This window comes from Brassica rapa, chromosome A05 (genome assembly GCF_000309985.2).
Source record: "Brassica rapa cultivar Chiifu-401-42 chromosome A05, CAAS_Brap_v3.01, whole genome shotgun sequence".
Taxonomy (NCBI): Eukaryota; Viridiplantae; Streptophyta; class Magnoliopsida; order Brassicales; family Brassicaceae; genus Brassica; species Brassica rapa.
In genome coordinates this window covers 12,722,489-12,792,746 of record NC_024799.2, presented here as the reverse complement: position 1 = coordinate 12,792,746, position 70,258 = coordinate 12,722,489, and the positions used below count along the sequence as shown (strand labels likewise).

The 70,258-nt window shown below is 35.9% G+C and overlaps 6 protein-coding genes across 20 annotated transcripts; 5 read left to right on the top strand and 1 right to left on the bottom strand.

Annotated features, from left to right (window-relative positions):
- Positions 1-11,505: 11,505 nt before the first annotated feature.
- Positions 11,506-17,726, top strand: LOC103868656. Of its 10 annotated transcripts, none has more exons than XM_033292192.1 (7): positions 11,506-11,744; positions 11,867-11,930; positions 12,054-12,548; positions 12,806-12,854; positions 12,941-12,995; positions 13,070-13,155; positions 13,275-17,726. In XM_033292192.1, the coding sequence occupies exon 7, from the start codon at positions 15,831-15,833 to the stop codon at positions 16,878-16,880; it is 1,050 nt and encodes a 349-aa protein (XP_033148083.1). In that variant the 5' UTR covers positions 11,506-11,744; positions 11,867-11,930; positions 12,054-12,548; positions 12,806-12,854; positions 12,941-12,995; positions 13,070-13,155; positions 13,275-15,830; the 3' UTR covers positions 16,881-17,726. The 10 variants fall into 10 exon arrangements, with proteins under 10 accessions (XP_033148083.1, XP_033148079.1, XP_033148082.1 ...); XM_033292188.1 differs by having other exon boundaries at positions 11,867-11,963; XM_033292191.1 differs by having other exon boundaries at positions 11,867-11,963; positions 13,242-17,726.
- A 2,938-nt stretch (positions 17,727-20,664) lies between these two features.
- Positions 20,665-32,661, top strand: LOC103868655 (phosphatidylinositol 4-kinase alpha 1). Of its 4 annotated transcripts, XR_004458614.1 has the most exons (28): positions 20,898-21,827; positions 22,005-22,346; positions 22,521-22,682; positions 22,811-22,978; positions 23,082-23,240; positions 23,309-23,436; positions 23,765-24,068; positions 24,245-24,413; positions 24,514-24,731; positions 24,941-25,099; positions 25,502-25,684; positions 26,138-26,665; positions 26,771-27,130; positions 27,405-27,619; positions 27,978-28,158; positions 28,246-28,382; positions 28,478-28,631; positions 28,897-29,163; positions 29,602-29,679; positions 29,771-29,815; positions 30,348-30,520; positions 30,608-30,803; positions 30,962-31,102; positions 31,211-31,419; positions 31,501-31,662; positions 31,745-32,024; positions 32,166-32,350; positions 32,598-32,661. XR_004458614.1 is itself a non-coding variant. In XM_018659144.2 (27 exons), exons 1-26 carry the CDS (start codon positions 20,898-20,900, stop codon positions 32,001-32,003), a joined length of 6,027 nt encoding a protein of 2,008 aa, XP_018514660.2. In that variant the 3' UTR covers positions 32,004-32,024; positions 32,195-32,424. The 4 variants fall into 4 exon arrangements, 3 of the variants coding, with proteins under 3 accessions (XP_009144984.2, XP_018514660.2, XP_009144985.2); XM_018659144.2 differs by lacking the exon at positions 32,598-32,661 and having other exon boundaries at positions 32,195-32,424; XM_009146737.3 differs by lacking the exon at positions 32,598-32,661 and having other exon boundaries at positions 32,166-32,424.
- Positions 32,662-32,908: 247 nt separating this feature from the next.
- LOC103868654 (probable calcium-binding protein CML34) lies at positions 32,909-33,987 on the top strand. The gene has a single exon (XM_009146735.3). The coding sequence runs from the start codon at positions 33,427-33,429 to the stop codon at positions 33,820-33,822; it is 396 nt and encodes a 131-aa protein (XP_009144983.1). The 5' UTR covers positions 32,909-33,426; the 3' UTR covers positions 33,823-33,987.
- A 238-nt stretch (positions 33,988-34,225) lies between these two features.
- Positions 34,226-36,457, top strand: LOC103868653. Of its 3 annotated transcripts, none has more exons than XM_009146733.3 (8): positions 34,226-34,626; positions 34,820-34,922; positions 34,996-35,030; positions 35,095-35,192; positions 35,260-35,374; positions 35,440-35,522; positions 35,598-36,138; positions 36,210-36,457. In XM_009146733.3, the coding sequence occupies exons 2-8, from the start codon at positions 34,861-34,863 to the stop codon at positions 36,269-36,271; spliced, it is 996 nt and encodes a 331-aa protein (XP_009144981.1). In that variant the 5' UTR covers positions 34,226-34,626; positions 34,820-34,860; the 3' UTR covers positions 36,272-36,457. The 3 variants fall into 3 exon arrangements, with proteins under 3 accessions (XP_009144981.1, XP_009144979.1, XP_009144980.1); XM_009146731.3 differs by having other exon boundaries at positions 34,992-35,030; XM_009146732.3 differs by lacking the exon at positions 34,996-35,030.
- Positions 36,458-37,546: 1,089 nt separating this feature from the next.
- LOC103868651 (long chain acyl-CoA synthetase 2) lies at positions 37,547-42,479 on the top strand. The gene is made up of 19 exons (XM_009146730.3): positions 37,547-37,906; positions 38,325-38,388; positions 38,512-38,601; positions 38,722-38,778; positions 38,877-38,925; positions 39,030-39,106; positions 39,222-39,261; positions 39,360-39,454; positions 39,533-39,700; positions 39,871-39,981; positions 40,064-40,151; positions 40,235-40,301; positions 40,394-40,469; positions 40,621-40,738; positions 40,829-41,077; positions 41,404-41,543; positions 41,644-41,832; positions 41,915-42,034; positions 42,286-42,479. The coding sequence occupies exons 1-19, from the start codon at positions 37,752-37,754 to the stop codon at positions 42,331-42,333; spliced, it is 2,001 nt and encodes a 666-aa protein (XP_009144978.1). The 5' UTR covers positions 37,547-37,751; the 3' UTR covers positions 42,334-42,479.
- A 17,847-nt stretch (positions 42,480-60,326) lies between these two features.
- Positions 60,327-62,305, bottom strand: LOC103868650 (B3 domain-containing protein REM19). Its single transcript, XM_009146729.3, has 4 exons — positions 62,047-62,305; positions 61,233-61,531; positions 60,982-61,166; positions 60,327-60,898 (listed from the first exon to the last, which is right to left on the bottom strand). The coding sequence occupies exons 2-4, from the start codon at positions 61,465-61,467 to the stop codon at positions 60,650-60,652; spliced, it is 669 nt and encodes a 222-aa protein (XP_009144977.1). The 5' UTR covers positions 61,468-61,531; positions 62,047-62,305; the 3' UTR covers positions 60,327-60,649.
- Positions 62,306-70,258: the final 7,953 nt, after the last annotated feature.

Here is a 70,258-nt window from a genome sequence, read left to right as displayed (position 1 = left end):
GTTTCTAAGAATTGATGTAGGTTTTTCAGACTAGAATCGTCTCTCGAATATCTCTTCTTTTTATGTGTTCTTGTTCATTTTTTCCTATATGTTATATTTTGAATTTTTAAAAACGAATATAAATGAATAAAGTTGTTAAAAATCTCACATTGTAATTTTTGTGATCCATGGGTTAAAATTTATGTTATAACAATATACAAATGATTACAAAATAAAATAAGTAGAAAATGTCATTTAATAAATATTATATATATGTATATTAATATTTTTTAAAAATAAATTATATACCATATAAAATACATAAGTATTTTAATTTCGAATTTGCATTGATTTTTTTTATAAACATTTTGAACAATTATTAAGAACTTAATATTTAGATTTTAAACTTTGCATTGAATGTTTTTAAAATTATAAATTACTAAAACTATTAAACATCCCACTAATTTTTTATTGTTATCATTGATTTAAAAAATTTGTTATAAATAAATACAAATGATCAAAAATAATATGAGTATAAAATATTTTTTAACAGATGTCAATATTAAAAATGTACTATATATCTATGTTAATATCATTTAAACTTAATTTTATACCATAAAAAAATAGAAAAAGTGTTTGTCTGGATAATAAAATTTATTTAAGTATTTATACCAATTTAATTATATACATAATAGTTACTAAATTTTTAATTATTCAATATATATTTATTATTTCATAATATGTAAAATATATAATATTTAAAAATAATTTATATATAATATTAATTCCGCGCGAGTCGCGGATCTTAACCTAGTTTTTAGTAAAAGAGATTGTCTCAGAGATTGTCCATTAATACTTTTTGAAACTTTTCTTGCATATATTTAAAAGTGGCAAAACTAAGACCATCTCAAATGTATTTCCCTATTTTTTCCTCTTAAAACGGAATATTCTTCATATATTCTTTTCTAATTTTAAAAATAGTACTTTTTATTTGTGAAAGTTGAAAACCAACCCAATTTAGTTTAACATTCATAAAATCCTTTTTTTATTATTTGAGGAGCATTAGTAAAAACTAACCTTGGGTTCATGTGTTTATTACATGTGTGTCATTTCCTACGTGTCATCACCACAAGCTCTCGCACCTCATTCTTTTAAAAGCCCATTTTTAACTAGACTAATTACAAAAAAATGCCACTGGTCTTTAGATTATAGTATAAGCTTCTCGGCTATTGATAACAACATAATGAACTTTGCAACGCTTACAATGCGTTTAATTTTAAAAACTTCCATCTTTAAACACGGAAATATTTTATTACCATACAAAGAGATTCTTGATTGTTATAGTTCATCATGTAGCATGACTACATATATATATTAATCATTTATAAATTTGTATTGTAGACGTGTGGTGATAATTCACATTATAGGTTCATACGGTTAATGAGATTTCAATATTTTTCATATGGGGCTTTATAATCTATTAAAGTTCTTTATACTATGTTCTTTGCACTTGGAATTAGTTCTTTTCATGGCAACTTCAACGATCCAATTTATCAAAAAAAAAAAAATTTAACGATCCAATCCCCTTAGTATTAAATTAGAAGCATTTTTATAGACTAACCTTATGTCAATGTGTTATTAACAAAAATGCAATTTCTTACATGGCAACACCATATTCCTTCTCAGCCTCTTTAAATAAAAATCGTCTCTTTACTAGACTTATTACATTCTTTGCCATTATTCATTAATTGTATCTTAATATAATGTTTTAGTCATGTTAATTGGTTACATGTATTTATATGAGAGATAATTAAGGGGATATGGTAATTTGTCGACCTATGCACTACACACGTATAAACTGGTTTATAAAATAGTATAATCGAAATATATCAAAACGATCATAAATAATAGTGTTTTATTTTCAAAACGATGTCTTTCTATAATAAATTGATCTTTATAAACCGGTTTTTAAAAGATAAATAAAATGGTATAATTGATGTCACAATATATCAAAACGGTTTATTCAAAACCAGTCTATATCAATATAAAATATATGAAAACGGTTTATTCAAAACCAGTCTATATCATTAAATTATAAGATGTTATCTTGATATCATCAAACGATCCATTTATTTGCAACGTCCACTATGTATTAATTGTAGACGTGCATGGCACGAAAATGATATATTGACTACCTTATTTATATTTCGTAATTGTTAAAATCTGCAGTAAAATCGATATATTGACTACCTTATTTATATTCCTACGTTAATTAATTGCATTGATTCGCGTAAATTAAGTTTCTAAAGATCAAATATGAATTGTCAATCACATATTTACTATTCCAAATTAGCAATGTATAATATTTGAAGATGACACTAATTTGGTTAACACTAATTTAGTTATATGTGCACTCATTAATAACGGACGATTTTGGTAATGGCATTGATTATTCAAATCGAATCACAAATCAGAGTTTAAGTAAATGAGTGCTCTGATTTTAACCGAATCACATTTCATATAGAAACTAAATTTCTGCTCAAAACTAAATTTACTTCATGTCAAATTTCAAATGCATAAGTGATCGTCACTGATTGATTTTCAAATTTAATTTGATTGACCATATCCTCAGTTTGTTTCCTATAATATGGCAAACAAATCGCACGGCTTAGTAACAAAGTAACTAATAAATCAGTATTAATTTAGCATTACGAAATATCATAATGGCGATTTATGATATCAAATATACCCTAAACCTAGGCGCCTTGCATACATTGATGGTTTTTCCAAAATTTTCCTTGAGACCAATAGTATTCCAGAAATAGTGTGTTTAATTTTGCATGGTGATCTATCTTTTTATTTCTCATAACAAGATTACAAACAAAGAGTTCTGAAAACAATATTCATGGCAGTTGTCTTTTCTCAAGTTTAATTTTGTTTTATTATATTTTGTTTCTTATATATTTTATTACTCTATTGCTTATGTTGTGTTTTATCTTATATTTATAATTTATTCTATGAAAACAAATATTCTATTGCTTATGTTTCGTTTTATCTTTACTTTATAATTTATTTTATATTAGTATTTGCTTACTCTTATTGATTCACTTCCATGAACTATATTTCAATTAAACAAAACTAATACACATGTTTATAATAAAAATTGAAGCTTAATTTATATTCACATACTCAATTTTGTTTAAACACTTATTTTATAACATGTAGTATTTCTTTCTATCACTTTTACCTTTATAATGTCTATAAATTTAAAGTGATAATCTATTTAAATCTACTCATTCTGCGCAGGGCACAGGTTATCACCTAGTTATGATATTATTTACACCGAATATTTTTATAGAAAATTTTATGTAAATAAAAAGTATGATTATATATTTATATAAACAGTACATTTTCTCTAAAAATATTTATTTTGGTTATATTGTTAAAGTAAAAAATTAAAGAATCATTTTGTGAATGAAAAAAGTATGCCTCTATTATAGAGGAATGCTATTTCTTCCTCTAAATATAGAGGTGAAAATAGCAATCTCTATTTTGGAGAAAGAAATAGAAAGTTAAAGTAATTTTACTTCTAAATACTATTATAAATGCAAATATAGGGTAGGTTGGAGATGCTCTGACATACATTAAACCCAACTTAGAAAATCCTTTAAAACAAAACCCATATCAATGACTCAGTCCCAAAAAGATAAAACGAATCCATCTTAAACGCCCATTTGAGAAGAGAGTTCGACAGAAGCCCAGCAAAGATTAAAAAATGGACAGAATCCCGTTAGTAGTGATTGGTAAACGGACAGAACCCCATTAGTGAAATCAAGAGTCCAAATAATGGAGAAGAAATCTAAGAAATTAGAAATATCTAATTTAAGTATTTTTCAACTACAATTTGCATGTATCGTTTCATGTTAAAAATAGATATTAGGGAATTTCTCTGCCATTAACATTGATAAATAAGATATTGTGGAAGAAAATTTTCATTTCAAACTGTCTTGTGTGCGATTTTTTAGGTCTTGTGTGTGATTATTATGGTTTACGTTTACTTCGAAACCTCAAAATTCTATGGGTAATACTATCTTTTCCAGGTTTTCATTATGAGAAATTTTTGATATTTTTTTAACTTATCAGTTATCACAAAACATATAGTCGAAAAAAATACTTGAAAAGGAGTTGAGAAAAATTGTTATTAATTTATTTATATAATAAAATATTTTTGAAAAGCTTGGTCTGGACATTCGGGGTCCCAGTCGTGTTTCAGTTTAGTCCAATCGGGTTTCGGTTTTTTTGGGTTTATCAAAACTAATCCATTCGGGTTATATGAAAATTCGTTTTAGGATCAGTTGGGGTTCTATCGGGTTCTATCGGATTCGGGTCGTACTTAGTAAATCTTCAAAAAATCGGTACAACTCAATGTACTTTCGGATTTGGGTCCCAATTGGTTCTTATGTTTAAATGCACCTGATTTATATCTACTTTGTAACCAAAAAGTAAGTAAAATCGGTTCTTCGGTTTTAAAATACTTGATTTGTACATATTTTGTAACCGAAACATAAATAAAATCGATTAAAAAAAAGAAAAGAACATCAAATGTGATCATTCAAAATGTGAACATCAAACATAGTTATTGATCAAAAGAAAACCAACTGGAGAAACACTTGCAAAGCTGCCCTAAGATCCGACCACCACTTCTACCCTGTTTCACATGCCTCACCGCAACACCAAAAACGAGCCGGCTACACAAAGAGCCATCTCCAGGGCCCCGGATCTGAAAACCCTTAGATTCACCAACAATTTCAGAGCATAGGCATATGGACAAGGAAACATGGGAAGGAAAACAGAGGCAAAAGGAAAATGAGGAAGGGAGAAGATGACGACCGCGACGGCACGAAGCCCACCGCGCCAAAGGAGAACGAAGGATTGCTTTTAGGAGACTTGGTTAGAAAAAGAGGAAAATGATTTTTTGTACCTTTGTGATAATTTCTAAAAATATCATACAATATCTCATAATGAAACCCTGGAAAAGCATAGAATACCCATAGAATTTTGAAGATTCGAAGTAAACATAAACTTACTATTTCTTACAGGTTCAGGAGCTTGTGATCAAGTGGTATGGGGAAGGGTTTGGGACGCCAACACGTTTCAAGTTCTGATCCACCTGTTATGCGAAACTAAGTCACATTCTTATTTTGCACCATGGGTCACATTCTGAGTTTTTCTTACATTTAGATACACACTCAACATTTGAAGCACTTTTCCTTAGCACTTGCTATTTGGTCGGACAATAATGCTCCTGATGAGAACTTTGTTATTAATTTCAATCCCATTTACTTGTTTGTTTTTATCTCAAATATTAATAAATATAAATAAATAAATTTAATGTAATAAATTTTAACTTTTTATCCTCTACATTTTGACATCCATTTATATATACTTTAGAAATTTAAAAATAAAAACATAGAAAATATTTTTATAATTAAAATATTGTAGATAGTATTGGATGGATAAGCCTTGCACAAAAAAAATATAAATGAATGAATTGTGGACAAAGAAAATGTGGACATAATTTAAAAAAGTGAGGATTATATTTCATCAAATACATGAATTTCTAGTTTGTGTTCGAGGTAGGAAAGGCAATAAATATAATCTTCTTTGTGGATAGAATCTCTCAGGTTAAAGCCACCTACTAGTTCCCAAAGATCTGTTCAACCATTCACACATAACCCATCCACGCTAAGCTATCCATACACCACTTATCCACGCAACTCCCATCCACATGCTATCTGTCTCAGATCTGGATTCTAAAATTGTAACTTTGCAGATCTGGATTTTGAAATCCACAACAACACTAAGAAACCAACAAAACGAGATTTGATTAAAAAGATTTAAAAGATCGGACAATTTCGGAGAATCTAGGATTTAGAAGATCAGAAGCTCAAACTACCTTCTTCTTTTTCTACATCTTTTCATTTTTTTAACAAGCTGTAGTCTTTCGGTTTATCTTTTTTTTTGTGTTAGGAGAAAAAAAAGAAGTGATATAATCATTGTATGATGAAATTTGAATAAAGTCACGTTGAAAGAATGAAAGAGACAAGAGAAAAAAATAAAAAACATGTTAATGTACAAAAAATTTTCAGTTAGGGAGTTTTTAGTCTTTTTAACACTAGAAAGTATAGAAGTATTGAGTGAATGTATCTTTCATTAACAGAGAGCACAAGCATATATACAGAGCTCACGTAGGGTTTTCCCTAATCACACTTATTACAGAGAATCATTAACGAGATTGATTATGTACAGAATAGGAAACATGGTTATTCCTTGACATCCCCCCTCAAGATGGAGGGTTCTTGAAGACTCCAATCTTGGAAGAAAGAGTTGTGAATGGAGCTCGAGATAGAGGTTTGGTCAAAGCATCAGCTAGCTGGTCTTTCCTTGAGACATGGGCTACTCGCAGTTGTCCGGAGGTGATTTGGTTTCTGATGAAATGGTAGTCGAGGGCGAGATGTTTCATCCGGGAGTGGAAGATGGGGTTGGCACATAGATACGTTGCGCCCACGTTGTCACAATATATGACTGGAGGTGACTGAACAGTAATACCAAGTTCTTCAAGGAGTGAACATAACCATCAAACCTCAGCAGATGTGTTAGCAACTGATCGGTACTCTGCTTCAGTGGAGGAGCGAGCCATACCTTTTTGTTTCTTCGAGGACCAAGAGATGGGGTTTTTACCGAGATATACGATGTATGCTTGTGTGGAGACATAGTCATCTGGATCACCGGCCCAATCGGCGTCCGAGAAGGTGTGAAGATTGTTATTGTTGCGCCGGTGAAAAAAGATCCCATGAGAGGACGTTCCAGCAAGGTACCGAAGGAGTCGTTTTGCAGCCTGCCAGTGCTCAGATGTTGGTATGTGCATGTATTGGGAGAGGCGATTAACGGCGTAGGAGATGTCTGGCCGTGTAAGCGCGAGATACTGAAGACTGCCAACGGTCGCTCTGTAAGTTGTCGGGTCTGATAGAGGTGTCCCGGAGTTGAGCGAGAGCTTGGGAGATGTTGCCATAAGGGTGGTAACTGGTTTTGCATCCAGCATGTTGCAGCGGGTGAGAAGATCCAATATGTATCGACGCTGAGTGAGGTGTAGACCCTGTGGTGTTCGGTGAGCCTCAAGACCGAGAAAGTAGTGAAGGTCCTCCGGGTCTTTGATGGAGAACCGCGAGGCGAGGGCATCTAGAGTATTTTGAATGTAGCAGCTGTTACTCCCAGTGACGATGATATCGTCGACGTAGACAAGAATATACGTCATATGAGACCCGTGCTTGAGGATGAAGAGAGATGCGTCTGCGAGGGAGTTGACGAAGCCTAGCGAGAGTAGATAGTTACGGAGTTCCTGGTACCATGCTCGCGGAGCCTGCTTCAGTCCATAGAGGGCTTTGTGGAGGCGGCATACATGGTTGGGGTAATTGGCGTCGATAAAACCTTCTGGTTGGGAGATGTAGACTTCTTCAGTAAGAGTCCCTTGAAGAAAAGCGTTGTTCACATCGAGCTGCTTGATCGGCCAGTCTCTTGTGATAGCAATGTCAAGGATGAGACGGATGGTGGATGACTTGATCACTGGACTGAACGTTTCAGTGTAGTCGATGCCTTTGCGCTGGTTGTATCCCTTCGCGACAAGCCTGGATTTGGGACGGAGAACAGTACCATCAGCAGCATATTTATATTTATAAATCCATTTTGTATCAATGATGTTCTGATGTGGAGCTCGGGGTACAAGAGACCATGTGCGATTCTGGACTTGCGCATTGAACTCGTGGGACATAGAATCACGCCATATGTCATCAGAGAGAGCTTGTTTGACAGTTCGTGGTTCAGTCATGGAGTATTTTGATGCCGTCAGTCCATAGCGAGTGTTTGGCTTGATGATGCCTAGCTTTGCATGAGTCCGCATTGGGTGGTTGTTGGCGATGACCGGTGGGTCTGGTGCAGGAGATGGTGGTGCTGGTGATGGTGCTCTGCTGTCAGAGGTTGGACTGGTTGGTGAAGAGGAATGAGTAGCCGGAGCGGGAGAGAGATTGACGTCATGTTGTTGCTCAGTAGATGTACGCGTTTGTTGAGCTGGAGAGGGACTAGACCGTTGTTGTGTCTCTGACTGTGGTGTTGTGTTTGCTGTCTGCTGCTCAGGTTGCGGTGGTTGCGGTGAGAGATCTGAGCCTAGGGGCGCCGCGGAGGAGTCTACGAGTGGAGGTGAAGCGATCGGTATGATTGTTGCTAGTGGTTGCCAAGGCTCAGTGTTGACAGTGGGATCAGGTTTGGGTTTGGTTAAGGCTTGGAAAGGGAATTGGGTCTCATCAAAACGAACATGTCGTGAGACATATATACGTCCTGAGAGTGGTTCAAGACAGAGGAAAGCGCTCTAAGTTAAGGAATAGCCGAGAAAAATGCATGGGCTTGAGCGGGTTTCAAGTTTGTTGGACCGATATGGGCAAAGCCATGGGAAACATAGGCAGCCAAAGATCTTCAGTTTTGTGTAGTTTGGGGCAGTTCCAAAGAGTGAGGCATAGGGCGAGGAGAGGTTTAGAACGGGAGTTGGTAAACGGTTTATAAGGTATACAGCTGTGGAGAAGGCATAGGACCAATATGTGTTTGGGAGGTTTGCGTGATGAAGTAGGGCGAGACCGGTTTCGACAATGTGTCGATGTCGACGCTCGGCCAGTCCATTGTGTTCCGAAGTGTGGGGAGGGGAGGTAAGTTGGGTTATGCCGGAGAGGGATAGAAAATCTCGTAGTGCTATGAATTCTCCACCATTATCGGAAAAGAGAGTTCCGATTTTGGTGTTGAATCTGTTTTCGGTGAGGGCTTTGAATCGGATAAAGGTTTCTTTGACATCAGATTTGAGTTTGAGAGGGTAGAACCAAGTGTAGCGGGTGTAGTGGTCAACAATCACAAGATAATATTTGAAGTGGTCAATGGATGGTATGGGTGATATCCACAAATCGGTAAAGAGGTATTGAAGTGGTTTTGAGGAGGAGATTGAAGTTTGAGAAAAGGCTAGTTTTTGACTTTTATTTGAAAAACAATCAATGCAAGACAACGGTTTTGATAAGGAATCAGAAAGCAGTAAAGAAAAATTGGAGACAATGGTTTTTAGGATAGGTAAAGAGGGATGTCCGAGCCTTGAGTGCCAATCATGGACCGACGTTTTCACTGTTAGAGTTGCAAAGTAACTCGCTGCTGTTTTCTGTATTGGCCACTCGTAAAGCTCCTCCCTAGTACGGCCTTGGAGTAACGGGCCTCCGAGCTGAGATCCTTCACCTGAAAGGAAGCCGGGAAAAATTCAACTGAGACTTGATTAGTGTTGCAGAGTTTGTATACAGAAACAAGATTCTTATGAATGTCAGAAACGCAAAGAACATTCTTAAGAGACAACGGTTTAGTAACAGAGGGAAGAAAAGTTGAACCGGTGTTGGTGATGGGGAGGGCAGAGCCGTCGCCAATGATTACTTCCTCACCACCATTGTAGGGCTGGTGGAGAGATAAGTTTGCAAGGTCTGACGTGATGTGGTGCGTGGCACCGGAGTCAAGAATCTAAGGAGAGGCAGTCGCCACATTAGCGCGAGGGTTCCAGTTAGCTGTTGGCGTCTGTGGTGTTGGCAGCAGTCCATGGTAGGAGGAAGAACCCGTTTGGAGTTGAGGACAACGTCTGGCAGAGTGACCTTGTGTCCCACAGAGTTGACATCTGCCAAGGTAAGGACGCGAGCTCCGGTTCTGATCATGACTGCGGTTCTGATCATAGTTGCGGTTGTTTGACCATGGCTGATTCTGTTTCTGATTTCCTCTTGCGTTGTAAGGTTTGTTGCGATTGTTGGTGTAGTTTGCAGTGATGGGGAGAGGTGTGAGCGAGGAGGTGTTGGAAGCGGTCTGAAGCTTTGCTTCATGATTAATGAGTTTTTCATGAAGTTCGGTTATGGAAGGCGGCGTATCACGGCTCTCTGTCTGATCAACAAGTGACTTGTACTCCTCCGGGAGACCTTGGAGAACATAGTCGATTTGATCCTCATGATCAATGATTTTGCCAAGAAGAGCGAGCTGGTCAAAGCGGGTGGTGAGTCCTTGAACGTATTCATCAATGGAGTGCGTACCTTTCGACCAAGTCTTGAGTTGATTGAGGATATGCTTGACATGACCCCTGCTTGGCTTGGCGTAAGTAGAGGCCAGGGTTTCCCAGATCTCAGCCGCCGTTGTTGCGCGAGAGAGAAGAGGTTGGATTGTGACAACAATGGCACCGAGAAGGGCGCTGTACAGGAGTTTGTCCTGACGTTTCCAGATCGCATATGCAGGATTTGCAGAGACTGTGTCCGCTACGGTGATTGTAGGAGGCGGCGTGACGGCAGATCCATCGAGAAAGGATCCGAGATCGTAGCCGTCAACGAGGGCGTGAACCTGCCTACTCCACATGAGATAGTTGGAGGAAGAAAGTTTGGTTACGTTTGTCATGTTTATGTTGACAAGCTTGTTGGAATCGAGAGACATCGTGTCTGAGTTTTGGGAGACAGTTGCAACTGTTGGGTTTTGAGAGTTTTCTGAGGTTGCCATGAGAGAGATGAGAAGAGTTGCAGGGAAAGAGATTGGAGAAGAAGGGGAAGGAGGCGGGGAAAAGAAAATCAGAAGCCTTGCTCTGATACCATATAGAAGTATTGAGTGAATGTATTTTTCATTAACAGAGAGCACAATCATATATAAGGAGCTCACGTAGGGTTTTCCCTAATCACACTTATTACAGAGAATCATTAACGAGATTGATTATGTACAGAATAGGAAACATGGTTATTCCTTGACAGAAAGTGTCTTACAAGCACAATGTGTCTTCAAGTGTAACTGATAAAACAAAATGTGCATCTAAATGTAAAAAAATCTTCTTAGACACCTAACATAGATATGGATTATTGCTTTCGGTCTATTTTAATATCCGAAAAGAGGTTTTATCCATGGACTAGTCTGGTCTCTTCCATAGGCCCGGGATATCCCATGTTAATAAAAAAAATATAACTATTTCTTACCGTAATATCCAACTAATGTAATTATAACAATTGGGCCATAATTGACTGTTTAAATGAACTAAGAAATAATCGCACACAAGACCTAAAAAATAGCAGTCTCATATATGTCGACATAACAGTTTTTTTTAAAAGAAAATATGTCGACATAACAGTTTTTCAGAATTTGAAACGAAATTACTGTTTCTTCCAAAATATCTTTTTTTGGGATTCCTCCACAATTTCTTATTTATCAATGTTAATGGTAGGGAAAATCCCTAATTTCTATTTTTCACATGAAACGATTGCAAATCTATACTATATTAAAAGGGATATATAATCATCAGAGAGGCCTTCCACGTCAGATTGAAAATTAAGGCCAATCAGGAAACTCTAAATCGACAAGTCACTAAAACAATATACACATCACCAAATCACTTTTTTCTCACGCCTTTTCAACCCTATGCCGTTTCCAATCTCTCCTTCGTCTTCTTCCCCTTAGTCTTCCTCTGCAGACCAACACTTTCACGGTTACAAATCTTTTATTCCTTATTAATCTTTTCAGCTTCCTTCTCTCTCCTTACTCACTATATAAGATTGCTAGATTCACAAAAAAAAAAATCCTTTCACTAGAACCAACAGAGCTCTTCATCACCTCCGGGGAAAACGAGTTGTTACCAACGTATACAGTTTTCTGGAAAAATAATTACTCCTTAATATTTGGTAAGTCACTCAACGCCTTGCTCCTGGTACGTACAAAGCATCATCTGTAAAGTGTGTTCTTAGGAGTTGTCTGTCTGTGATCTTTTTCTGTTTGATCTTTAATAATATTGTGAGTTTGTTAGGAACGAGTAAGAACAAGCAGTTGAAAGAATTGAGGGAGATGGAGGAGTTCGAGCTCCATCATTGGTGGAGCTTACGATTGAGGATTCGGAGTTTACGGTTAAAGTTTCCTACTTTTAATTCACGATTTCACTTCCTCTGTTTCAGATAGGTGGTTTCGTTTTTGAAAGCTCTTGATCTGGTGTTTAGGTTGTTGGACGTGTAAAAGAAAGAGATGAAGCTTTACAGGATAAGATTCATCATCTGGTTTGTCGGGTTTTCTAACTTTCAATCTCTGTTTTGATGATAAAACAATCCAAACCGAATGTGACCAATGAAGTTTCATTTTGTTTGCTTTGTTTTTTTTTAATGAAAGCTGTGGTCTTTTGTAGAGTTTGTTATTAGCTTTAAAGTTTTGGGTCTCTCTTTTTTTTGGACAACAAGTTTTGGGTCTCTAATTTCAAAATTTGCATTTACACAATTAATTGACCTCTAAACGCAAGAGAACCACACCGTTTGTTTTTTTGCCTTTCCTCTTACGCTTTCTACTTTATGTTTTTCATGGAACAACTGAAAATGGGCAAAGTGAGTTCAAGGAGATGTAATCTTGACACAATTTCAAGGTTCGCATAGCGCAAGAACGACGTTCTAGCAATCCCTGCTTCATCTGGTCATCACTTAGTCTTCTAATGCTATGACTCTAAGGTATTTCTTTTGCTTCAATCTTTGCGTGAAAATCGCATGTAGTGTAACTTGAGTCATCCTTGGTATCGTCCCGTTATCTAGAAAAGTTACTTTGTTTTTTTAAATTGATTTGTGTGATTGTGTAGTTTAAAATATTTTTAATCCTTAGCTCACATCTTCACCTTGGTATGTTGACGAGTTCGTAATATTGCTTTTTGTTTTGTTTTGTTTCTGTCAATGGTGTTTATATGTTACTGTCTACATTTGTTTCCCTGCAGCTAATGATGCCTTTGATGGTTCAATGACTGAACTGAAGAAAAAGAAGAAGTCAGTGAGTGTTTTAACATTGTACCTATTCGACTCTGGTGTTTTCATGAATATGTGCCTCGGTTTGGTTTGGTTTTTATGGGTAGGTTGAATCAAGCTCATTGAATGAAGAAAGTGTCACTGACGCAGAAGATTTGGATGGTATTCTTAAATTTCTTTCTTTGGTAATTATCTATTTCTAGCGGTAAACATTTTACAGAGGGAATACATTGCAGAGCATGCTAATGAAGAGGAAGAGGTGGAGTAAAATGTTTGGCAGCAGCAATGTCACCCCTGTGAGGGAAGTTAAATATATGATGAGGTAAGTATACATTTAGACGATTTTTTTTTTTGTATTAAAGCATCAGTTATTTGATCACGCACTCATTATCAAAAACGTTTTAGCAGCTTGATTTTTGATACCGGGACGTATATTTGCAGCTTTTTAGTAGAGTCTTTAACATTCTCCATGCAAACAATCCAAAGCTCGCTGGAGATGGGTGTTGTACAGTTATGAGGCCTCCTTAAGTTTTTTTGCGGGGGACAAAAAAAAACAATGTTTACCAATCACAAAATTATAATTTCTTCTCTCTTCTTTCAGTTCTAATGATTGGTTGTTATTTGAGTTGTTGTGATTTGTAGTAACGATGTTTAAAGGATGATAGAATCTAAGAAGTCAGTTTCGGAGATTAATTATGAAGTTGAGGGTGAGGATGGTAGTGAATATGTTTGTAGTTGATCTTTTAAAATTACGTTTCATTGTGTATTATTAAAATTCATGATGAAACCGGTGACTAAGAAGTTGAAATTTGTAGCAATAGTACAGATGGCTGATCTCTTGGTGTTCTTTATCTTTTAGTAAAACTGCTATGGAAATGATTAAAAGAGAGTGATTTTCTTCATCATTCTCTTTTTTTTTATACTTCCACAAAATATTTTATTCTCCACATGATTTAGATTCTTATTTTATAAATTTTCTATTTTGACATGTGACAATTCAAATAAAATTCATTTATTTAGCCATGATAATTGTGTTCAAACTCATTCCCAATTCTAAATTTACACATTTCTAACTTATTGAATATAATATGTTTACGCAGATAAATTATTAATAAAAATTAAAAGCAACAAATTAGTGTTAAATAAGCATAAGGAATTGCATTAATCTTTAATGATGCAACTAAATAAAATATAAAATATTCAGATATTTACTACATATAACTATGAAATAAATTTTTAAATATAATGAATAAAAATGGATATTAAATATCAATATAAAAAGAAGAGTAAGAAGAAAATAAAACATTAAAGAAAATAAATGCCAAACTAAAGAGGAAACAAACACATAAATTTATACGCAAATTTTATGCTACTTCAATATAGACGTGAATAAGTTTGAACCAAGTAATAAATGATGAATCCATTAATTCTTAAAAATAAATTATCAATCATAATGTTCAAACATCTTTAAAATACACATCAATATATGTATTTCTTTTTGAACAACACATCAATATATGTATATAATAATTAAAATGATATATGATTCTTGATATATTATGCATATAATAGTAATTTTTTTTACAAATGATAAAGAATGCATGCTAACATCGTATTTACATATCATTCAAATCACGCAAGCAACAATAATAATTCTAAATATACCCATCAAAATCTAAATACAAAACACAATTATTTATAGGCTTCGTCTTCAAGAATTACACACAAAAATATAAATAGAAAGATAAAAAATTACAAAGCAATGTTTTAATCATGAAATATATCCCATGTAACGTTTTTACATTTCTTCATATGAAATGCCAAAAGACAAATTTTATATAATTTCAAAGCATTTAAGAGTAAAAGTAATTTTATTTTGATTTTTGCTAATTAAATTTTCAAACAATACAGAAATTATTATTCACCTCAACATTCAGAACATCATATTATTCGTACTTTACCTTAGAAGGATCACATTAATCCAGTGAGAAGTTAATGGAAACACATATTGTATTAGAAGACTCAGGTCAAATTCAAAAAACAACAATATATACGATCAAAAAACTCAATCTATCTACATATGTTTTATTGGTTTAGAAATTTTCTTATTTATTAATTTATATTCATGAAAAATATTTTATATACACAAAATTATAAAGCAACTATTTTTTGTTATATTAAAAAGCTGACTTAAAAATAATATTTTTAATGTATTTTCCGCGCGTAGCGCGGAAAGAGACTCTAGTTATTACTAAAACCCGCCGGAAACCCTTGGTTAATCAAAAAAAAAATTTACTAATCAAATGCTGTATGTTTGCATGTTAGCAAAAAAAAAAAAATGCTGTATGTTTGCAATTATTTTTCATAGTTGTATATATCAAATTTTGTGTAAGTCATAAAAATCATAAAATTATCATTATGGACAATCATAGTACATAGATAGATTTGGAAGACTCGAAGTCAATGTAAACCAAATATATCTGTAAGAAACGCACAATAAGTTTTTATTACAACAACTATTAACATATGCGTAAATGAAGTGAGAAATAATCGTAGAAAAATCTAAATAATAGCAGTCTCAAAACAGTACTATTTTCAAAACTCAAAAACTAGAATATTTCCACCGCAATGTATCTTTAGTAATCAAGATTTTGTTTTAAAAGTCCCTAATATTTATTTCTATTTTTTCACCGAAAAACAACATATGCAAATGATTAGTAATACAGTTTTAATTATCATAATTTGATGACTTGATTATCCAAAAAAACAAAAAAAAAAGATATTTCTGTTAGTACTCGAAAAAGCGGAGAGATTGCATAACAGAAAAGATTCTCCTCTCTTGGCTGTCTTTATTCTTTTTCTCTCAGAGTCCTTTCTCGTCATTTTCTTTACTCCCCATAGACCAACAACCAGCACACGCACTCTGACGCTTTGTCTCATTCGTTTTCGTACAGAAACCCTAATTTCTCTCACCATTTCCGTCGTTTCCCTTTCCACATGGACAACAACAACGGCATCCAGAGGAGAAGAGCTATTGGGGAAGACGATCAGACAAGCAATCAACGCCGTCGAACTAACCCAGCGGTCATGGTGACGAACGAGCCTCAAAACGACGGCGTCCAGTCCGAAGATGACAACAACAATCGGAGCGGAAGAAGAGTTTGGGAAGACGATCGGGCAGCGAATCAAGTGGTGGTGATGAACGAGCCTCGAAACGACGGCGTACAGACTGGTGACGATGACGACGCACGCCTCCTTCCTCTTTCACTGAGTCTGCGACCACCAACATCCTACTCCTCTCAGATCTCGCCGCCGCCGCTTCGTCTAGCACCACCGTCGCCTGTCATGCAAACGCCACGTTACTTGATGACGCGGCCTTATTTCGCGACACCGCCGTCGTATCTGCTGTCATCGTCGCTCAGCTACTCGACACCACCGTACGCTCCGTCGTTTGATTTCCTCACTCCGGCAAGACCAGTAGCCACCGCGGTTGAGAGTACACGTCGGAGTTACAGATCGCAGTCAAGCCGTAACCGAAAAGAGGAAACAATCCCGCCGCCGTATCCATGGGCGACGAACAAACGTGGAACGATACAAAGCCTAGAGAATCTCGAATCGAAGCAGATCACCACCATCACGGGCGACGTACAATGCAAGCACTGTGATAAAGTGTATCAGATAAGTTACAATCTGAGGGAGAAGTTCTCCCAAGTAGAGAACGTCTTCGTGACGCGCAAGAGGCTCATGAGAGAACGAGCTCCCACGTTTTGGACTAACCCTGACCCGATGAGATGCGACCTTTGTGGCCGTGACAAGGCCGTCAAGCCGCTCATTGCTGAGCGGAAGAGTCAGATCAATTGGTTGTTTTTGCTTCTCGGACAGATGTTGGGTTACTGTACGTTGGAGCAGCTCAAGAATTTCTGCAAACACTCCAGGAGTCACCGCACCGGAGCTAAGGATCGTGTGCTTTACTTGACGTATCTCGGTCTTTGCAAGATGCTTGACCCTAACCGTGACCTCTTTAACCGTGAAACCTCTAGGTGGTAACTGGTAAGCTTGTTTCTATCTTTTTCTTCTACTTGGATTGTTGCTTTTTTAATTTCGTACATTTTATGTTAATAATTGGGTGAAAAATGCATGGATTTGATCCCTTTGTGGTTTCTTCGTTGTGTGTTATTTGGATTTTGACTTAATATATCTCATTTATATATATGATTTTAAGGGATTATAGTTGTACGATGTCTACAACTGCATGGATTATGATTTCTTTCTTCTAATTAAGTATCTCAACTTAAAAGCGTTTCTGATAAATTTTCATTTCCATTCTTGTGATTTGAACTCAGAATCTTATCGGTCTAACGATTTTATTTTAAGTAAATGTTTTTTTTTAACATTTAAGGAATAGTCTCTAAAAAGTTAATCTCTCAGTTCCTAAAAGATGTATATTCTGAAAAAAAAACAATTGTTTCAAAAAGATTCATTTTTTACTTTTTCAGTGTGATTTTATGAAAAATTGTAAGTTTCAAAAAAAATTAATGGTGTTATTGAATTTTTATTGGTTAAAAGTTATGAAAAATTGTTATTCACAAAAAACAATGCATATTTAATGACTTTTTTAATATATGTAAAAAATCTAAAATATGCATCTTTTAAAAACAGATGGAGTAATATCTTAGATAGTCTATACATTTTTCTCATCTCACTCGAAATTATATTGGGAAAATTATTTTTTTAGAGCAAAAAAATGGTAACTATGTCCCTTTATACTAATCTATACTATTTTATGTCCCATTAGACTAATTTTTTTCAAAATGACAGTAATGCCCTTAAAATTGTAATTTTTATTTTTTTTTCGTTTTTTTTTTCTTGTTCCTTTTCGTTTTTTTTAATTTTTTTTTTAAATATCGATTTTTTTTTTCAAAATATAAAAGTGAATATTCTCAAATATTTTGTTTCCATATTTTTAGGAACTGATTTCTTATCCGTAGAATACAACTAATATGTAGAAATCGGTTTCTACAGTTTTTTAGAATTATAGTAATGTTTAGATTTTGATTTCTACATGTTTTAGATTTATAGTAAATTTGTAGAAGTCGGTTTCTACGTGTTTTAGATTTATATTAATGTGTAGATTTTGATTTCTAAAGATTTTAGAACGATAGGTTAAGCGCGGAATGTGTATTCTAAATATTTTTAGAATACTCCTATTTACGTAGATCACGTATTCAAAACATTGTAGATTCAATGAAAAAAGTGGATTTTGTTTTCTACTTCGTAGAATGTCATTTCTACTTTATTTAGAACATAATATGAAATTTATAATTTTAACTTTTTTATAACTGGAAAAAAGATCACTAAGTTCGTATAGGTATTTTATCGAAAGTTACTATTTTTCCAAAAATTTTTTGTTTGTAAAACTATTTATTAAATTTATTTTCAAAAATATTAAAGGGTGTTATAAGAAAATATGATACAAAATATAGATTAGTCTAAAGGGACATAGTTACCATTTTTTTTGCTCTAAAAAAACAGTTTTCCCTATTATATTTTACTACATAATTTGTGGACAATCGGCCAATCTCTAAAAAGTTGTTATTTTCTCCAAAAAAATACTATGTCATAATAATATGATTAAATTTCCAGCAAAAGAAAAGAAGAAGAATAGACTGTAGATATGTGTATCATGGACATATTTAAATTTTCAGTCCACAGAAAAAGTAGTCAGCACAGCGAGTATTCACATTGCAAGGTTTGAAGTTAATTTTTCAAAAAGCTAATGTAATAGAATATTTAATAAATTTGAAAATTCCGACATAATAATTTTCGTTTGAAGAACTATTAATTAGACTTTAATTTCCAAATTTTAAATATCAAATCAATTTTTTTGTTATATAGTTTTTGAATTATTAAAATGCATGTTTGTAATGAAAGTGTTTTCATTCTCTTCAGCCCAACTTATGAAAATGGCTGCGTTATGATTTAAACAACAAAGGGCAATTGTCAATAAATAATATCACCTTTTGAAGTTTATGTCTCAAAACTAGCACTAGAAGGAGAAAGTCACAAAAATGACATTCAGTAAAGGGTAAAATATTCCTAATACCCTTAGTTTAAAATTAAATAAACAAACAAAAATAAAAAAAAATAAAATTAAAAAAAATTAAATTTTTTTTTTTTTATAGTTTCATATTATATGTTTTCAGATTCGAAATTTTTATAATTCTTTTTTTGAATTTTTTTTTCGAAATTTTTTTTTATTTTTTTCAAATTTTCTTTTTATAATTTAAAAATACTTTTTAAAACTGTTTTTAAAATTTTTATTTTTTATAAAATTTTAAACCCTAATTCCAAAACCCCACCCCCTTAACTCTAAACCCTAAGTTTGGATTAATTAACCCAAGGGGTATAAGTGTATATTTATCTCTTTAATGAAACCTATTTTTGTGACTTTGAGCTTTGAGTGCTACTTTGGGAACAAAAACTTGGTTTGGTGCTATCTTAGTCTTTTTGTCAACAACAAATGTGAGATCTTTTACATATTGGAAAATGAGAAAAAGACTAGGATAGCACCAAACCAAGTTTATGTTCCCAAAGTAGCACTCAAGGTTCAAAGTCACAAAAATAGGTTTCATTAAAGAGGTAAATATACACTTATACCCTTTGGGTTAATTAATCCAAACCTTAGGGTTTAGAATTAAGGGGTGGGGTTTTGGAATTGGGCAATTGTCAATAATAGCACCTTTTGAAGTTTATGTCTCAAAAATAGCACTAGAAGGAGAAAGTCACAAAAATGACATTCATTAAAGGGTAAAATATCTATAATACCCTTAGTTTAAAATTAAATAAACAAACTAAAATAAATAAATAAAAAATAAATAAAAATAAAAAAAAAAAAAATAAAAAATAATTTTTTTTTTTATAGTTTTAGATTATATGTTTTCAGATTCGAAATTTTTATAATTTTTTTTTAAAAAAAATTTCAAATTTTTTTTTTATTTTTTTTTCAGATTTTATTTTTATAATTTAAAAATACTTTTTGAAACTGTTTTTAAAATTTTTATTTTTTATTCTATTATTTATTATTTATAAAATTTTAAACCCTAATTCCAAAACCCCACCCCTTAACTCTAAACCCTAAGGTTTGGATTAATTAACCCTAAGGGTATAAGTGTACATTACCTCTTTAATGAAACCTATTTTTGTGACTTTGAGCCTTGAGTGCTACTTTGAGAACAAAAACTTGGTTTAGTGCTATTCTAGTCTTTTTCTCTTTTGGAATTAGAGTTTAAAATTTTATAAAAAAAAATATAAAATAAAAAATAAAAAATTTTAAAACAGTTTTAAAAAGTATTTTTAAATTATAAAAAGAAAATTTGAAAAAAAAAATAAAAAAAAAAATTCGAAAAAAAAATTATAAAAATTTCGAATCTGAAAACATATAATCTGAAACTATAAAAAAAAAATCTTTTTTTCATTTTTTTAATTTTTATTTTATTTATTTTTATTTATTTTTGTTTGTTTATTTAATTTTAAACCAAGGGTATTAGGGATATTTTACCCTTTAATGAATGTCATTTTTGTGACTTTCTCCTTCTAGTGCTATTTTTGAGACATAAACTTCAAAAGATGCTATTATTGACAATTGCCCTTGGAAAAATGACACCGTATATCATAATTTTATTCTTTGATAAAAGCTTTCATCCAAGGCCGGCCATAATTCATGCATGAATCTATTATACAGCCACATTGTTCATAAGCGAACCGAATAATCTCAATTACATTATCCCTCGTCGAACCTTTTAGTATCTTTACGTATTTACCCCTTTTAAATATCCTTCGCAACGGACAAAAGGATTAAACCAGAGAGAGAGAGAGAGAGAGGAATGGCGACGTCACAATGAGCCTTCAAACCCTTTCCATGGCTTCTTCTTCTTCCTCCTCCTACACCGAGCCACGAATTCCAGTTTATAATTTATACACTCACATTTCCGTCGTTCGTGGATCGAGATTTTGAGTCCGTCTTCACGCAGATCGGATCGCGAAAGTTTCCTTTTCTGATCGGAGATGGAGGCATTGACGGAGCTTTGCGACATAATAGCGGAGAATCCAAAGCAATTCTCGGAGAAATTAGCTTGGATATGCGGCCGTTGTCCCCAAACCGAATGGCTCCTCGCCGAATCCCCCAGAGTTTCTCGAAGCCATCTCAACGCCGTATTAGCCGTTGCTCGCATCATCTCTAAGAATCCGGAATCAACCGACACTCGCGCCAAATCTGTCGCGACGGACTTCCTCAGCAGCGCTGTTCCCGCGTCCTTCCGCCGCTCCTTCTGGCCGCATTCCTTCCCTTCCCACTCCATCTCTGCCTTCTATTCCGATTTCTTGACCTACCTTTCGTGTGCGGCCCATCTATCGCCCGAGTTCGCCACCGAGGTTGCTAGGTTTACAGGGGAGGTCGTGATAGCCGCCACGAGCTGCCGCGAGAGCGATGGTGGTGATCCGTCGATTTCCAAGGCTTTCTTGGTCGCGCTCTCTCAGAATTTCCCCTCGATTCTTCAGTCTGATGGCGATAAGTTGATAACAATGCTGCTCGATCAGTTTGTTGTGAGCCCCTCCCCCAAGGAACACCAGCGCCAGCAGAACTCGGACGAGACTTCTTCCGCCCACAGCTCTGCCCAAACTGAGGAGTCTAGTCCTGCCTCCACCGTCTCCTCTATGAGTTCCTCGGTGGTGGTTAATGGGGGTAGTATCGTGTGGAAGAGTGGTGTTGATCAGCTGAGTTTCGGATTTAGCGAAGGGAGTGGTGGCTCTAACCCTGTGTTTACACAACAAGTCGCTTCTTTTGAGGATGAATCCATCGAGAGCTTGGAGATGCAAGAGATTTCCTTTAGACTCATCACTCATATTTTGGATAAAGTCAAAATTGATTCTAAACTTCTGGATCAAGTGAGCTTTATAGCCAAGAAGCAGCTCCAGTCCATGTCTGCATTTCTCAAGGTATCTCTTTTCTCGCCTTATAAATTTAGGGCCCCCTTATTAGACCAGATTTCTTGGTGAAGTAAAAATTTGGCATCTTTTCACGAGGGTTGGCATGACCGGTGGATCTTTAGTGGAGTATGGATTTCGTTTTCTTGGAAGAGATGATGATTCTGTTTTTGCCTTCTGTTTTTACAGTCAAGAAAGCGAGATTGGAACGAACAAGGCCCGGTTCTGAAAACTAGAGTCAATGCCAAACTGTCTGTTTATCACGCTGCAGCGAAAATGAAAATCAAGAGCCTAGTGTCTCTCGAAACAGATGGAAAAACTTCTAAGAGGTTGGTCCTGGAGACTCTTGCACTGCTATTAGATGCTGCAGATGCCTGCTTGACATCTGTTTGGCGGAAAATGAAGGCCTGTGAAGAGCTGTTCGGTTCTCTTCTTTCTGGGATTGCAAAGATTGCAGTGGCACGAGGAGGGCAGCCACTTCGTGTGTTGCTCATCCGACTTAAACCATTGGTACTGGCTGTCTGTTCACAGGTAATTAAAAAAAACAAAATCAAACTTGCAGCATTTTCTACTATACTGCGCCTGGAGCTCTATAGAAGCATAATCGAACACATCCTGTCACAAGTTTGGACAGATACTATAGTTCGTTTTAAGTTAAATTACTGAAAAACGTTTCTATGTATTTCTAATTGTTTGTTGGACCAGCCTGATACTTGGGCGAGCAATCAAGGGGCTATGATTGAGAGCATATTCAAGACTAGTTGTGAGATTATTGAATCTGGCTGGGACAAGGACCGAGCTCCAGTGGATACCTTCATTATGGGGTTAGCGTCAAGTATTCGTGAAAGAAATGATTATGAAGAACAGGTAACTCTAGTCCTTGCTCCTAACGTGGAGAAAATCAATTTTACCTTGCCTTTTAGCTGGTTTATCTACATTCCTTATGTTTCATTGTTATTTTACCTTTCCACTAAGTCTCATAATTTGGTGTCCAGGTTGATAAAGAAAAGCATGTGCCTGCTGTGCAGCTAAATGTGATACGGCTGCTTGCTGATCTCAATGTTGCTGTAAAGAAACCCGACGTAGCAGACATGATTTTACCACTTTTTATTGAAAGCCTGGAAGAGGGTGATGCTTCGACTCCTAGCTTTTTACGACTCCAAGTATGGTTCCATTTTGTACTATAATATACTGTATTTATCGAACTTTATATCTTTATATTTCTTTTGACATATTTATTTATGCATCTTTGCCAATTTTGTGCAGCTTCTTGATGCTGTTTCTCGCATAGCAACATTAGGGTTTGAGAAGTCTTACCGTGAGACAGTAGTTCTGATGACCAGAAGTTACTTGAGCAAACTGTCTAGTGTAGGAGCTGTAGAAAGCAAAACATCAGCACCAGAAGCCACTACTGAGCGTGTAGAGGTAAGTTACTGTGCATGTTTTTGGTTTTAACTATTACACTGATTCTTACAGATCCAGTTGTGTTGTAGACTCTTCCTGCAGGTTTTCTTACAATTGCCAGTGGTCTTACGGATACAAAATTGCGATCGGACTACCGCCATCGTTTGCTTTCATTATGCTCAGATGTAGGCCTGGCTGCTGAGTCCAAAAGTGGCGGGTATATCATCTTAGCTTGTATAAATACAGAGTTTTTTCACTGTTTATGGTTAGTCTAATAAAGTATTTGTACATAAGAAAATCTGTACAAATTACGAGAAATCTGCTGGCCTATACGCTCCTAGCAAGGGCTAAGTATTGCATGAGGGATGATCAATGTTATGGTCATGCTGTTAACATCATAGATAAAATAATCATTTTTCACTCAACAATTTTCCTAAAAGCTTAGAATAATTGGACAATATCCACTTCATGTTTCTCCACCTCAAAAGTTTTTTTTGTTCTTCATATTGACTGGAATAGTTATACAGTGTTTCCTTTTCTTCCAGGAGTGGTGTAGATTTTTTAGGGCCTCTTCTTCCTGCTGTGGCGGAGATATGTTCGGATTTTGATCCCACTTTGGATGTGGAACCCTCACTTTTGAAGCTTTTCCGTAATCTTTGGTTCTATATTGCCCTTTTTGGTCTAGCACCTCCTATTTTGAAAGCTCCAACACCAGCTGTAAAGTCAACCTCCAATTCAGCGAACAGTTCGGGAAGCATGAGTGGCTTGCAAGCTGTGGGAGGGCCTTACATGTGGAATACTCAGTGGGCTCTTGCTGTTCAGCGGATTTCTCAAGGCACTCCCCCCCTTGTAAGTCAGTCTAGAAGGTCATTTTTAGAGTTTAATTTATGGTTCACCCTATTATAAGCCTTTTAAATATTGGGTCTACATCTCCCAGGAGATCCTTTTGCTCTTTAATATAATTTTAATTATTTGAGCATTGCTCTTTAATATAATTTTAACTATTTGAGCATTGCTCTTTGTAGGTTGTTAGTTCTGTAAAATGGCTTGAAGACGAATTAGAACTCAACGCCCTTCATAATCCTGGTAGTCGTCGAGGAAATGGAAATGAGAAAGTAGCTTCAACACAGAGACTTGCTCTTTCAACTGCCTTAGGTGGCCGAGTTGACGTTGCAGCAATGAACACCATATCTGGTAAAACAAACAAGGAGTTATTGTTCCATATCTGCTTGATGGATTTTAGTGTGGCTATCTTAGATACTTAGAATTTCTCTCTTTCTTTAAATTCTTTCAGGAGTGAAGGCTACCTATTTGCTTGCTGTTGCGTTATTAGAAATCATACGCTTTATTAGCAACGGGGGTATCCTTAACGGTGACTCAAGTGTATCTGCTTCTAGAAGTGCCTTCAGCTGTGTCTTCGAATATCTGAAAACTCCAAATCTTACTCCTGCTGTTTCCCAGTGTTTGACGGCAATTGTGCATAGATCCTTTGAAACAGCTGTCTCATGGCTGGTATGTAAATACCTGGTCGTACTGTTTGAGCTCATCTTTGGCCAAGTGTTTTTTGGTTGCAACTCTATTGCATTCATTCCTTCTACCCCTTTGTATATGCATTTTCGTCTTTTTGTCACCAACACCAGCTCTGCCTTTCTGTTTTCTTACTGCTTCTTCACTTAAAAAGTTCCAACAGTATAATGTTACCAATTTTCATCTGGTTTCAGGAAGATCGAATATCTCATACTGGGAAAGATGCTCTTAATAGAGAACTGACAACCTATGCACATGCTTGTTTCCTCATAAAGAGTATGTCACAGAGAGATGAACACGTTCGAGATATCTCTGTGAACCTATTGACTCAGCTACGGGACAAGTTTCCCCAGGTAAATGGGTGTACATTTTCTGGTTTCTTTTTCTGTTTCTGAGTCAAAATTTTCTTGTTTTTTCTCTTTCTTTTGATCTCTAACATATGATCAATTTCCTCATATACACCAGTGGTGTAGTCTGTTTTTAATGTGGATTTTCAAGTATTTTGTGATTTCTGTTTCAACGTTTATCATATATATATTTAACTGTTTAATGTCCTCTACATATTCCTCTCCGTTGTACAGCCAGTAGTTTATTTTTCTCCCTCAGTTTCTTTTATTACTGCATTTTGCTACTGTTCCTGACTTTCTGTGTTTGCCTTCTGTATGTGTGCTGTATGTTTGCCTTTTGCCTTCTTCAACTGTTCTTTAGGAATTTTTCCATCTGCTACGTTGTTGACTGACAATGAGAAAATGCAGGTCCTCTGGCATTCGTCGTGTCTGGACAGTTTACTGTTTTCTGTTCATAATAATACACCTTCAACAGTTGTCAATGATCCCGCTTGGACTGCTGCTGTTCGATCCTTATACCAGAAAGTTGTTCGAGAATGGATCATAATATCGCTTTCATATGCTCCATGTACCAGTCAGGGTTTGCTTCAGGTTTCCTTCTTTTTACCAACTCATACTGTCTTCTATTTGCACATTCAAATTTCCTTTTTAAGACAGCTTTCTATTTCTCCAATTCAATCTGTTAGTTTGACATTTTCAAACAGAGACCTAATGTGGAGATATAATTCCTGTCTATGTTCTATTGCAGTGGCATGTTTTACTTCCTTCTACTGTCTTATTATTTCTGTACCATGGTCCCTTTTACATTTACAGTTTCTTACGTTAGTTTCTGAGATTGTCATGAGCCTGTTCTTGGTCCACGTACAAACTCTTAATTGCTTTGGACCTAGGGGCTTAAGTTATTGTTCTATGGATTAATTTTGCAAATATTCTCATTGCAGGGATCTTTTCAGTGATTTATGCTTATTTTGAATTGTTCTTGCAATTTCCTTTTGAGTTAATAGTGTTTCACGTTACTTCTCTGGTTTTTAATATGCACCTCAGGATAAGCTGTGTAAGGCAAACACATGGCAGCGAGCACAAACTACAACTGACGTCGTTTCTCTTTTATCTGAGATAATGATTGGAACTGGGAAAAATGAAATTTGGTCTGGTATAAGAACTGCAAATATTCCAGCGGTGATGGCTGCAGCAGCTGCAGCATCAGGGGCAAACGTAAAAGTTTCTGAATCCTTTAACTTGGAGGTACTTGGTACTGGTGTTGTCAGTGCAACGGTAAAGTGCAACCATGCTGGAGAAATTGCTGGCATGCGAAGGTTGTACAACAGTATTGGTGGCTTTCAATCTAGCTCGACGCCTAGTGGTTTTGGTGGTGGCCTTCAAAGATTAATATCTGGGGCATTTTCCCAGGCACCACAACCAGAGGATGACTCATTTAATGAGATGTTAATTGCGCGGTTTGTGCGTCTCCTTCAGCAATTTGTTAATACTGCTGAAAAAGGCGGAGAGGTGGACAAGTCGCAATTCCGAGAAACTTGTTCTCAAGCAACCGCACTACTTCTGTCAAACCTGGTAAGGTTTTCTAATCAAAAGTATAGATGGGTGGAGGAGCACATATGTGGGTATCAACCAGCTACTATGTGTTGTACATTCTAATCTCTCTTATTGTTGCATCAGGGGGCTGAGTCAAAAACAAATGTGGAAGGCTTTTCTCAATTACTGCGTCTCCTTTGTTGGTGTCCAGCTTATATATCTACTCCAGATGCTATGGAAACTGGAATTTTTATTTGGACCTGGTTGGTTTCTGCTGCTCCTCAACTGGTATCTCTTGTCCTTGCCGAGCTTGTTGATGCATGGATATGGACAATTGATACAAAGCGAGGACTCTTTGCGTCTGATGTGCGGTACTCTGGCCCAGCTGCAAAATTAAGGCCCCATCTTGCCCCTGGGGAACCAGAAGAATCACCTGAAAGTGATCCTGTTGACCAAATAGTCGCGCACAGACTATGGCTTGGATTTTTAATTGACCGTTTTGAGGTTAGGATTTATCTCTATACTTTCTCTTATAAAGAAGGAACATGTAGGTGGTTCACCTCAATTCTTATAGTCATTCGTTAAGTCAGTCTAGAGTGTTACTAGTGCTGACTTGCGTTAGTATACTAGTTAAATCGAATATCTCTATCTATGAAAGACCTCAGGTGTCAAAATTGTGGTCTTGGAGTGATTTTGTTTCAGTTGAGAATTTGCTAACTGATCAATAAGGAATCATAGAAGGATATTTGAGTGAGTTTCTTATCCAATGCCTCTTTAGGTTGTTCGACATAATAGCACGGAGCAACTATTGCTGCTTGGTAGGATGTTACAACGGAGTACAGACCTTGACTGGTGCTTTACTCGCCACCCTGCTGCTGCTGGTACCTTTTTCTCTTTAATGCTCCTTGGACTGAAGTTCTGCTCATGCCAAACACAAGGCAATATGCAGAAATTTAGATCTGGGCTTCAGCTATTGGAAGATCGAATATACAGGTTATCTTTTGCTAATTCCTTCATATGAAGCATTGAGTGTTGCACCATACATCTTTGATATGGCGGCAAACATTTTTTTTTTTCTTTACTTTCTTTTCTTGACTATGTACTAATGTTCATTGGCTCTCTAAGTGTTTTGTCCACCTTAGGATTTAACATGAACTGCCTTTGCACAATGCATGAACTGTCCGGGCTATTGTCTGTTATTTTTATGGTCATTTAACATGGCAGTTTTATTATCTCTAAGTTGAGTTTAAAATTTCCAATGTTGCTTAGGTCGATTTTATCATCTCTGTTTTACCTTTGTTTTATTTTTGTGCACGTCAATAACAAATGACGTCTTTTCTACTTGTTCCAGGACTTCTTTAGGCTGGTTTGCTCATCAGCCAGAGTGGTATGATGTAAACATTCCGAATTTTTGTCAAAGCGAGGCTCTATCTGTTTCAGTTTTTGTTCACTTTTTGTCAAGCGAGCTATCAGATTCAAGTCAATCTGATTCCAAAGGAAAACCTCGTGAAAGTGGAAACTTGATTGATGTGGTACAGTAACCATCTATGATTTTTCTACTTTCACCGGGTAACAGTTTTCTGCAAGATATGATGTTTATTTTGGCTGCATGTCTACAGACTGATCACTATCATCCCGTCTGGGGTGAGATGGACAACTACACAGTGGGAAAAGAAAAAAGGAAGCAGTTGCTTTTAATGCTCTGCCAGCATGAAGCTGACAGGCTTGACGTATGGGCACAACCTATTAGTTCAAAGTAAAACTTGGTTTCCTTTCATGACGCTTTCGCTTCTAACTTGTTTTCTTTGACGTACATTTTTGATAGTCTTCCAATTGGCAACGTATTTACAGGGACAGTCCATATTCGCGGCTGAAAATAAGCTCTGAAAAATGGACCGAACATGCTAAAACCGCCTTTTCAGTGGACCCTCGCATTGCTATATCTGTCGCTTCAAGATTTCCGGCAAATGCTGCTGTGAAATCCGAAGTCACTCAGCTTGTTCAGGTATGAATTTACAGATGCTACTCTAAGACTGTAGAAAGACGGATCTTTTAGGATTTTATAGTTTGAGGGATAATACGGTACCTCTGGTGTTAAGTTTACTTGAGCTGGTGTTGCACCATCCCACAAAACCAGTGAGGCATGGTGCAACTGGAAAAAAGTCGGCCATGGTACTTCCAGTTGAATATTTTATTGAAGGGAATGTAGTTTTCTTTTATTTGAATGACTGATGTTATATGAGCTTTCTCACTGGAACTCTTTCATGCAGACACATATTGTAGATCTCCGTACAATTCCTGAGGCATTGCCGTACTTTGTTACACCCAAAAATGTTGAAGAGGACTCAGTGCTGTTGCAGCAGCTACCACACTGGGCTGCTTGTTCAATTACACAGGCTCTCGAATTCCTCACTCCTGCTTATAAAGGGCATCCACGTGTCATGGCATATGTCCTAAGAGTTCTGGAGTCCTACCCTCCTGAACGAGTTACTTTCTTCATGCCGCAGTTGGTGCAGTCTCTGCGCTATGATGAAGGGGTAAGTCTTATCTACAATATATTTCTGTCTCCCCCTTCCTCTTTCACTCTAAGCATTTTGGGGACTAAACTATTTAAACTATATCATTCAGCTTGTGTGTATTTGGAGTACTGCACCATTTCCTAGAATAATTTATCCAACCATGGTGCTTAAAAAGGATTACCATCAAAACCTTTGTGTGTTGGTCTTTATCTAAACTGACTATTTTCCTATTATTAGATTAGTATTGGATTATCTACCTCACCTTTTCGGAAACCATGTCTAGTCATTTGTTTAATTGGGCCCTTTGATTGCTTGCGGTTTTTCTTGTCGCAGTATCCTCAAACTCTACGGAAATTACACCTCTAGTGGGGCTGGATATTGTGTGATGCCTTGCTTGAGTTCTTTCCCTTTTCCTGGTTTCTAAGATGTTTAACATTTTCATATTGTTAAATGCAGAGGTTGGTTGAAGGGTATCTTCTTCGAGCTACCCAAAGAAGCGACATATTTGCCCATATTCTCATTTGGCATTTGCAGGTATGTTTAACATAGTGACATTGCAAGATGTTAATTTTGCTTGAAATTTTTGCGGAGATTTGTTAATTTTAAAATATTTCTTATAATGCAGGGTGAGGCTGTTCAGGAAACACCAAAGGAGGGTTCTATAGATAAGGTTTTGCCCATTATTATATTTTCTACTTATATTTCATTGGTCTTTGTTTCTACGTGGAGTCAGCATCTTACACTGGTTGGCTAGTGGAGTATCTATATTACTGCTGATATATTGCTTAAAAATCGTCCACACTATTAAAAAGCGTTGCCATCTAGTACAATGTACTGGCCATAATTGTGCAAAACAGTATTTCGAGTTGCAATATATGGTGACCTGCAGAAAACATCTGCAAAGTCCTCTGGTTAGGTTATTCTTCACACGTTATACGAAGCAGCAAATATTCTCGATTTGGCACTTTGACCGCTGCTTATAAGCACATAACTCCAAGATCTCTAAAATGGGTTGCATGACTGATCATAGCCCTGTATTAGCATGAGATTGTTCCTGGATAGTATATTTTGGAAAAAGATGTAGTGAGACGGATAGTAGGTTGTTTGGACAGAGATGGTGGTAGAAACTTTGTTCTATAGCTGTGAACTGGTCGGCTGTAAAACTCTGAGCTCACCTGTTACTTTCTTCCGAATAATTACAGAATGCAGCATTCCAAGAAATTTTGCCGGAGGTTCGGCAGCATATCATTGATGGTTTCACTCCCAGTGCTTTGGACATGTTCACTAGAGAGTTTGACTTCTTTGACAAGGTTACATCTATATCCGGGGTGCTATTTCCTCTTCCAAAAGAAGAACGCAGAGCGGGTATCAGGAGGTAGAATTGTTATCTTAAATCATATCATGTTATGGATGGGTCTGCATGTGTTAGAAGCAAGATTAATCTAATACTTATCTATGGCAGGGAGTTGGAGAAAATTGAAATGCAAGGAGATGACCTTTATTTGCCAACTGCTCCTAACAAGCTTGTAAGGGGTATCCGTGTAGACAGTGGGATACCCTTACAATCAGCTGCCAAAGTCCCTATCATGATTACTTTTAACGTTGTTGATCGTGATGGTGACCATAGTGATGTAAAACCGCAGGCTTGCATTTTCAAGGTAAGACCTTGTATGATTTCATACAATTCATTTTTCTAAATTTGTAGGCCGACAGAAACCTATTGTACTGTCATGTGTTTCTTGATTCGTATAGTATTTGCAAAATACCCAAAAGGATAAATCTGTTTGCTGTCAGTCTGATTCTCTCTTGTATTCAGGTCGGAGATGATTGCCGACAAGATGTTCTTGCGCTTCAAGTGATATCTCTTCTTAGAGACATATTTCAAGCGGTTGGTCTTAATCTTTATGTTTTTCCATATGGAGTACTCCCAACTGGCGACGAGAGAGGAATAATTGAGGTAAACTCGGCTAAAATGTGTTTGTCTGAAACTTATTTCTCTTGCTGGTTAAACTAGATATGGTGGCATCAGAAAATTTCACACCTCTTTTCTTTCCTTTATCAACAGGTAGTGCCTAATACACGAAGCAGAAGTCAAATGGGTGAAACAACGGACGGGGGTTTGTATGAGATTTTTCAACAAGACTATGGACCAGTCGGTTCAGCCACCTTTGAAACAGCACGAGAGAACTTCCTCATCAGCAGTGCCGGTTATGCTGTGGCTAGTCTTTTACTCCAACCCAAAGACAGACACAACGGAAATCTCCTCTTTGACGAGTATGTTTCCTCTCCTGCGGTCTCCTTTTGTTCTTTTCAGTTGGTGATATGGACATTACAATGTGTGTTATGGTAATGTAGCGTGGGAAGACTTGTCCACATCGACTTTGGTTTCATATTGGAAACTTCACCTGGTGGAAACATGAGGTTCGAGAGCGCTCACTTCAAACTGAGTCACGAAATGACTCAGTTGCTAGATCCCTCAGGTGTTATGAAAAGCAAAACATGGCATCAATTTGTGAGGTAACTTTCTCGAATCCTCCTATCTGTCCTTATAACATGTTTGTTCTGAGAGATACATGTATTTTCTTGTCTGCATAAAAAGCTTGTGCGTGAAAGGATACTTAGCTGCTCGCCGGTACATGGATGGAATCATAAGTACGGTGCAAATGATGCTAGAGAGTGGATTGCCTTGCTTTAGCAGAGGAGATCCAATTGGAAATCTGAGGAAAAGATTTCACCCAGAGATGAGTGAACGCGAAGCTGCACATTTCATGATCCATGTTTGTACCGATGCGTATAACAAGTGGACTACTGCTGGATACGACTTGATTCAGTATCTGCAACAAGGCATCGAGAAGTAACCAGAGTTGCATAATTTGCAGGTAAAATTCATCAGAATTATCTTTTCATTTACTTGTTTGCTAATTCTTGTTTCTCTCCTCCCCTCTCTTCGAATCTTTCCAATGGTAGTTTATTTTAAGGTGAACATTTGAGTTTCTTGTTTTTTTCTTTGGTTTCTTAAGGTTTTGACTTTTGATATGACCAAAAAAAGGTTGGTGTGGGAGTTTTCGATAACTTGAGGTGCAAGCTTGATTCTTTGTAACGAAAACTCATTTTACGTATTCAGTATTCACATCGTCCTGTTTGGAGCAGACCCATTTTGTTATTTCCCTAATGAGACGATCTCGAAAATGATGTTGTAAAAAGATACTCCCTCTGTACAAAATACATGAAGTTTTAGGTTGGACACAAATATTAAGAAACTTGTTTTTTATCTAAAAAGTATCACTAAAATATAAATTAAAAATTATTCAACCAATTACAAAACATATTACAAAATATAATTGGTTACACAGTTTTTGATAAAGTTAAAAGATACTTTGAAATATGAAAATATCATCTATTTTGAAACATCAAAAACTCTCTAAAACATATCTATTTTGAAACGGAGGGAGTATGATATTATTAACATGTGTTGGCTTGTAAGAGGAAAAAGAATCGATTCTTTCCAAACCCTAATCAGTAATCACCACTAACGAGGATCTTCATCAAGCTTTCTCACCTCTCCTCTTGTCTTCTTTTATCGCTTGCCCTCTGTTCCCCAGTTACTCTGAATTTCTTATAACCTTGGTCAGCGGGCTAACCTGCCTCCTTTTCTCTGGACGTTTACAAGTTGAGCATGACACGTTTTCATATCTACTCAAAACAATTATATATGAATATGTTTTCATCCATGTTTTGAAAATTATCATAACTAAGATAAATTAAAAACACTTTAAGTTTGTAACTTACAAACTTCACGTGTGTTGAAAATTCATCTAATTTGGTGAAAAGAACCTTAATATGAACATTTTTTTTTTTGACAACTTTGTTAATATGAACATTTTGTTATCTAATCTATTTCTTTTATAAGAAGGTAGAGGTTAATATTGTTCTAGGTTGGCCCATCAGTTAAATTACACAATATGTTATTATTGAAATACAGTGAACTTTTAATAATTAGATGAAACAAATCTGTCGTCAAAAATAAAAAGTAGATGAAACAAATCCATTAGGCAGGATAAGATCTACATATATTTTCTAATATTTCCTATTTTAAAAGTTTTTCATTTAGTATTTTATTATTTTCTATCATATTTTTGTTTTATTTAATCATGGCTTAAACTATTAGATTTTGTAGTTTTTTTGGTTTATGGTTGTCAAATCCTATAAATACAAGAACTTAGTATGTCACATTTCACACATCACATTATAAACAAAAGAAGTTCGAGCATATAATAAAACATGTCTGCAAAACAGATTTTCGAGAAGTTCGACAAGAACAAAAACGGTAAACTCTCGCTAGACGAGTTCCGTGAAGCGGTTCTTGCTTTCTCTCTAAACATTTCTGAGAAAGAAGTCACACAAATGTTCAAGGACATTGATGTGGATGGTGATGGCGAGCTCAGCTCCGACGAGTTTGCTTCATCTGTTGATAAAATGTTGAAAGAAGCTTTTGCTTTATGCGATGCTGACGGTGACGGAAAGATTACTTCCAGTGAGTTCCATGCAGCCATGATTGGGCTTGGGAAGGAATGCACTGAAGAGAAATGTGCCGAGATGGTTAAAACCGTTGATGCAGATGGCAATGGTTATCTGAGCTTCGAAGAGTTTATGGTTATGATAATCGGCGAATTTTAAGATATAAGTTATCTGCTTGCTTAGTAGTAATTGTGTTTAGTTATATAATAATTAGTAAAGCTTATTGATGTTTATTATCATCGGTTTAGAGGTTTCTCGACCGTACTTTTATCTTTATAAACAAATTCAAGTGCATGTTGTTGTATACTGCACTTAGTTAGGTGATTAGTCGCATTCATTCAATACTTTTTAATATTTAAAGATTTTGATTTACTTATACTGCAACTTACAAATTTAACTAGGTGATTCGTCCATGCATACATAATACTTTTCTAATATTTGAAGATTTGATTTTTTTCATATATGTATACTAATTTATATATATTTTATGACAACAGTGAATTATATTTAATTATATATGTAATTATATTTTATATGTGAAATATTATTTTTTTCAAAAATTAAAGTTTATTTTTAAATATAAATTTAATTTTTGGATATAAATATAATTTTCATTTGATTGAATTAAAATATATTTTGGATTCAAAATCAAATCAAGTTTTAAATCATTTTCAGCAATCCCATTATAATTTAATGGCTACGTATTTTGGACTAAAGTTTTCTAACATAACATTTTTAGAAGAGAGACAAATAGAAAAAGACAAAAGAGAACAAAAGAGATCAATTCTGTGTGTCGGAAGAGGCTACTGAGTACTGAATACTAGCAATTAGCGAGAGAATCTGAGGAAAATGGGAGGGGGAGATGATGTGGGTTCGCCAGTCCTAGTCGGTGCTCTGATTCTGGATGTTCACGCAAAGCCTTCTTCAACCGCACCAATCTCCGGAACCACCGTCCCAGGCCAGGTTGGGTTCTCATAACTCTCTCTCTCTCTCTCTCTCCCTCTCTCGTGTGCAATCAAATCTCGTCTATACTTGATCCAATCATAAGATTGAATCTAAAGGAAGAAAAACAAATCATAAGTCAATGATCTTGCGAACCTCATGTGTGTGACGTGACTATAGTTGTTTTATATATGCTTCTTATGTTTTGTAAAAGGTGTTGTTTGCACCTGGTGGTGTAGCGAGAAATGTAGCTGAATGCATCTTCAAGCTTGGAATAAGACCCTTCATGATTGGTGCTTTGGGGATCGATGGCCCAGGTCTGTTTCAACACTCTTCTCTTCATTGAACTCTTTCTTCTGAGAGCTTAATATGGCTTCTTTTCACAGCCAGTGTATTATTGAAAGACTGGCAGCTCTCTACCGAAGGTTAGATTAAATAAGCAAATCGATTGATGCATGATTTAGTTGAAAAGTCTTTTGAGCTATCCAGGAATCTTGAGACGTGAAGACATCACTACTCCCATTGTATCTCTTGTATATGACATTCACGGAGAAGTTGCTGCTGGCGTTGCCCGTGTGGATGCTGTTGTACGTATCTTCTCATTCTCAGCCAGTTATGACTTTATCGTTCGTTTTACAATGTTTCCTCTGGCAGGAGAAGTTTCTGACACCTGACTGGATCCAGCGGTTTGAACCAAACATAAGCTCCGCTCCTGTCCTTGTGATTGATGCCAATCTTAGCGATCTTGCTTTGGAAGCATCTTGCAAATGTACTTCTTAATACTTCCTCCGTTTGATTGTCTCTCTTCCTAACGAAGATTTTTTTTTCTTCAAGTGGCTGCAGAGTTCAATGTTCCTGTCTGGTTTGAGCCCGTGTCTGTCACAAAGTCCCAGAGAATCGCCTCAATCGCCAAGTATGTGAGTGTTATGTCTCCACACTCGTCAATGTTTACGTGAAATCAAAAAAGGATTTATGTTTTGTTTTCTGAATAGGTAACTGTAGTATCACCAAACCAACACGAGCTCATAGCAATGGCCAACACTCTCTGCGCAAGGAACATGTTCAAAACCCTTGAACCAGAAGTCAACAAGCTTTTACCACAAGATGTTTTCTGTGCGTTGAAGCCAGCTATTTTGGTTCTTCTTGAAACTGGTATTAAAGTTGTTATTGTAACACTTGGCTCCAATGGAGCTCTCCTATGCTCAAAGGGTAATCCGAATAAGGCTCTCGACATAAACCGGAAGCTTAGTGGAGAGATGTTCAAAAGGGTACAATTCACATGTTCACCGAACCGGTTTTCTGAACCGGGATTGAGTCACGGCTCGAGTCTTTTTGCGATGCATTTCCCAACCGTCCCAGCCAAAGTCAAGAAGCTTACTGGTGCAGGGGATTGCCTAGTAGGCGGTACAGTTGCGTCGCTGAGCGATGGTTTAGATCTGTTCCAGAGTTTAGCGGTTGGCATTGCTTCTGCTAAAGCTGCGGTTGAGTCAGATGATAATGTGCCTCCTGAGTTCGACCTCGATCTTCTTACTGGTATGGACTAACAATTCTTGTCTGAATTATGTTTTGGTTGGGTCTGAACCGGTTTACACTTTTGCATACAGATGATGCGGAGTTGGTTTACAGTGGCGCCAGGATGTTGTTGGCTCATCAGTCAATGCTGTGAAGAATGATCTTGTTTCTTCTTTATTTGGCTTGGTTTTTGTTTATTGTTTGTGTACTATTCCATCTAATAGATAAACTTGGACCATTTGTTTAGTAGGACTGCACCAGGTAATAACAGAGAAACCGCCCTGTTTCTCGTTAGTATATAGTATTACTAAAATCAGTTTATGAGAGATCATTTTTTTCATGTCTTTGTAGTAACACTAACACGTTAAGTAATTCTGTTCTCACATCCAACCATTGATGGTTATAAAAATAGTCATATTAGAAAACGGGTGTTAAATAAAAACCAGAATTTAAACGGTTTTGAATTTGGTACAGTTTTAATATCAAAGTGACACATCGGAAGAAACAGTTTTTTACGTCACTGTTGGACCCAAATCCATTACAAAGGAGTTGGGAATATTTATCGGCCTAACTCACGGATATCTGGAACGCGAGGAGGAAGAGCATAAGATGACCGTGGGACCTCGGCTTCAGAGAAGACCGATGTTTATGCGCCGGCACTGGTCATTCTTCTATTATGACAGACAGACTTTTGTTTTTGCTCTGCTTATTAGTCTCTCCGTTTCAGAAAGATATATATGTTTTAGGTTTTTCACACTTACTAAAAAAAATATCAAATTTTAGTTTCCAATACAATATTTTACATTATCAACTATTTCCCACAACTTTTGATCAATAAAATATTTATAATTATTATTATGTTTTTTTGAAATTTATAATTTTCAATTAATTTATGTATTGAAAATATAAAACATATATCTTTTTGAAACAATTTTTTTTCTCTAAAATATAGATCTTTGTGAAACGGATGAAATACTAAACATAGTTAAATTATGAAGGTCTCATAGTCTCACTCTTTAATGGTTGTTTTGTAAAGAGAAGTCAATCTCTTCTCTCATCAAACTGTCATTTGTAGTATTTAAAAACCGGATCGACCCGATAGTTAGATCGGGTTTGACAATGAATTGATTATATAGCCGGGTTGGATGTAATAACTGATTTGACCATGAATCCGTCACATGAAAATTGGGTTAATTAGATAGTCTACGTTTGGTTTAATTACTCGTTATATTCTGACTTTTTCTAAGATTCAAACCCACCAAAGCAAAAGAAGTCGAAAAAGAAAACACAAGATTCAAGCCCACCAAATCTACTTGCATATAACACATAGATACACACATATAATATTAAAATATTAAATTCTACAGATGACAAACAAACAAAGAAAGATAGACTCCCAATAAAGGCGCAATTAAAAACCGGTCAGAAATACACCAACTGTGAGAGTGAAGTTATTGCTCAACCACTTCCTCTAACTCATAACTGCAATCTCCAGACTTCACCACCGATACACAGAGACTTTTATTAACCTCAATACGTTTTTTTCAATCTTCAAATAGACATTCACATTCCTCATCTTCCTCATTCACCATTCCCGTTTCATCTTTATTTGTAAGGGTAATATTAATACACATATGGCTGCAGCTGCTGATCATGTGGTGATAATGGAAGAAGGACGGCAAGCCACCGCAGAGCATCCATCGGCAGGACCGGTTTATCGATGTAAATACGCTAAAGATGGCCTCCTCGATCTTCCTGCTGATCTTGATTCTCCTTGGCAGCTATTTAGGTATGGATTTTGACACCCTTTACGATTGTAAAGTAATTAATTGTTGGTCCAGTGCTGATTAATTCTGCTAAGCAATAAAAATTCATGTGTGATAAATGTTAAATACTATTTATTGCATTAATATAAGCTGTTTAACTAAAAGTACATATATCAAGAAAAATAGTTTTTCAAAACTTATAACTGAACTTTATAAAGTAAGTATCGTTTAATTAATCATACAAAAAAAATAGAATATATTTGGTTACACAATATCCAAAAATATAAAAGTTACATAGAAATATGAAACCAATATATAATAAAAATATATATATTTCTGTATAACTTACATTACAGAACAGCAGAAGTATATGTTTTCTAGGGTATACTGTATACATAATAACAGAACTTGTCTTGCTTCTTGTATGTATTATTGTTCCAGTGAGGCTGTGAAGCAATATCCGAATGAGCAAATGTTAGGCCGGCGCGTAACGGTTGATTCCAAGGTAAAAAAAAGCTATATAACATTTTAGTGTTGACCACTAAATAACTTCATTTCAATTTATTCTGTCAACAAATTTATATCATTTTTGATGTGTTTCATATCATTTGAAATAATGTGTATATAGGTCGGTCCATACACATGGATCACATATAGGGAAGCTCACGATGCTGCATTGCGGATTGGATCAGCAATCAGAAGCCGAGGCGTTAATCCGGTACCTTCCTATCTCCTATAATAATGTTTTCGTTCCAATCAATCATGTATATAGATCAACCGGAAGTTATAGGCGAAATCATAGTTTGTCTAAATTCTTTTTTTTTTTTTTGTGGATTAGGGAAACTGTTGTGGAATATACGGATCTAATTGTCCAGAATGGATTATCGCGATGGAGGTATAACAAAACTTTTGGCTTGATTCATAATTATAAAATTTTGGGTTTAAATATTTTTTTCCTCTATCATAGAGTATCTCTAATCAGTTATATTGCAGGCCTGCATGAGCCAAGGGATAACTTATGTACCTCTATACGACAGTTTAGGTAAGTTACCTGGACATATATTACATATAATCAATACTAGTTCAAGATTTATCTGAAAATTAATTAGGCTTAACCTAATCCAAATTTTTATATGGATGAAACAGGTGTAAACGCTGTAGAGTTCATCATCAACCATGCCGAGGTTTCGCTGGTATTCGTTCAAGAGAAGGCACTTTCCTCCGTAAGTCCATTTTTGGTCGAATCAGTCATGCTATAGATTCCATTATACGTTTCTTATCATACAAGAAAAGGTTATTTTTTCTTCTTCTAATTTATTCTTGGGAGCTTTTGTGCAGATCTTAGCATGCCGCAAGGGATGTTCTTCGAATTTGAAGAGTAAGTTAGATGGTTTTAATGGAAAAAAAAATCAGTGATCCGATGTAAAATTCATTCTAATATGTTGTTTGAACCAATGATTTTATCTTCTCTTTCAGCTATTGTGAGCTTTGGTGAAGTCTCGATTACTCAAAAGGAAGAAGCTGAGAACCAATGTGTTTCGTTATTTTCTTGGCATGAGTTCTTACTAATGGTTAGTCTGTTTTTATTTATTCCAAAGATTCAACTTTTTGTGGGTCTTTGACTAGTAACCAGGTTATTATGTTTTCAGGGAAACTCGGATGAGACAACACTTCCTCGTAAGCAAAAAACAGACATATGCACAATAATGTACACAAGCGGGACGACAGGAGAGCCCAAAGGTGTAATCTTAAGCAATGCAGCGATTATGGTCGAAGTTTTATCCATTGATAAAATGCTTCAAGTCACCGATCGATCGGTAATTTATCTTTTTAAGAATATCATACATTTGTGATGTTCGTTACTTCGTTTCGTTGTCCCTAGCATAGAGACGAACAATACGTTTTGTCGTTCGTTTTATAATATCATTAGAGATTAGAGCCATATTTAAGGGAATGACATTTATTTATATTTTTTGGAATTTTGTAGTGCGACACAAGTGATTTGTTTTTCTCGTACTTGCCATTAGCACATTGTTATGATCAAGTCATGGAGATCTACTTTTTATCCAGAGGCTCCTCTGTTGGATACTGGCGTGGCGTAAGCAAATTTATTTTTAAAAAGTTTAAACCCCTTTATTTTATTACTTTTCACAAAATTGCTCTCTTATATTTGTTTCTAGGACATTCGGTACTTGATGGATGATGTTCATGCACTGAAACCAACTGTGTTTTGCGGTGTTCCACGAGTTTACGACAAACTCTATGCTGGTAATAGATTTGATCAAATCGAAAAATCTTGCGCTCTCTTGTTTTTTTAATAAGAATTTAAAGAAATTATTTTGTGAGTTTAGGTGTAATGCAAAAAATCTCAGCTGGTGGTTTGATACGCAAGAAACTCTTCGATTTGGCTTATAACTAGTGAGTTCTCTCTGTTTCTTCAAATAAGAACAATGGGCCTTCGAAATATATGAATGTGAATCTGTGTCTGTATCATCATCTTGTGAGTACAGTAAATTGGGGAATATGAGAAAAGGATTGTCTCAAGAAGAAGCTTCTCCTCGTCTAGACAGACTTATGTTCGATAAGGTCAGTGTGACACGCAGGAAAATAGAAGATTACTAAAAAATGAAGATTTATATTACAGTTTTTATATATCTATGCTTCTGAAATACTATATAGAGGATATCTTGGATAAAAATATGTAATAGACTTACAAATTTTGGAACTGAATTGTCAGATAAAAGATGCATTAGGAGGAAGAGCTCATATGTTGTTATCAGGTGCAGCACCTTTACCTCGTCATGTAGAGGAGTTCTTGAGAATCATCCCTGCCTCTAATCTCTCTCAAGGTTATGGTAAGTCTACATATATAAACGGATATTTTAGTATACTCAATGTCTTTATTGGTTTCGGCTAAACCTACTTCAATTACGGTAATGTGACAGGATTGACTGAGAGTTGTGGAGGGAGCTTCACGACTTTAGCAGGAGTATTTTCTATGGTGGGGACAGTGGGTGTGCCAATGCCTACGGTGGAGGCAAGGCTAGTTTCTGTACCAGAGATGGGTTATGAAGCTTTTTCCGGGGATGTGGCTAGAGGAGAGATTTGTCTTAGAGGAAATTCAATGTTCTCTGGTTACCACAAAAGACAAGACCTAACTGATCAAGTCGTGATCAATGGATGGTTCCACACAGGTATTGTTGATCTTTTTTTCTTAACTCAGAACTCATAAGCAGTTAACTTTTTGACTGTTTAAACTCAGAACTCATAAGAGCACATTTATCGCCGTATATAAACAAAGGTTTTAAGGCGTGGGTCCCGCATAATTTAGTAAAAACGTATGCAAAAGTAACGAAATAGGAGACGTCTTTGGTGTGTCTTTAGTGCTGTTTACGGGCCCAATAACATGTAGCGGCACGCGATTGGTTCCTTCTTTTAAAAAAAAAGAAAAAAAAAACAAAATAAGAAACCCAATGCGATAATGGTTCTCTAAGCAGTTAACTTTTTTTTATGTTTGTAGGAGATATTGGGGAATGGCAAGAAGATGGATCGATGAAGATCATAGATAGGAAGAAGAACATCTTCAAGTTGTCTCAAGGTGAATATGTTGCTGTCGAAAACCTCGAGAACACTTACTCAAGATGCCCTCTCATTGCTCAGGTATGTATTTAGTGATATATCTAAGTTAAAACAACATTTCTTCAATACTATATTTATAGTATGTGTTATCTAATAATATTATCTACCAATAATGTTATAGATATGGATCTATGGAAACAGTTTCGAGTCTTTTCTGGTAGCAGTGGTTGTACCCGAGAGAAAGGCTATTGAAGATTGGGCTAAACTTAATAACCAATCATCTCCCAATGATTTTGAATCTCTATGTCAAAATCTCAAAGCTCAAAAATACTTCTTGGATGAGCTTAACTCTACCGCAAAGCAATACCAAGTACGTATACTTTTTTACCCAATTTTAAATTTTGAAATGATTTATTACTTTTAATAATGTCTTTCTTTTAATGTATTTGTAGCTTAAAGGGTTCGAAATGTTAAAAGCGGTTCATTTGGAACCAAACCTTTTCGATATTGAAAGAGATCTTATAACTCCAACTTTCAAGTTGAAAAGGCCACAGCTCCTCAAACATTACAAGGTGACCCTTTCTCTACTCAATTTCTTCTTTTGTGTTAGGTCCGATTGATTTTTTTTGCCATTAATTTACGTTTGCGTTTCCATGTTACGTGTAAATGCATACGTAAACGAAAACATAACAAATCGGGACTTAATGCCACATAATATGGATCACCAGAATCAGATTTGTGATCTATGCAAATGTACTAATAACTCTGGACATGTCCTGCATATTAATTGTTTACTAACACAACTAAACTTTGTTAATTTCAGAGCATAATTGATCAACTTTACACCGAAGCAAAGGCGTCCAGAGCATAGAACCGAACGGCTATTCATTTTCCGATGTTTTTTTAGTTGTATGATATGTCAACATTGTATTCGAATCCTCTTATCATATATTATTCATATGATACACTTTACATTATATATTGTTATAAGAAAATTTTACCAAGGAATTTTACCAAGTGAACGCGCTACAGAAAATTCGTCAACTTATATGACAATTAATTTCAGGGCAGATAGCTGTAACAAAAAATTTAATACATCGAAATATGCGATGTGATAATTACGTGGAAAGCCAAATGAAATTGTTACCCACACGATCTTTGAATACCTACCAGCATTACAAGCATGGACACTACCATCAACACCGTCAGGTTCTCAAATTTTCCATATATCAAGTATGTACACCAATATGGGTTATTTTTTTTGGAGAAAGAATACCATTATGAGGCAGGAAGATGATAGAAAACCCTTACCCTTGAATAATATGGTACATCTGGAAGATAAGAAATGATAAGCTATTCAGGGGGATAGATAGGAACCATATGGAACTAGTCAGATATGCAGAGAGTGAATGTCTGGCTTGGTATAATGCTAAGGATTCTATACCTACTCCCCCACATGTACCAATTGTTGAAGAAACACAAGCCTTAAGCTTGGATAATATGTGTATGGTGGATGGTTCATGGACATCCACAGATCGATTCAGCGGTATTGGATGGGTTTGGAAGGACAACACGGGGAAGATCCAACTTATGGGGACATAGAACTTAAGAAGGCGGGAGACAGCATTACATTCGGAACTGGAAGCGTTGAAATGGGCGATGGAGAGCATGCTTCAGCATTCAACCTGCCAAAGCTTTGGAACAGATTGTAAAGACCTGATCGCGATGATAAATGATCCCCTAGCATGGCCAAACTTTTCAACGGAGCTGGAAGTCATTCAAATTATCATGATGTGCTATTCGGATTTCAAGATCACCTACGTGCCAAGAATGCAAAATGAAATTGCTGATTCTTTAGCTAGGAATGCTCGCTCTTTTCACAGATCTCTATGCTTTATTGGTTGTTCTATTCCGGTCTGGTTATCCAGACCACCTCATGTTTGAGTAATAGAATAGCCGTTTGTTGCCAAGAAAAAAGAAAAAAAATTTAAAAGTAAAATTTTAGGTTACTCTTGTATTTTACTGTTAGTGGTATGTTCCCGTGAAAGTTTCACTGCAGAGTTTTGATCTAGTTATGTGTGGGTTGACATTTGTCTGAAAGGTGATAGGTTTGGTTCTATAAATTATGTCAATGTTGGTTTCGCTTAATTTTGTTAGTTTTGAGGATGGCTCTTTGGGTGTTAAAAGCAGCCATGTTCGAGAAGTCCATAGTGTGAATGTTATCATTTGTGTTAAACTGTTTGTTTGTTGTATATTTTCATTGCAGGACCGGCTTCTTTTTAAAAATATTAGGCTTATTTTATACCCACTACTATATTTGGAGGGCTGTGTGGATTTTGTGGTCTGTTTCTGTATATCATGTTATTTCGGCCGTAGTAAATAGTAAGCAATGATTGGGTTTTATTTCAAAATCTGTATCGGGTGAAACTTATTGTTTGCCGTCTCACCCCTTTCCTCGCTGTCGATACTATTATGCAAGATACTACGGCATTGCGACCCTTTCCCCAGAGCTGCAATCTTTTATGGAGGTTCTCAGACTTCTTATTATCAAAACCCATTGGTTAGGTTCTTCAACGTCGATTGCAGGCTTTAGGATTACAAATAAAGCTTTTTTATGGGTCTTTTCTCTCCTTAGCCATATCTATCCTTCGTTATGTTTTAATTATTTTCGTTTATGTGTTTACCGTCTTATTCCATTGGACCTTTAGTTTAATATAAGCATTTGGTGTTCAAAATAATATGATTTTTCAATAATAATGTTTTTGCCTCATTGGACGTGGTTTTTAGCTGTGGTGAAGGAAATGAAGATACATGTTAGTATGCCATAATGTTTATACTTGGTGTGGTAAGTATATTGTTGTTTATTGTATGTGTATATTGTTGGCAATATATCGCCATTTTAGGCAAAAACAACATCTGTCACAGTTTATGCCTCATTATCTAAGTTTTTTTGATCATATTACATTATAACCTCTTTAAATTAATACTTTATAAATTAACTTATATTAAAAAATTTTATAAAACAATATAATTTTGTAGTTTCAAATTAAGTTTTTTTGGTTCAATTAGTATATCGATAAATTAATATTTTTATAAATTAATAAAAAAAATTATAGTTTTAGTGTAGTTTTAACATTATTAGTTTATAGATGTTTCACTGACCAATTTTCTACTTTAATTTTATACTATGCAGGGTCCACTACTCCCTTTTTTTTTAACAAGACCCACTACTCCCTAAAAACTGTCGATTAAAAACCTAAATAAGATAGTATTGTGTACGTAGAACAGTTTTAAAATATATGATTTTCCTATATGTGAAAAATCATAAACGTAACAAAGGTGGGATTTACTTATAATTAAAATCAAACATGATTCAAAAACATTTATTTAACCAAACAAATCTGTTTTGTTTTCAACGATGAAAAATGAAAACCTTAATTAAAAAATAAAAACCACCAAATTTGTAACTAACTATCAACCTTTAATAACTCGGAATTCATATAAATGTTATTTTCAACATTGTAATTTAATATCTAAGAAAAAAATTATCAATAAATATATTTTCAATAATTTATATTTTAATTTTAACCGATGTTATTACTAATAAGAAGAGCAAATTAATAAAAAAGAACTATCTTAACTAAATTTTATAAGTTGAAACATAAAATTAAAATCAAACGAGATGACTTAAATAAATGGCTTATCCTACATTGATTCAGATCTAAAATAATAAAACACCAAAATAATTATTTATGAATATGTGTTATGTGTAAAAATAATAAAATATTTTAAATATAAAATATTTAAATCAATAAAAATTAATTTTACAATGAATATTTTATTAATAATATGATAATAATATGTTATAACTTAGCATAACTATAAAACTTTATTTTTTGTCGAGAACATTACAAACTCATATTAACTCTATAAAGCACACCGGGAGATGTTGATCCATGTGAACGACGAAAAACGTTTGTTTTCTGACACTGCGTGCTAGGTTATCCGCCTATATATTTTTCGTCCTTGGTAAATGGATAATATCTGATCGTATGAATCTCTCTTTCAGACTCTTAATATCCAAATAACTTGCAAAAGCTGGCTATTCTTCTGGTTCCGAAACCATCTTCACCAATTGAGAACAATCCGTTGCAAACGTAACCTGAAATTGTCGTAAGTTTCTCATACATTCCATAGCCCATAGTAGCGCCTCCATCTCTGCATGCAAGGGAGTTAGAGTAGCATGTACATTCCTTGCTCCCATCAGCCCCTCAAATCCTTCTAAAGTACTGAACCAACCCGACCAGAGAAAATATCTCTCTCTTTCCATGATCCATCTGTAAAACACCATCTTCCGGGAATTGACGGAAGAGTCGTGACCTGAACCTGTGTTCCCGTCTTCTGGTCATTCAAAAGTTGTGCTTCTGCTCAGAGTGTGGATTCCGTTTCGGCCAATTTAAGAGTGTCCCTAGGATCTATATCCAGATTACTAAAAACCTTATTTTTTCTTCCTTTCCAAATGTACCAAACTATCTAAGCAAACTGATGATCCTACATCTGTGGAGCAACTCTCAAAAAGAGATGATCCATATTTGCAAAAAGAGAACTTGTTGGGAAAATGACTGGATTTGTTGGAATCTTGGAAAGGGTCCAAACCTAAAGTGCTGGAGGACATTCAAAGAAGACATGGTTAATCAAATCCTCATCCGCTCCACATCTTGCACAACATATATCTCCTTGCATCTCTCGTGCCTGCATATTCTTCTTAACTGCTACACACCCTGATATCAATTGCCAAAGAAAATGTTTTATTTTTGGTTAACACCGTATTTTCCAACAAAATGCCTTCAGAACATCTACTGTAAGTGGTGGTCTTTCCTTATCTGTGTAGATCCGCTCTACTTGGTATCCTGATTTAAACGTAAATTTTTCATTGTTTGTGAAATGCCATCCTTACCTATCAACCATCTGATTTCTGCTCAATGGTATACTTTCTATGATTTTCACATCCTGTGGGTCTACCAAAGCCCGTAGGGCCTGCAAATTCCATCTTCGCGAAGTGGAGTCAATAAGGGAATCCACTGTAAGGTCTGGATACAAATTGTGTTGATTTTTATTGGCTGGTCTCGGGCGAGTGGTGGGGAGTCGAGGATCGTTCCATACAGATATATAGGATCTTGTTTCCATCCTTTTGATTAGTCCTTTGCTTACAAGAGATCTAGCAGATACAATACTCCTCCAGCCGTATGACGGAGAGTATGAACGAATCGGTTCAATGTGTGAGGCATTCCTATAATACCTACCCTTGAAAACTCGAGAAAATAAAGTGTTTGGTTTCTCTATTAGCATCCAGAACTGCTTACCAAGCATTGCTGTATTGAAATCAGTTATATCCTTAAAACCTAAACCCCCGTATTCCTTACTGACCCATGCTTTGTCCCATGACTTCCAATGCAGTCCTCTTGTACTACCCCCAGGACTCAACCAAAATTGTGCTACTGCACTCGTTAATTTTTTTGCGGTTGCCTTAGGTAACCGATAACAAGACATCGTATGGTTCGGCATCGCCATAATCACTGATTTGATGATCACTTCATTTCCTCTTTTTGTAAAAAATTTAAAAGTCCAACCATTGACCCTATTATTTAGACGATCCTGCACAAAACCAAAGACTTGAATCTTAGAACCTACAAGATTTTCCGGTAATCCTAAGTAAGATCCCATTCCCCCAAATTATGTATACCCAAAATATATCTTAACTCCTGTCTGACCGATTCCTCAATCTTATGTTCAAGTTGAATCGAAGGCTTTTCAAAATTTATCAGTTGACCTGAAACCACCTCGTATTCTTTTAAAATCCTGAGAATGGTATGACATTCTTCCTTTTGAGCTTTGCAGAAGGACAAACTATCATCCACAAAAAGCAGATGGGAAATTGATGGGCATGCTCTGGCTACCTTAATTCCTGTTAATTGTTCCTCTCGCTCTGCCTTCCTAATATTTGCAATCAGTGCCTCATTATACAAAATAAATAAGTAGGGGATAACAGATCTGCTTGTCGTAATTAAACCTCTGTGTGGCACAATAAGACCTCGTGGTTGTCCATTTAGGAGAATCCTATATTGAACCGATGATATACACTCTATCATTAATTTAATCCAATGCTGGTGAAAGCCCATCTTCTGCAGTAATGCCTTAGTAAATTCATATTCTATCCTATCATACGCTTTATTCATATATGTTTTAACTGCCATATACTTTTCGTGACACGCTTTATTAGTCTGTAATCCATGAATCATTTCGTGGGCTATAAGAATATTGCCAGATATCAAACATCCTGTCCCAAATGCCGATTAAGTCTCCAAGACGAGAGAGGCTAAATAGATTTTCAACCTACACATAAAACCTTCGATATTATTTTATATCCTACATTACATAGACTAATTGGCCGCAATTCTGTCATCCTTGTAGGCCGTTCTGTCTTTGGAATCATACAATATTAGTAATATTTAAGCTTGATTCCATTTCACCCGAAACAAGAAAATTATTCACCATCTCTACCAAATCACTCTTAATAATATGTCATGAGTGCTGAAAGAAAAGAGCTGTCATGCCATCCGGTCCTGGTGATTTTTCTGGGTGCATCATGAATATAGCCTCTCTGACCTCATCCTCAGTCGCCATTCTCAATAACCGTTGATTCATCTGAGAAGTAATCCCCAGCGTTATCTCTGAGAAACAAAATGTCAAACTCCAATGGAGAGGTGGTACTAAATAGTTCTTCAAAGTAGTCTACTGCCACTTTTTTTACTCCATTATCCTCCGTACTCCAATTTCCGGCTGCATCATGTAGTCTGACAATCCTATTACGTACCCTTCGTTGCTTAGTCAAAGCGTGGTAGAATTTTGTGTCGAGATCTCCAGATGAATACCACATAATCCCGCTTTTCTGGTGCCAATACTCCTCTTCTTCATCCTTGTATGCCTCTTGCAACTTCCTGGATACTTCCAATATGTCCTCCTGAGACCTAGTATAATCAGTTTGTACCTCCTCAAGAGCCTTCTGCAAATCTATAATTTTTTCTTTTCCATAAGGTGGATTGTTTTTCTGCCATTTTGCTATTTCGTGACGACAATTACTAATCTTTTCCACTATACCATATATGCTGCCTTCATTATATTTCGACCATCCCATTGTAATTGATTCCATTACACCTTCATGACCAACCTATCTCTTCTCAAATCGAAATTGGCCTTTTCTCCTAATAACTTTATCCTCGAGGTAAGCCACCAGTGGACGATGATCAGATGCCACCATCCCCATATATTCAGTATGGGAACATGGAAATAGTGTGTGCCATTCCTCATTCGCTAGTGCACGGTCTAGGCGACATCTTACCATTACAGCTCCTTTTCCTTTACCTCTTCTCCCTTGCCATGACATCTTGTTTCCCATAGCAGGAAACTCCAATAATCCACTATTCCTAATCATATTGTTAAAAGGAACAAATGATTCCACACTCCTCAGAGATCCACCCTCTTTTTCATGGTTTCCTGTAATCTCATTTAAATCGCCAATAATGAACCAAGGTTTCTATCTCGAAAGCCCATATCTAGCTAAGTGTTTCCACACTTGTTCCCTCAGATCTTTGACTGGATCCCCATGCACAAATGTCAAATAAACCGTTTTTCCAAGAGTCACTTCTTCCACGTCTATCATGATAATCATTGTTATAGTAAAGCGCAAGTCCACCACTCCGTCTTACCGGATCAACTGTGACTAGATTATCAAATCTAAAATGTGATTAAAATCCTTGAACGAACACAAAATCTTGCTTAGTTTCCGATAAAAATAAAAAATCCGGCTTATATCTCCCGTAAATAACTTATAGTCTAGTTGCTTCCCATTCCTCGGCAATTCTAACTAAGCGCTCTTATTTAAAAAATATGCGAAGAGGCTCAGTAAAGCTATTTAATTTGGGTTTAATAATACCCTGAAATATCAACCACCATACCATAAAAAACAACCAAAGAGCCCACGCCAAAACCTTCGTAACCGTCACTCTCGCAATCACATAATAATGCTCTCCAACAAACCCTCTTACTGATCATATGATTATATAAAATTTTACCATACTCTCTAGTTAATAAAATAGTTTAGGTCCCCCAGCGCCCCTTGGGCTCCATTATACTTTTCGCCATAGTAAATCCGAGAACATTGATTCGCACTTCCTCTTCTTGCATTTCTAGATAGTGTATTAACAATTCCTGTTTAAAATGTTTAGTTAAAATACTTATCAATCCTCTGTCCAACATCATGATGTACCACTTATAAGAACAGCTCCGACAACCCCTTAAAATATATTGTGTAACACATGAACTATCCACTAGCTTAGACCATATAAGAAATACTTCCTTATGAAACCATAGTGGGAAACATGATTTAACCGTACATATAATACAACATTCCGGATTGCCAAAACCAATCTTGTATAGTGAATTTAGAGTCTGTCTATGGTTTAATGAAACAAAAGACCAGACCTGATGCCCACACGCTCCCTTATACCTTATCAAACTCCCGATGATCCGATGTAACCCCAACGTACATCGATTCTCCTTGCTCCTGAATGCATACCACTGCAACACAAGATTCCTCTCAATCCATATCAACCATGTTCCAATAGAAATGCAAAAAGTATAACAAGCATCAAGTTTATTCCAAACAACAGAAAAACCTAGGGCTGCATACACTGCAATGCCAAAATAAAGCCATAAAGATCCCAACCCCAAACACAAAGAAATGCTCACTGAGCTTATTTTTAAAACATAAGAAAAAACTCCCAATCCCCGCCACAATTCATCTTGTATCGTACTACCCATAAACTAATTAAGCGGTTTTGCTGAGGAGTTTTTAGGGTTTAACGGACCCTTCTCCTCTGTCTGCTTTGCTCCTTCTCCTCCTCCCTGATGCTTGCCTGACTTGGTAGAGCCATTCTTACGTGGTGAAAGCACAGCCTGAACAAGCCGCATTTTAGAAGTTCCTACTGCTATCCCTGGCGGCTTCTTAAACAGGACCTTGCGTGATCCTTTCTTCTTCTCTTCCTCTCCCGCTTGAATGTATTAAAGCCCACACCAAAGCCCATCTTATGATCCAATATGAAGTGTTTGTTAACCTATGTAACTAGGGTTTTATAAGCCACTATATATGTCATTAGAGTGCTTGCTAGTATGCAACTTTGGCTGCCATAGTTGCAGCCACATTAAAACATCTTTTATGATATCAATCCATCTTCTTAGCTCTTGGTGACAATCTAAAGTCTTTCCCTTTCTTACTCTTTATATTTCAATAAAGCTCATTGAGCTATCTCTAGTTTATGTTTCAATAAAGTCCTTTGGACACAAATCTATCTTGTTCTACAAATGTTTACATGGTATCAGAGCTTCAGTCGGTTCATGGGTGTGCATACCTCTTCTTGAGCTTCTGATAGGTACAAGCATACTTATGAGAGGAGAAGATTGAAGAAGAGTGAAGAGAAGAGAGGAGTCGCGGAGCTGAACGAGGAAGCTTGAAGAGTAATAAAGGATGAAATAAAGACACGTGTGTGTTAAGTAGAGAGACTATAAATACTAGCTGAGAGTTTGTTAGACGGTTATCCAGAGTTTACAATTGTGAATCTTAGCATATGAGCTGAGAGCTACTCAGGTGATAGAGTAGTTGAGGATTCAGGTGATAGAATCCTCCATTGTTGTAATTCTCGAGTTGCTTCATCAATAAAGAGTGTATTTCCAGTAGATACGATCTTTGATCTTACCAATTGGTGCGGTGAAACTGGTTCGAGATCACGCGACTGCGGCGGAGATTTGGACGATCACGGAGAAGACGAAGTTGCGATCGATCCGATCTACGGCGGAAACGACGAGTTTCGAGAACGATGTCGAAGGCGAAGATAGCACCAGAGAGTCCGATGATCGGTTCCGAAGAGGAATTTGAGGTCGAGGAATCCGATATGACGGTGGATTTCTTGAGAGGTGGTTACTCGAGACTCAATCGCGCGATGAAGGAGGTAGAGAGTAATCAGGAGAAGACGAATCAAGAGCTCAACACGATGCGACAAATCTTAGAGCGCCTTGATCCACTACGGAATCAACAACATCATTCACAGCCAAGTTCCTCCCGCGATCAGGTACACTCTCGTCACTGGGAACGAAACCGGGAAGAACAATCGCTAGGTTATCGATCTGGGAATATGAATTTGGATACTAGAGATTCGATGTTGAAAAAGATACCAATGCCTGTGTTCTCGGGGAAGCAACCTTACGTATGGATCACAGACGTTGAGAGATGGTTTAGTATTGGGAGATATGAGGATATGGAGAAACTAGAGCTTGTTGCATTAAGTTTGGAAGGGTGTGTGAAGAAGTGGTTTGGCTGGGAGCTGAAGAGGAGTGGGTTTCAGAATTGGCAAGAGTTCAAGGAGAAATTGCTTTTGCGGTTCACTGAGTCTATTGAAGAAGAACCAGCAAGTCGTCTCATTGCACTTAAGCAAACAGGTTCAGTGGCTGAGTATGTATCTGAGTTCGAAGAGTTATCAGAATTGGTTCCGGGATTAACTGATGAGTTCTTGATCAAGATCTTCTACAACGGACTCACACAAGAGATGAAAGAGGTAATCAGAATGAAAGAGCCTAAAGGACTGGAGAACCACATCGCAGCTGTCTTGAGAATGGAAACAAGCGCATTCTGTAAAGTGGTCAGCGCAGGGGGAAATCGTTATCAGAACCAATCTCAGTCAAATGCGTTAAAGTCTTCATCTGGCTATAATTCACACAGACTTTGGAGTGGGAATGACAAACGAAATCAGACTGCAGGTGGAGTAAGTGGAGTAGAGAATCAGAAGAAAGATAGCACCACGAGTACTACAACGGCGAATCTGCGGCCTAGTTAGAAGCATTCTAAGGAGGAGTTAGATAGGATGAGGAAGGAGTTCATATGTTTCAAATGCGGTGCCAATGGTTGGACAAGAGCACACATATGTCCCAATAAGGAGATGAGAATCCTAACAGTCGTCAATGGTCTGGAAATGGAAGTTTTGGAGGAAGATGAGAACTCGGAGGAAGACGTGATTGTGTATGCTCCAGCTAAAGAAATGAGGATTCTTTCATTGAATTCGTTTGTGGGAAAGCAATCACCAAGAACAACAAAACTTTATGGGAAGATCAACAACTACAACGTTATTGTCATGTTTGACAGTGGAGCTTCCCATAATTTCATCTCACCTAATACGGTGCAGAGGCTCAAATTGAAAGTTTATGCTGATACGAGCCTCGACATTCTGCTAGGCAATGGAGCAACAGTTAATGGCACAGGCGTGTGCAAGGCTGTTACTTTTCGCTTAGCAGAAACCGAATTCATTTCGGATTTTATAGCTTTGGAATTGGGAATGGTTGATGTTATTTTAGGAATTCAGTGGCTAGAGACGTTGGGAAAATGCGAAGTAGATTGGAAGAAGCAGGAACTGTCATTCGTGTATCAAGGACACAGAGTGACATTGTTCGGAGATCCACACTTGCATTGTTCTTCAATCTCATTAAAGTCACTGTCTCCTATCTCTAATGCTGAGACAAGAGGAAGAGAAGCGCTTTTGTTCTCAGCAAGCGAGGTAACCCCATCCATTCCAGAAATTCCGAGAAAGCTGCAGTCCTTGCTGGATGAGTTTGATCATGTTTTTGCAATGCCCACGGGTTTACCACCCTTCCGAGGCTATGATCACGCAATAAACTTGAATCCAGGGGTGACTGCAATATCTGTACGCCCTTACAGATATCCTCACGCAACCAAAGTAGTGATGGAGAAGATGGTTAGTGAGATGTTACAAGCAGGCATAATAAGAGAAAGTACCAGTCCTTTCTCCAGCCCAGTCCTATTAGTCAAGAAGAAAGATGGGTCATGGCGTTTTTGTATCGACTACAGAGCCTTAAACAAAGTGACAGTGCCCGACAGGTTCCCAATACCGGTGATTGATCAACTTTTGGATGAACTACATGGCGCTACAGTTTTCTCGAAGATTGATCTGAGAGCAGGATACCATCAGATACGAATGAAAGAGACAGACATCGAGAAGACTGCTTTCAGAACTGTAGGGGGTCATTATGAGTTTCTAGTCATGCCATTTGGACTTACTAATGCCCCGGCAACATTTCAGGCGTTAATGAACTCCATCTTCAGACCGTATTTACGCAAGTTCATATTAGTTTTCTTCGATGATGTGTTGATTTACAGCCGCAACATGGAGGAACATGAGCAGCATCTGCGGATTGTCCTACAGATTTTAGCTGAGCAGCAGTTACTGGCAAACAAGAAGAAGTGCTCTTTCGGCTTATCTCAAGTAGAGTACTTAGGCCACATTATTTCTAAAGATGGAGTAGCCACTGATTCTTCAAAAACAAGGAGTATGAAAGAATGGCCAACTCCAAAGACAGTAAAGCAGTTGAGAGGGTTTTTGGGTTTAACAGGATATTACCGACAGTATGTGAAAAATTATGGCATCATCGCGAGGCCATTGACGGAATTACTTAAGAAGGACAATTTTGGGTGGACAACAGGAACACAAGAATCATTTGACCATTTGAAGAAAGCCATGGTTTCAGCTCCTGTATTGGCCCTACCTGATTTTACGAAGCCATTTATAATTGAGACTGATGCGTCGGGTTTTGGGGTGGGAGCCGTCTTAATGCAGAACAAGAAACCAATCGCATACTTCAGCCATGCTCTAACACCAAGAGAGAGGCTGAAACCAGCATACGAGAGGGAACTCATGGCAGTGGTTTTTGCGGTACAAAAATGGAAACATTATCTACTTGGTAGGAAGTTCGTGGTCCATACAGATCAACGGAGCCTGAAGTATTTGTTGGAGCAGAAGGAAGTGAACATGGAGTATCAGAAATGGTTGACGAAACTTCTAGGCTATGACTTTGATATCGTATACAAGCCGGGTTGCGACAATAAAGCGGCAGATGGGTTGTCTCGGATTGAAAATGGGAGTTTATTACACTGTGGATCAGTCTGTTTGGCATTGACAATGCCTTCAGTCATTCAAATCCAAGATATATACAACGAAATAGCGGCGGATGTAGAATTGCAGAGGATGATTTCGTTGGTGAAAAAGGGAGAATCAGTTAACGCGCATTATCGAGTGATTGATAACAAATTATGGTACAAGCAGAGGTTGGTTATACCGAAACAGTCGACGTTGATACCGTTGATCCTGTTTGAATGTCATGATGGGAAAGTAGGGGGTCACTCAGGAGTATTAAAGACAGTAAAAAGAGTTCAGACAATGTTCCATTGGGAAGGGTTATACAAGACGGTGCAGAAGTATGTCTCAGAATGTGGAGTGTGCCAAACTCACAAGTACTCTACACTATCACCGGCAGGGTTACTACAACCCCTACCAGTTCCAGAGCGTGTATGGGAAGATATCTCAATGGATTTTGTGGAAGGTCTGCCTACTTCTCACGGTATTAATGTGATCATGGTCGTTGTTGATCGCTTGAGTAAATATGGCCACTTTATAGGACTGAAACACCCGTTTACAGCAGTGGATGTGGCAAGTAAATTCATGTCAGAGGTCGTTCGTCTCCACGGCTTTCCAAAGTCGATTGTCTCGGATCGTGACAGGATTTTTTTGAGCAACTTTTGGAAGGATTTGTTTCGTCTCTCGGGCACTAAACTGAAGTATAGTACAGCTTTTCATCCACAAACAGACGGTCAAACAGAGGTATTGAATCGATGTATGGAGACCTATCTTAGATGCTTTGCATCAGGACATCCTAAGACGTGGTATAAGTTCCTCGCATGGTCTGAGCTATGGTATAATACATCATTTCATACCGCGTTAAAAGCAACGCCATTCCAGGTTGTCTACGGCCGGGAACCGCCTCTGTTGTTACGATTTGAAAAGGGTTCAACACAGAACTTTGAGTTGGAATCTGCACTGAAGGAGAGAGATGCTATGTTGGTTCAGATTCGTCTTCACTTGGCTCGGGCTCAGTCTTTGATGAAGTCTCAGGCCGACAAACATAGGAGAGATGTTCAGTTTACGGTGGGCGACTTGGTGTATCTTAAGTTGAAGCCATTTCGTCAGAACACAGTGGTCAAACGTTATTGTCAGAAACTTGCTGCGAAGTACTTTGGACCATATGAGATTACAGAGAAGGTGGGAAAGGTAGCTTATCGTTTACGGTTACCTACTGAATCCAAAATACACCCTGTCTTTCACATTTCACAGTTGAAGGCGGCGTTGGGACAAGATCAAGTTCGTCAGGTGGTTCCACCTACTTGCACCGATTTGGAGAACATTGTTATGGAACCAGCGGATGTATTGGCTTCTCGTGTTCAAGATGATGGCATTGTGGAATTATTGGTTCGTTGGCAAAACTCCTTGGACCATGAGGACTCGTGGATGGGTTTGAGTGAGTTTGAGGATCATTTTCCAGATTACAAGCTTGAGGGCAAGCTTGCTCTCAATGGGGGGAGTATTGATAGGTACAAGCATACTTATGAGAGGAGAAGATTGAAGAAGAGTGAAGAGAAGAGAGGAGTCGCGGAGCTGAACGAGGAAGCTTGAAGAGTAATAAAGGATGAAATAAAGACACGTGTGTGTTAAGTAGAGAGACTATAAATACTAGCTGAGAGTTTGTTAGACGGTTATCGAGAGTTTACAATTGTGAATCTTAGCATATGAGCTGAGAGCTACTCAGGTGATAGAGTAGTTGAGGATTCAGGTGATAGAATCCTCCATTGTTGTAATTCTCGAGTTGTTTCATCAATAAAGAGTGTATTTCCAGTAGATACGATCTTTGATCTTACCAGCTTCCTTTCAGTTTATCAAGTCAGTTTCAGTGTTTTTTTTTATTGGGTTCGTTTCTGACGTGGAATCCAAAGAAAGGTGGCGACTTTCTTGCGATTTCAAGCCCTCTGGTTAGTGACGGAGCAAGCGTGAAGAAAAGTGGGTTGTGGTCTGTAGCTCCCGACATGGTTCAGAAAATCTACCGTAACGATGGAAGCTATGGTCGCTCGTTGTGAGGACGTGAAGACTTAAAAAAAAAAAAGGAGATGGATAATGCCCACCAGAGATGAGTTTCTTCTTCACAGCATCATTATCACACGCCACTCTGTATCAAGCTTGAGGAGCAAACATTGGTAATGTTTCTGTATTCTCTACTGAAACAGAACATGAGATATAATTGTTGTTTGATAGAGATGGAAGAATATTCTTGGTTTGGTGGTTTTCTGTTGCTGATTAGTTTAGACTAAGTCTGGAATTAAGAAACGAGGCTAGATGAAGTTGATTTGGTTTGATATGATGGCGTTTATGGCTGAAAGTTCCTGGTTTGTTGAATGCACACGAGATGCTTGATGAAATGCTTAAGAGAAAGTTATCTTTTGAAGAATCTCTGAGTTTGTGGTTGACTGTAAACAGTAGTTGGGTTAAGAAAGAGGACAGTAAGAGCAAGATTTGGCTGCCGTTAGAAGAGTTCTTATGTTGAAGGCTAGAGGTAGTAAGCAAAAGAAGGAGCATGGTGTTCGACTCAAGCTGAGACATAGTTACATTATGGTCACCTGAGTGGGTGATTTTTTTTTTCCTTTGTTAAAGTAGACAGGGAGTACCTCTGAGAGAGTTTGGAAGCTCTACAAGTATTTACCCTAAAGGAGTGGTATGAAAAAGCACCTCTGAGAAAGTTATGATGATTCTACAAGTGCAAGAGACACCTCTGAGAGAGTTACATTAGCTTTACAAGTGCATACCAAGTAGTTGTGGCCAGACATACCTCTGAGAGAGTTCATAAACTCTACAAGTATAGGCCAACATGTCCAGCTTTATTCTACCTTCAGTCCACATGTCCAAGACTTTGCTGCACTCATTGCCAACCAGTCTTCTATAAGTACGTCCCATCATATGATCTTGCTGTTGCTAAGTGATCAGTTTGTGCACTCAAACTCAGCCGCTTCGTGTTCACCCGCTGCTAAGTTTGCGGGGGAGTATTAAAGCCCACACCAAAGCCCATCTTATGATCCAATATGAAGTGTTTGTTAACCTATGTAACTAGGGTTTTATAAACCACTATATATGTCATTAGAGTGCTTGCTAGTATGCAACTTTGGCTGCCATAGTTGCAGCCACATTAAAACATCTTTTATGATATCAATCCATCTTCTTAGCTCTTGGTGACAATCTAAAGTCTTTCCTTTTCTTACTCTTTATATTTCAATAAAGCTCATTGAGCTATCTCTAGTTTATGTTTCAATAAAGTCCTTTGAACACAAATCTATCTTGTTCTACAAATGTTTACAGAATGTCTTGGTCACCATTCCCTCCCAGTTCCTCATCCCCCTCTGTTACAACTCTCGTATCCACATCAGTCTTAAGTCTTGACTGTGTCCTCCACTTCCCCATCCGTAAAAGCTTGGAAATCATCATCTCCTCACAAAAGCTCCTCCTTGCGTTCTACAAGCGTCACTGGCCCATCAAGCTTCATTGTCTCATTGTCTGCACCGTCATTTCCATTTCCCACTAAGTCCATAGCCTGTTCTAGACCATTCACCAAATTCTCTATCTCCGTTCCATAGTTGTAGCGCTTGCCCCAACCGTAGCAATTTATGTATAAATTTTTATGCAACTTAACATATTTAATATAATTATCAAAATTATATAGCACAAGTGTATAATTATGCAACTTGATATATTTAATATAGATACCAAAATATTAAACATTAAAAACAAACGAATTTATCAAATATTTAAAAGTCTTTGCTACTTACCGCAACCTCACAAATTAAATTAATATTAAACACATATATGTTTAAAAAATACAAATATAAAACTAAATTTTTCAAAAAAAAAATTAACACAAAAAATCTAGTTTTCTTTATTAGGAGCTATTCTTCCGGATTGGCGAGTTAAATAAATGTCACGATGCATAATATATGGCAAATACAACATAATTAGTTAAATACATATTTCAGTGAGAGTTATGGATGTAAATAGGAATTTGTGATTTTCGTAAAATGGAAAATAATTTTTTTTCATTCAACTATGAAGGGAGAGATGATATAACTTATGTTTTTTTTTTTTTTTGGTAAAAATGATAAACTTATGTGATATTTAGAAGCCAGATGATGATGTTGTTACGAAGTAAAAGTATCAACATAATTGCTTGATTGTCTGCAGAAGTTTAATAACTTCTTTATCGGTTTGTAGTAGTAGCATCTATCTACTACACAGGTTTTCCATGTTCAGAGTGGATCTCTGTTCTCTAATAACAATGTTTTTGAATCTGTGGTTATGTTTTGTTTGTTGTATTCAGTGAGCTCTTAGCGTAAGTTGGTTTTGGGTGGTGATTCGTTAAAGATGGCGAGAGCTGGGAAAGGCCATTGATGGGCTATAATTTTTAAAATTGCCTAAAATCTACGGTGGTGAGAATTGGGAGAGATCATTGATGGCTTTAATTTTTGCATTATAGAGGCTAATAAGGTTTTGAGTCTTTTGACATATTACATGTATCCCATCAGAAACCGAAATCGTGAAAAGAAAAGAAAATTTTATTTATAGCAACACTGATCTGAAAGTTCTTAGTCTTTGATTGTTGATATGGCCCAAGAAGAAGATATAAATCTTCACCAATCACCATGCTGCTGCTTATATATGTGTCGTTTTGAAAGATCAGGAAAATGAAGCTCACGTTATCGCATCTAATGACACACATGTGGAAAATGACGCATGTGATCTCATGTAATAACAATCTTATCTATCTAAACAAAAAATCATGAACTAAAAAAATCATCATTTCTGTTTTTTTTTAGAACAAAAAAAAACAGAAATCGTGATTTTTAGTGTGATTTTTTTGTTTGGACTATTTTTTACTTAAACGATTTTTTTTTAATTTTCATAATAATATTCTAACAAAAAATTGCCATGTTATTTTGTAGTGATATATATATATATATATATATATATATATATATATATATATATATATATTTATGTACTTTTGTATTGTTTAATTAGTTCAAACATGATTGGATGCGTGGACTTTTTGCAGAAAATTCTGGTTAGATTTTTGAGATTATGTTTTAAACTCTGATGTAAAATTATATTTTTAGTGTTTCATTCCCAAGGAACTCAAGTTTTCATGTTTTGGTATGTAATGTGTCTGCTTCTTAGATTGAATATCCAATGGACAAAGTCCATCTAATTGAAAGTGATGATGATGAGGAAGGGGGTTTACTAGAGTTGAAAGTAGTGATGATGTTCGAGTGAAGTGATTAAGTTGGAAGAGTTGTTGAGCAATAAACCAAGAGCTAACGTCAAGTTTGAGAATACGGCTAGGAATGTGTTCTTTATCGGTTTGTGTAAAAAATTTCATGTTCTCAATATAATCCAATAATACATGACAAAAAAAGAGAGGATTTGTGGGGTTTTTTGTCTTTTGTGTGTTATTCTTCATTGTAGATTTATGTTGAAGAGGTTGATTCAATGGATTGAAGAAGGTTAGAGAAGCTTTGAGGAGTAAGAGAAGTTCTTAAAAGTTTATGTTTCCTGACAAACATCTTTGCCGTTTGATAGATATCGGTTTCTATCTCCTTAAACAGACATGGAAGCTTAAGTTGTAACATAATGTATCCTTGTCATGTCTTAATCTGGCAAGAACTCTAGGCTTACTAATAATGTCTAATGGTGAAATGTGGTTCAATCCATTCTGAATTTGTTTATTCTTCCTCATATTTTGCAATTTCATAATCCTACATCAGGATAAGCAATCATCTCATTAGCTTCATGAACTACATTTGATGGCGAAACAAAATCAAAAGCCCTTAAACCAGTCATAAATTCATAATCAACATTCACATAAACATCATTCTCCTGATTCACTGACCAGTCCAATACATGTAATTACAACGCTACTATTGACCCTAACTGCCACTCAAACACACAGTTTTTGCACCAAACTTCAAATACTTATCAACAACAAACATAGGAATCTGAAATTTCACTCAGAACACATCTAAAACCCATAGAACCAGACTGATTCTCCAACAAATGCAAGAGAGAGAGAGAGAAAGAAACTAATTAAAAGGGCCCTACATGAAACTGAACTTTGGCAAACCAGATTGCTTTGTTGTAGTGTCACACGTACTGAGTGACGCGAAAGGCGGTGACTTTCAGAACGAAATCTCGAGTTCTGAGAAGCTCGAACACACAAACATCTCCTTCACCTATATTGTTCTCGAGTGTGAACTCATACCATCCTTGGCTAAACTTAGCCCTCCCTGCTTTGTAAAGGCACCTCACTGGCCATTGTTTCTCCCCGAGCTGAAGCTTGATGAAACCAGCTATCCCGCTCAGGTACTTCTCAGCAAACCCAGAAGGCAAGTACTGTAGATAATTAAACAAAAAAACAGGTCACATACGGTTGAAGTTTAGGAGGCCTTTCTCACATGAGAAACAGGTCCACATACCATGATGCAGCCTCTGTACAGATACGATGGTCGCAGAACAACTCTAAAGAAAGGATTGGTCGGCTCGTACGTTTTGGCTGCACTGATGGCTCTCTCTCTTTCCTCAGCAGTTACAGTTCTCTTTCTATCAGAAGCACTCTTGTAGAACTTTGAGCTGTTCTCCGGAGTCGACGAGTTTATTTCCTCTGCACGCACCAAGCCAAATATGAATCTTTATGAACAGAAGCAAGAGTTTTGTCTCTGATACTTACCGGGATTAGGATTCTTCTTCTTCCTTCCTCTCTTCTTAGGTACTTTCGGAGTCGCCACTTCAGGTTTAGAATCAGTGAACAAGCTCTGGGTGGTGGTAGAACCCTCATACCCTTCATTCAGGGGTGCATTAGATTTAGGGATCAATGGATGAGTGACCCTCGTCTCTTCTTTTTGACGGTCTTCAAACAATCGAGCGCGTTTGTTGAACTCATTTTGTGCAGAATCCATGTTCATAAGAGAGTACCTTTGTAACTGAAAACCAAAAGGAAGTGGATATTGTTGTCAGCTTTCCTTAGTCCTGCATGCCAAACATGACCCATCAGGTTAGGGTGAGTGCAAATGCAAACTAGACCAGATCATAGTTTAGAATCAACAATCATCCATCAACACACGATGAATGGATACAACAGAGCTTTTCCTTGGTAAGTCAAGTTATTAGTCACAGTCTTAAAGCGAAACTGGCATGTTCCCAGATCTCTATCAAGTCCACTCATTGTCTCTCTCTCTCTCTCTCTCTCTCTCTCCTCACTATACATGTTTTTTTTTTTGTGTTTCAATTATGCGTAACAAGACTAAGACCAAAAGTCAACAACATAAGAGTCTTAATATTTCACCAAATATTCTCAATAAATCTGACACACAAAACTATACATTGTTTAGACTAGATGCAGTCTAAACAAAGAGACTCAAGATCCCCCAATATTATTATCAAAACAACAACGAAAAAGGAAGACACTTTCTCCACTCAATTTATACTTAAATCGAGCAACCCAACACCAGATTCTTCAATCTTTGAAAGAGGAGAGCAATTACCTGACGGGTTTTAGTTGATGATAGTGGATGAGAGGATAAGGTTGTGGAAGAAAGGGCGTGACATAGTATTCTCAGATAATCAACTAACTAAAGTCACCAAGTAAAAGAAGAGATAAACGAAACGACGCCGGAGAATCCCATGGCCCGAAGAGGAAACACTTTTCAGATCTGAAGCCAACTCTCTCTCTCTTACTGTCGAGTTTTAACTAACCAGACCTGAGTAACCTAACCAAATCAAAACAGGATACAAAAACCCTAACTTGCCCTTAGTAAAGCTCATGTGTGTCTTTTTTTCCTAAGTCAACTTGGTGTTTTGACTCGTTTTTTTTTTTTTTCTTTTTGTAAACTAAATTAAAAGCCTATCGGCTCCACCAACTACCATTTTCACCTAATTTTTCTTTCCTTTTCATAATATAATAAATATTGTTGTCATTTTGACTCTTTAGTTTTTTTTTCTTTGTTTTATTTTGTAATTACATATATTAAAACAGGTGAAAAACACTCGGACACAATTAAGGGGTTGTTTGTTTCACCATTTGACATCTCCATCCAAATGATTCATTTGTATGATCTATCCAGATGATCCATTCAGATTTTTGTGATTGTTTGTTTGTCCATCCACATAGCTCATCTAGATGAATCATCTAAATGGATCTTATGTTTGTTTATTTATTTTCATTTCCATTCAAATGAGTTTAGTAAACAAATTTACATTAGGGGTATAATAGACATTATACCATTTTGAATGAATCATCTCCATTCAAATGATCCAAATTGGTTCAGCTGAATGAACTTTAAAATTAAGCCTAAATTTTCAAAAGTCATCTGGATGATCCATCTGAATGAATTGTACTTTTAGTGCATGAACAAACAAAACTCACATTTTCATCCAGATGACTCATCCAGATGGAGAAACAAACATGCCCTAAGTTAGCAAGGAACACCTTCCTTTCGTAACCAGAAACCGGCAAAGATCGAAATCTTTCTAGAGCCATAAAAGAAACTACTAAACAACTACATAGAACAAATGATAAAGAAATCCAAGACAAGCCAAAAGCCTTGATGATCGCAGTTCAAAGAACAGAGCACATCGATCTCCAAAACATGATAGAAACAGGTCAGAGAAACTTTAGAGACACATGTAAAGGACCTGAAAAAGACTACTATCCAAGAGCCAAAACACAAAGGTGGAGGATCCTCAAAGTTCCCATAGCATCAAGCCAGAACTTACATCAGTCCATCCATATTGTAGCACAAATAAATTCAAATGGATCTTCAAAGGAAACCAGATGAAAACTCTGAATACTCGCCAATACTGAAGCTATTCCACAGAAACTTAAGGCTTACGAGAATTCCAATGAATCATCCAAGAACTGATGGTGAGATGGTGCAACTCGAAGGAAGGAAGAGCCAATAGACCTCTGATGCCTTACTTGAGAGATTGCCAAACCAAACCCACACAATGAAGAACCCACATCTGAACCAGCTAAGTACTTCCAGCGCATACCAGAAACCAGATAAGGTTTAACAAAGGCATCTCAAACCAAGCAAGGAAACATCAGAAGGACCATAGCAACATCACTGAACCACCTCAAACGAGTATACAACCATAGAGAAACCCATCACACAATCAGATTAATCTCTCGATTCACAAAACAGAACAAACCAGCAAACATCACACTCATCTTGACTAAACGAAATTAAACCGCTACTGACCGAGCTACAACCTATAGAAGTACTACGTACGATGTAGTCTTAATAGTAACAAAAATATAGATACCTAGGTATATGTAAAATATATTAATTCTAGTGTGGTTCTAGCAGGTCCATAACATTCAGACCCAAAAAGAATAATTCTTTTTTTGTAGAAACAAAAAAATTTTAAATAAAAAAATTTAAAATTTTAAGCCAATACAATACATATTAAACTCACATTACAAAATTTTTATAATGATTATTTATTAAAAGTTAAATGTAAGAGAAAATTATTAGAATAGCACTAAAAATATTTTCTCATAAATATAGTACCAAGAATCAAAATGAACAAAATATTTCCTTTAAGAGTTAAAAAAACATTTTTTTTTTGTCATAAAAAAAACATTTATATTCTTGGATTAACTAATATATACTTAGATTTTAGATTTGAGGGGATGAGGTTTTGGGGGTGGAATTTAGAATTATTTTTTTTTAAACAAAATTTTAATTTTAGAAATTGTTTCAAAATGAATTTTCGTATTTCAAAGTGAAATTTTGAGAATAAATTAAAATTTATTTTCTTAGAAAAGTTGAAAAAGAAGTTCAAATTGAAATTTTGCTTTTCAAAAATAAAAATTTCATTATTTATTAAATATTTATGGGTAAATATTCTAATAGACTTTAAAATGGGTTTTTAAGAGAAATTGCCTAAAATATCACAAGTTAAGTACCACTTTTTTAAAATACCCTCAATTAAAAATATACTAACAATTTGGTATTTATTTATGTTACCACCACTAAAGAGAAATTTTCAAAAATACATTCTTCATTAAGTGGCAAAAGACTCTTATATCATTGTTCTCTCTATATATAATAAATAATTATTTAAATAAATAAATAAATAAAATGACAATTTTTTTTTAATGTTTTCGAATTATACTATTTCAAATTCGAAATTTTTAATAATTTTTTTTCAAAGTTTCTTTTTGAAAATCAAAATTAATTTTGAAACTATTTTAAAAAAAAAATTAAAGTATTTTTTATATATTTATGGGCAATTCTCCAAGATAGACTTTTTTGAGTTTTCATCTCAAAAATATAATGGGAAGGGAAAAGTCACAAAATAACATTCATTAATGGACCAAATGTCCTTAGTACCCTTGTTTTATATTAAAAATATAAAAAAAAAATAAAAACCTCTCTGATCTCTCTCTCTCACGACTCTACTATTTCTCTGATCTCTCTCACGACGGGCCGCCAACGAGATTCAATCAACTCCGGTGATGACACGACAAACACTTTCACCATCTATCATCTCCGACGAACGAATAGGAAGACAAAGAGATTCGTGTCTCTGCCTTCGCCTTCTTCTCTCGACGACGAAATCTCTCGACTTTGTGCGACTCGTCGCTTCTTCGCTCGACGACGATGGAGACAAATCCCGGCGAATCTACCAGCATTATCTTCTCCGGCGAAAAACACAAAGCTACCATCTCAAATCAAAAGGCTTCATTTTGGGAACACAAGGTTTTGAGATATTTTTGATTTTGTTGCTTTCTAGATCCAAAACTATTCTCGATATGCCAGTGTTGCCGAATATGTTTTGAGTTTGTGTTGCTTTTGAAGTTAGGTTTAGGAAGATTGATTGGTAAAACGATATTACTGTATTGGGATTTAGGATTTTGTAAAAATGTTTAAGCTTTCTGAGGTATTGATATAGTTGCCATCGATAATGCATAGAAGTGTGAAACATGAGCTTACCGTGAATTCAAATTGAGTCAATTGCTTGATTGCTTGTTCCTGAGTGTGTTTTGCAAGGTTTTAATCATGTTTAAACTCTTTGAGATAGGTGTTTATGCATTTCTCTGAGAAGATTGTTCTTTATTCTCTTTGTTTGATTTCAGGAAGGATCTACAAACAAGTATCGAAGTTTAACCATCTACAAAAAATCTCGTGACCATCTACAAAATTTGGTAAAACTGTTTGGTGTTTAGAAAAATCTCTTGTTGTTTGTGCTTGTGAAACTGTCTCGTGAAACTGTCTCGTGACCATCTTCAACAAAAATCTCTTGTTGCTTGTGTACTTGTGAAACTGTCTAGTGTTTAGAAAAAAATGAGGAAGCATTTGTGTAGTTTCAGGAAAGCCTTCCAGAAAATCGGATGGTACTGAATTTTGAAACTTTTTTTGCTTGTTGTCTTGTTCTGCTTAGGCATGTTGATATATTTGGTAGGCTCTTGAATTTCAGGAAGGATTTCTGCAGTTTCAGGAAAGCTTTCTAGAAATCTGATGTTAACAAATTTGAAAAACTTTTTGCTTGGTGTCTTATTTGGCTTACGCATGTTGATATGTTTGGTAGGCTCGTGAATTTGCTTATGACATTGTTAGTCTCTTGTTTGTTCTTGTGAAACTATGTAGTTTTTTTAAATTTTAGGAAGGATTTGTGTAGTTTCAGGAAAGCCTTCCAAAAAATCAGAGGTTAACAAATTTGAATTTTTTTTGCTTGGTATCTTGTTTGTCTTACGCATGTTGATATATTTGATAGGCTCGTGAATCTTCTTATGACATTTCTAGTCTCTTGCTTGCGCTTGTGAAACTGTGTGGTTTTTAAAATTTCGGGAAGGATTTGTATAGTTTCAGGAAAGTTTTCCAGAAAATCCGATGTTAACAAATTTGAAAATATTTTTGCTTGGTGTCTTGTTTGGCTTACGCATGTTGATATGTTTGGTAGGCTCGTGAATTTGCTTACGAAATTGTTAGTCTCTTGTTTTTTATTGTGAAATTGTGTTGTTCTTTTAAATTTAAGGAAGGAGTTGTGTAGTTTCAGAAAAGCTTTCCAGAAAATCAGATGTTAACAAAATTTTTTTTTTTTGCTTGGTGTCTTGTTTGTCTTACGCATGTTGATATATTTGGTAGGCTCGTGAATTTGCTTATGACATTTCTAGTCTCTTGCTTGAATTTGTGAAACTGTGTGTTTTTTTTTTAAATTTCAGGATGGATTTGTGTAGTTTCAGGAAATCTTTCCAGAAAATCCGATGTTAACAAATTTGAATTTTTTTTGTTTGGTGTCTTGTTTGGCTTACGCTTGTTGATATGTTTGGTAGGCTCGTGAATTTCCTTATGAAATTGTTAGTCTCTTGCTTGTTCTTGTGAAATTGTGTTGTTCTTTTAAATTTCAGGAAGGAGTTGTGTAGTTTCAGAAAAGCTTTCGAGAAAATCAGATGTTAACAAATTTGAATTTTTTTTGCTTGGTGTCTTGTTTGTCTTACGCATGTTGATATATTTGGTAGGCTCGTGAATTTGCTTATGACATTACTAGTCTCTTGCTTGCACTTGTGAAACTGTGTGGGTTTTTTTTTTAATTTCAGGATGGATTTGTGTAGTTTCAGGAAATCTTTCCAGAAAATCCAATGTTAACAAATTTGAATTTTTTTTTGCTTGGTGTCTTGTTTGACTTATGCATGTTGATATGTTTGGTTGACTCGTAAATTTTCTTATGAAATTTCTATTCGATTGCTTGTGCTTGTGAAATTTTTGTGATTTTTTTAGGAATGATTTGTGTAGTTTCAGAAAATCTTTTATTGTAGCTATATTCGGGAATATCGATAGTTATGAGGATAAGGGGAAGCATCTACACTTTTATTTTTCTCCTTTAAATTATAGAGAGAACGGTTTGCTTATTATTTTCATTTTTGTTCAGGATTTGGCTTATGATGATGATGATTTGGCTCATAATATGCAGGTTCAGAACCAAAGGCTTCTGCCTCTTAAAACTCTCACTCAAGTACATTTAATGTTTCCATTATATTTTGTGCTTGTTATGTGTGGTATTTTATCCGCAATCCCAATGTTCCTGAGTGTGACTGAGATGAGTTTGTTTGTGAAAATTTATGGGGTTTTTTTTTAGTTTCAGGAATGTGTTTCAAACTTTCAGGATGGATTTGTGTAGTATCACGAAATCTTTTCAGAAAATCCGATGTTAACAAATTTGAAATTTTTTTCGCTTGGTGTCTTGTTTGGCTTACACATGTTGATATGTTTGGTTGACTCGTGAATTTTCTTATGAAATTTCTATTCGATTGCTTGTGCTTGTGAAATTTTGTGATTTTTTTTTAGGAATGATTTGTGTAGTTTCAGGAAAGCTTTCCATAAAATCTGATGTTAACAAATTTTGGATTTTTTGTTTGCTTGGTTATGTACGATAGTTTGTGGTATTTTATATGTCTAGCATTGCTATATAAGGAGCTTATTTTGAGTTGTATTTACTGGCAAAAATGCATTTTCAGGTACCATGAGTGTCCTGCCTGCAGAAAACATGTAGCCAGCCGACGTTCATTAAGACTCTACCCAAAATTTGATGCTTTTATTGCAGCTATATTCGGGAAGTAAGAAGTTTGTAATGAATGATGACAACGTTTGTTTCATTTAGGTTGTTATTGAAGAAAAAGAATAGAACACATATGACTAAGAAACTTCATCATATAACAAAAGAAGCAAATGTATCAGTAGTTTGCTTAGTACAACTTGCTGAATCAGTAATGACATGCACGATTCAATATGTTTAGAAGGTTTAGTACATGATCAGGAAAGCTTTCTTGAATAATTTAGTTGAAACAAAACAGGAAACCTTAACTTATTCAGGATAAGCTTCAGAAACAAATTTATATGTGGTCTGATGCATATCACGTAACCATTAAATAAACAACATCCAAAAATGATCAATAAAAATGTAAATCATCAACATCAAACTCCCACTCGAGAGATCCTTTTGAGTTCCATTGTCCAAACGCAAAAAACTATAGCCATTGGTCCAGATCTGTTAAAAAATCACAATCAAATTTCAAAGCGACCAACCACAGAGACATTTATGTAAATTTGTGAGTATAGAAAGGTGAAGATGAAGAAATTCAAATCTTAAAATTCAAAACAACTAGAGTCCAATGTTACCTTGATAACGACATACAGAGACAGATCGAGGATGACGGATCGCAAGGGCTCAGATGAAAACGATCGAGGACGATGCAAGGCGAAACGACGGACGGCGAGACGACGGAGAGAGAAACGGCACAGCTTCGTCGGAGAGGGGATCGTTGAAGACTTCGACGGCAAAGCTTCGTCAGAGAATCGTCGGAGAGGGGATCGTTGAAGATCTGAAACAAAATGATTTTGAATTATTATTAAATATTTTAGGTTAAATTTAGATTGGGGGTGACAAGGTAATTTGTCATCACTTAATGAAACATTTTTGTCAACTTGGACCTTGGAGTCTAGATTTGGAAGGAAAGCTTGGTTTGAGTCTATCTTAAAGTCATTTCTCTATATTTATTAGAATCTTAAATTTCACATTTCAAAAATCATATCATACCCCTTAACTCTAAACTCTAAGTCTAGATTAGTTAACCTCAAGTCTAGATAAGTTAGTCTCAAGTCTAGATTAGTTAACCCTAGGGTTATAAATGTCCTTTATTTTTGGCAATTTCCCTTTATTTTGGGGAATTTTCATGTTAAGCATTTTGTTGGCACCATTATTCAAGTTTACCACCACTAAAGAGATATATTCAAATGTACCTTCTTAATTAAGAGACAAAAGACTCTTATACCCTTATTCTATATATATATATATATATATATATAAATAATTATTTATATAAATAAAAAAAATACAAAATATTTTTTTTTTATGTTTTGAATTATACTTTTTAAAAATCAAACTTTTATATAATTTTTTTCTTTTATTTTTTTCGAATTTTTTTCTTTTCAAAATTTCTTTTTGAAAATCAGAAATTATTTTTGAAACTATTTTTCAAAAAACATTTATATTGTTTTTAATTATTTATTAATATATTTATTAGAATCCTAAATTTCATATTCCAAAAACTGTATCCCACCCCTCAACTCTAAATCCTAAGTATAGATTAGTTAACTCTAAGGTTATAAATATCTTTTTTTTCTAAAAGTGAGAGGAAAAATAGTTAATGTAGACATGAGCAGTGGTATTATGAATAGTTAAGTATAGATTACATGTAATTTCCCCTATTATGTATGTGGTTTTTTTAACAATTTCTCTTAAGTAAATTATCACTCATCATTAAAATGAATTAAAATTTATAAACTATATATTATTCTTATAGAAATATAAATTTATTAATATAGGTTAAACTTTTATATCTTGAACAATGTATTATCTTTTTTTTTTAACTCTCAACAATATATTGTTTAAACTGTTTATATACAATATATAACAGTATATCATAACTTTTAGTTCATATCCTACTATATATTAATTGAGAAGTCACTTAAGTGACTTTTGCTTAGGTATCATTCATAGGTAAAATTTAGAATTAATTCTCTTAATTTTGATTGGTTGTTAGTATTTCAATTTTCATTTATTTAATTAAAATTTTCGAAAGGAAACTAATTTTAGAACTACCTAATCTAATCTATATTACGATACAAACAATTAAACATTTTAAAGATATAAGAATTAGCATAATTTGTTTATAGAAACAATTCAATATCA

Excerpts from the sequence above, each read along its gene's own strand:
- LOC103868651 (XM_009146730.3), top strand. The coding sequence starts at position 37,752 with ATGGCTGCAGCTGCTGATCATGTGGTGATAATGGAAGAAGGACGGCAA. Across the intron at positions 38,779-38,876 it reads AATGGATTATCGCGATGGAG|GCCTGCATGAGCCAAGGGAT; the intron begins GTATAACAAAAC and ends GTTATATTGCAG. Across the intron at positions 39,455-39,532 it reads GGCATGAGTTCTTACTAATG|GGAAACTCGGATGAGACAAC; the intron begins GTTAGTCTGTTT and ends TTATGTTTTCAG.
- LOC103868650 (XM_009146729.3), bottom strand. The coding sequence starts at position 61,467 with ATGAACATGGATTCTGCACAAAATGAGTTCAACAAACGCGCTCGATTG. Across the intron at positions 61,167-61,232 it reads GAAGAAGAATCCTAATCCCG|AGGAAATAAACTCGTCGACT; the intron begins GTAAGTATCAGA and ends TGGTGCGTGCAG. Across the intron at positions 60,899-60,981 it reads TGTACAGAGGCTGCATCATG|TACTTGCCTTCTGGGTTTGC; the intron begins GTATGTGGACCT and ends AATTATCTACAG.
- LOC103868656 (XM_033292192.1), top strand. The coding sequence starts at position 15,831 with ATGGACAACAACAACGGCATCCAGAGGAGAAGAGCTATTGGGGAAGAC.
- LOC103868653 (XM_009146731.3), top strand. The coding sequence starts at position 34,513 with ATGGGAGGGGGAGATGATGTGGGTTCGCCAGTCCTAGTCGGTGCTCTG. Across the intron at positions 34,627-34,819 it reads GAACCACCGTCCCAGGCCAG|GTGTTGTTTGCACCTGGTGG; the intron begins GTTGGGTTCTCA and ends GTTTTGTAAAAG. Across the intron at positions 35,031-35,094 it reads CTGGCAGCTCTCTACCGAAG|GAATCTTGAGACGTGAAGAC; the intron begins GTTAGATTAAAT and ends TGAGCTATCCAG.
- LOC103868655 (XM_018659144.2), top strand. The coding sequence starts at position 20,898 with ATGGAGGCATTGACGGAGCTTTGCGACATAATAGCGGAGAATCCAAAG. Across the intron at positions 23,437-23,764 it reads GCTGAGTCCAAAAGTGGCGG|GAGTGGTGTAGATTTTTTAG; the intron begins GTATATCATCTT and ends CTTTTCTTCCAG. Across the intron at positions 26,666-26,770 it reads CACTACTTCTGTCAAACCTG|GGGGCTGAGTCAAAAACAAA; the intron begins GTAAGGTTTTCT and ends TTGTTGCATCAG.
- LOC103868654 (XM_009146735.3), top strand. The coding sequence starts at position 33,427 with ATGTCTGCAAAACAGATTTTCGAGAAGTTCGACAAGAACAAAAACGGT.